Source organism: Arachis ipaensis, chromosome B4, assembly GCF_059453495.1.
Source record: "Arachis ipaensis isolate K30076 ecotype BB chromosome B4, ASM5945349v1, whole genome shotgun sequence".
NCBI classification, from domain to species: Eukaryota; Viridiplantae; Streptophyta; class Magnoliopsida; order Fabales; family Fabaceae; genus Arachis; species Arachis ipaensis.
The window spans coordinates 27,286,758-27,358,846 of record NC_142439.1 but is presented as its reverse complement, the minus strand read 5'-3'; the positions used below and the strand labels follow the sequence as shown (position 1 = coordinate 27,358,846).

Sequence of the window (72,089 nt, the reverse complement as noted above, 5' to 3'; positions counted from 1 at the left end):
ATTAATCAACCAAACACATCAAAGCTATGCTTAAAATCATGAGATATTCATTCTTTCATAATATGTGACAATTATAGTATAAAACCTCATGAAATAGCATGAATTCATACATGGTTGATTAAATCAAAGGAAGCATGAAAATCTACCCAAATTAGCTTACTTGTAGCTCAAGAAAGTGCATAATTCAATTGAAAACTAAAGAAAAAGGCTAGTGAAACTAGGCTAAGATGACTTGTCATCACAACACCAAACTTAAAGCTTGCTTGTCCCCAAGCAAGAAAAGATTTATTGAGAAGAAAGAATGAAATGGAAGAGGCTGTTCATGCTAGGAGAGTATTATTGATAGTTCATGGGATTTTGTGTGGATATGTGAATACTCACTTCTTATTGACTCCTAGGCCTAGAAAGTCTCCTTCAAGCTTCAAGTAACATACTGCTATGACCTCTCATTATTCCTTTATCCTTGGCTATTACTTTGTTTATAAGCTTTATTTGAGTGTCATGTGTAGCAAGTTCATTTCCTTTTCTTTATACTTGACACATTATTCACTATAGACACTTGGCTCACATTCCTTCTTAGAACATTGATGCCCAGCACCTCTTTGGGCTACTAAGTGCCTTGTAGTTAGGTTGCTCTTGATAGTGGACTTTCAGCTGATGATCCCGGGTTAGTTAACCCAAGTCACCGAGTGTTGATGCACTCCAAAGAACTTAGTAATCCAAGCAGATCCTAATACAAAGACACCACAGGCATATATTCTAAGGTTCAAGCTATTGGTGTCCAGCTTTGTTTCTTTTTGTTTTTCTTTTGTTCTGTCACTTCTTTTTTTTTTCTTTCTTTTTGTTTTTCTTTCTAACCAAGGATTTTTATTCGATTGGGATTCATAGACAGTAGGTCACTCTATACTTAGAAGGAGATATCCTGGCTCTTTATTCACTAAAAGTGAGCTATTATACAATCACACACATACCACCACTTACTTTTATTCTACTTCTATCTAACAGAGACTATCTTACTTCACATTCAAACATTTCTTTTATTGAACTTAAAGATGCAGGGGACAAAACATACTTTTTGCTAAGTGAAAGTAAACACACAAGCACACACATAGACTAGCTTACTTATTCTAAGAGAAACAAACAAAATGCAAAGATTACGAATTATGATAACTACTTAAAGATGCAAGGACCACTTAAAACAGACACAATGCATGCTTTCTTAGTGTTGAACAAGGATCAAGTCCACCTTTTATTTGTCATGCTTTTTCTTTCTTCTTTCATACACCTGGTTGCTGGTGTTCCCTGTGTCCATGTCTGTTGTCTGTTGATCCCGCCAGAACCCAGCTCTATTCATTGCTTCCTCTACTCTATCTTCAAGTCTCATAGCATTGCTTACCTCTACCTCACTTCTCTTTTTGAAGAATTCATCAAAAGTTGGGAAAGCTGGATCCATGTTGTGCAAATGTTCTCCAATATAGTTTAGTTTGATTTGGCTATTGATGTTGTAATCGGCTTGTACTTCATACCTTGCATCTTGGAGTGTTGTGAACTCTTTGAGAGCCCTCAAATTTTCAGCTTGCATTTGTTCCAACTTTCCAAATGATTCATGAGATTGAAAAGCATGTTCTTCTTGCATCACAAGGAATCTTGACTCGAATTCACTTTGTTTGTTCATCATTCTTAGCTCCCGTTCTTCTTGTGCTTGTTGGTTTTTCATGTATAGTAAATGATATTCCTCTTGCCTTTCTTGAATTCTCATGCACTGTTGTGATAATCTTCCAATTGCTTCCTGCATTTGAGTCATATCCATATTGCCATGTGGGAAAAAGTGCGGCTGTTCCTCCTCCTCTTGTGGCTCTTCTTCTATGTGTGGCTCATCTTCTTCCATTGGTTCTTCTCTTTCCCTTCTTCCATGTGGTCTTCGGCCTTGATGTGCTTCAGGGGGCATCATCATTCGTTCAATGGTTATGGGCATGCCTTGGCTTAACCACATTGGATTCTCCTCTTCCATTGGAACTTTAGCCTTTGCACACAACCTCCAAATGGTACTCGGATAGTACAACCAAGATCCGGCCGAATTCTTCTCAGCCAGCTTTTGAATGTCTTTTGCAAGGATTTCATGAACTCTTATCTCTCCTCCCACAATGATGCAATGCAACATCACGGCTCTCTCCCTGTTAACTTCTGAGGTGTTCACTGTGCCCAGAATTGATCTTTTCATCAACTCATACCATCCTTTTGCTTCCGGGGTGAGGTTACATCTCTTCAGATACTTATATTTGTTCTTGTCATCTCCTTCCCACTCTGAGTTCTCCATACAAATGTCTCTCGCAATCTCATCATAATCCTGATCCTCATTCAATCTTTGTTGGTATCCCGGTTCACTAAAGCGGACTGACTTTAGTCTCAAGACTTTCTTGATTGCATCCGGGCTAAAGTCTACTTCCACCCCCCGCACATAGCTCTTGTACGTTGGGGGCTCACGCATGTCAAGCCTTGAGACATTTGCATAGAACTCTCTTATGATATTGGCATTGATTCGGGTGGCTGGTGATGCAAGTTCCTCCCACCTCCTCTTTCGAATTTTGTCCTTCATTTCTTGACATCCATCATCCGGCAACAAGAGTGGAATTTCAGGATAGATTCTTTTCTCGTTCATCCATTCAATTTATATTTGATGGAACCAAGACTTGAATCTCCGTTGGTCATATTCATGTGTGTCTTCCTCCACCATGGGATCTTTCCCTTTTCTTCGTTTGGTTTTTTAGGAGGAGGCCATGATCACTTGGTTGGTTGAGTCTTGTGAGGTTAGAAGGAGTGTGAAGAATGTTGGAGAGTTTGATGTGTGTTTGGAGCAAGAAGAAATTTAGGCCGAACTTGCTATGACAAGAAATGATGAAGGCAAGTTTAAATGGTTGGAGTTTAAAGCAAGAGAAATGTTGAACCGAGCTTGTTATGTTGAGGAGTGATGAAGAGAATGAAGTTCCAAGGGTTAGAGTGATTCGGTCATGTGCATGGCTTGAAGGTGGTATGTTTTTAAATGAACAATGAAGGGCTAGGATGCAATTAGACTTATAGGAATCAAAGGTGTGCATGTAAGGATAAATGAGGACAAAACTTGCTTCTTCACTTGCTTTTGCCGTGATCATTCTCAAGGAGTGGCAGATTTCCTTTTTGAAGCATGTGATGAGATTTTGTCCTCATGCTATGCTTTCCTTTGTCTTGTCTCTTTCATTGAAGATTCTTTGACCACCTAGTCATCACCACAAGACAACATATATTAGTTTTGTCCAACCGTGGCAGGAATGTCCCTTTTATTAATATTATATGAATCATCAATTCTCATATCCATTTGAACCGTGACTCTCCTTGGAGGACACCAAACTTAATGGTTGGTCATGTATAAAGAAATTGTCTCTTCCTTCAATTAGTGAAATCCCACTGTCACTCTTAGTTAAATGTTTATAAGAATTGCTTTCTTCCTAATTTTCTTTTTCTCTTTTTTTTTTCATGAAGGATCAATTGTGTCCCTAAATCGGTGCATCAAGGTTTGATGAACACCAAACTTGTTTCTTGTCAAAGGGTACGTCACAATTGATGCTTTCATTACCGGAAAAGAATTTTTCCATTTATAAGATTTTGGAAAACAACAATTGTATGATTATTGATGCATGAATTTCTAATTTTCATGAAGCTATGTGGACACCAAACTTAGTGTTTGGCCATATGCTTTGTCAAGACACTCCAAGCATGCAAAATGGAATTATTTGTAACATTGGTTTAGTATGCTTGAAGGCACAACAAACTTAGCATATGTTTCAAAATAGTGCATGCAGTCAATGGACATGTTCATGAAAAGAGAAAAGAATTCATGCTCAAATGATCATAACTTATTGAATTTAAAATGACATGAATCTTAAAGCATGGGTTGCCTCCCATGGAGCGCTCTTTTATTGTCATTAGCTTGACATTGAGGCTTTCTTTTATGATGGTTGGTGCTTGTAGGGCCTCAATTTGTCTCCTCTGACCGTGATCCTCTTCGTTGTTCTCTGGTGTTCAATTTCAGCATGCTCTAATGAGAGTATGTTGCTGACAGTGTAGTAGTCCTCGGTTTGTTGATTTGCCCCCAGCTGTTGATATATCAGTTGCACTTTGTCACCTTTGGAAAGCCCCTCTGTTGGAATCTTTCTGTTCTTCCAACCCCTTTTTGCTTTGTTTCTGCGTTTCATCTTTCCTTTTGTTGATCTTTCTTTTCTGGCCGTAGGCTTTCCTTGGGGACCTCTCTTTTCAGTGGCTAATACTCTAATATCCTCTTGGGCTTCTTCATCAGTCTGCACAATCCTTAGCATTGGGATGTTGCTGTGACCTTCCTGGTCATTTTTCATATAGTCTTTCTTCTCCTTGCTAAATTGTGCCTCTGGTAATACCTTCAGAGTGACACTCTGGTCATGCATCCTGAGAGTTAATTCCCCTTCCTCTACGTCTATGATAGCTCTAGCAGTGGCCAAAAATGGCCTTCCCAGTATAACAGAGTCACCATCATCATCGTTTGATTCTAGAACCACAAAATCAGCAGGGTATATAAAACTGTCCACCTTGACCAAAAGATTTTCAATTACACCCCTGGGGTATACCATTGACTTATCTACCAGCTCCAGAGACATTTGTACTGGTTTGACCTCCTCTATATGCAGCTTTTTCACCAGGGAGGATGGTATTAAGTTAATACTTGCTCCGAGATCGCACATTGCTTTAGTGATGGTCAATTCCCCAATGGTGCAAGGCAACAGGAAGCTCCCTGGGTCCTCAAGCTTGGGAGGAAGCCCCTTTTGAATCAAGGCCCTGCATTCCTCAGTAATCACTATGGTTTCTTTCTCATCCTAGCTTCTTTTCTTGTTGACAAGCTCCTTCAAGAATTTGGCATACAGAGGCATTTGCTCAAGTGCTTCAGCCAAGGGAATATTGATTTCCAGCTTCTTAAAAATCTCAAGGAACTTGTGAAAATACTGGTCTTTAACCTCTTTGTTGAACCTCTGGGGATAAGGCAGTGGAGGTGTGATGCTTTTTCCTATTTGCTGCTGTCCCTGGGTTACTTCCTTTGAGCTATGTGGCTGGTTGCTTTTCTCCTTGGGTTTCTCAGTGTTTTTGTTTGGCATCACAACTTGCTCCTTAGCTCCATCTGCCTTTGTTTGCTTCTCATCCTCTGTTGGTTCTTTGATGCTCTCTGCTTGCTTCTGTGTAGTGTCTTTGTTGCATATCAATGTTCTCCCACTCCTTAATTGTATTGCCTTGCATTCCTCCTTGGGATTTGGGATTGTGTCACTGGGCAGTGAGTTTGAAGGTCTCTCAATAGATACTTGCTTGGAGAGTTGCCCAATCTGCCTCTCTAGGCTCTTTAATGATGCTTCATGGTTTTTGTTTGTTATTTCCTGGTGTTTCATCATTTTCTCTATCAAGGTCTCTAAGTTGGTGAGTCTTTGAGGTTCAGGTGGTGCTTGTGGTGGGTTGTGAGATGTGGGTTGTGGGTGGTAAACATTTTGGTTGGTGGAATGGTTGTTGGATTGGTACTGGTTGAGATTAGGGTAGTTGTTTTGAGGTTTTCTGTATGTGTTTTGGTTAGTCTGCTGCTGGTTGTAGTTTTGGTTGTTTCTTGGGTTGTTTTGGTTTGAGTTCCTCTGCCATGGTTGTTGGTTTTGGTTGTGAGTGTCTCCCCATCTGAGGTTGGGGTGATTTTTCCATAAGGGGTTGTAGGTATCACCATAGAATTCATTTGGACTTGAATGCATGTACTGGACTTGTTCCTGCTGTTGCTCCTCTTGGATTTCTTCATTTTGCCCCCATGTGGCTGATGGTTGGCTGGTGTTAACTGCTGCAACTTGGAGGCCATCAATCCTCTTGGTCATTTGCTCAAATTGTTGTTGAATTTGCTGCTGCATTAATTTGTTTTGAGCCAGGATTGAATCCACTCCTTCTAGCTCCATTACTCCTCTCCTTTGTGATGGTTGGCGGCCTCTTTGATGAGCAAAGAAATATTGGTTGTTGGCCACCATATCAATGAGTTCTTGAGCCTCCTCTGCAGTTTTCATAAGTTGCAAGGAACCTCCAGCTGAATGATCCAAAGCTTCCTGGCATTTCAGTGTTAAGCCTTCATAGAAGTTCTGCAGCTTCTCCCACTCATTAAACATGGCAGGGGGACATTTCCTGATTAGAGCCTTGTACCTCTCCCATGCCTCATAGATGGGTTCAGCCTCCATTTGTGTAAATGTTTGTACCTCAGCCTTCAACCTTATAATCCTCTGAGGTGGGTAAAACTTGGCAAGAAACTTGGTTACCAAATCATCCCAGTTGTTGATGCTGTTCCTTGGAAAAGATTCTAACCATTGAGTGGCCTTGTCCCTGAGAGAAAATGGGAATAGCATCAGCTTGTAACTGTCAGGAGGCACACCATTAGTTTTGACAGTGTTGCATATCCTCAAGAAAGTGGATAAGTGTTGGTGCGGGTCTTCAAGTGGTCCTCCACCAAAAGAGCAATTGTTCTGAACCAAAGTGATGAGTTGTGGCTTGAGTTCAAAATTGTTAGCATTGACATTTGGAGCTAAGATGCTGCTTCCACAATGTCTAGGATTTGCAAAGGTGTAGGAGGCCAAAACTCTCCTCTGGGGTGGGTTGTCATTATTGTTGTCTGCTCCACCTGGTGGATTGGTTGAATGTTCCTCCATCTCTTGAAATTCCTCGTCTGATTCCTCTTCTCCAACAATATTTTTCCCTCTTTCAGCTCTTCTTAACCTCCTGAGAGTTCTTTCGTCTTGTTCATGAAAATTGGGTGTTGTTCTTCTTGTGCCTGACATACAAGCAGAGCATGAGAAATGCACAAAACCAGTGACACTTCAATCTACTGCTAGATTGAAGTGTTAGTTAGTTTAAGCAAAAAATCAAACAGTTAGTGGGTTAATCAAAATTAAAGAAAAAGTGCTTGATCTAGATTACCACCTCACTTAATCATTGTCAATCTAATCAATCCCCGGCAACGGCGCCAAAAACTTGATGAGTATTTTGGTGGAAAAATGAATTTCTCCCAAAATACACAAATCTAACCGGCAAGTGTACCAGGTCGCATCAAGTAATAAAAACTCATGGGAGTGAGGTCGATCCCACAGGGATTGAAGGATTGAGCAGTTTTAGCTTAGTGGTTAATTTAGTCAAGCGAATCAAGATTTGGTTGAGTGATTTGTGATTTGCAGAAATTAAATTGCATGGAAAGTAAAGGGAATGGGTAAATTGCATGAAGTTAAAGAGAGCAAGAAATTAAAGTGCTGAATCTTAAAGAACAAGAAATTAAATGGCAGAAACTTAGAATGCAAGAAATGTAAATTGCGGAATCTTAAAGTGCAAGAAATGTAAACGGCTGGAATTGTAAAGGGAATTGGGGATTGGATTTGCAGAATTTAAACAAGGAAAAGTAAATTGCATCAAACAGAAAAATAAAAGAGTGTTTGGGTTGAATCGGATCTGAAGCAAAACAAGTAAATGAACATGAAAAGCAAAAACAGAATGTAAATTGGAATTTCAGATCTCAGGGGTCCAGAGACTAGAAAACCAGGTCTAGATCTCACTACCTTCCTTGATCCAACAAGAACAATTGCAAGGGAAAAGTAAATTGCAAAGAAAGTAGATGAAGAGCAATTAACAGAAATTAAATTCAATCAAGCAGTAAATAAAGCAGAGAGATCCAAGGATGAGATTGAAACAGAATTTCTTCAATTCTCCAACCCAAGATCCAAGACAATTGTAATTGAAATTGAAAGCAATAAAACTAAGAGGAAGAGAAGTGAATTCTCCTTCCCCAAGACTAAGAAATTAAAGATCACTCAATATCCAAAGCTCTCCGAAAACTATTATGAAAATTCAAAGGAAAAGCTCCCCGAAGAACTTGAATTCTATCCTATTTATACACTTTCTTCAAATGATCTTCAAGCCTTGAGTTGGGCCTTTGCTCTTGGTGGAATTGGGTTGAAAGAGGCCTTGGTTGATTGCTCTTGGAGTTGGGAGAAGAACTAAAGTGAACCAAATGAACCGGGTTGGAGTTTTGCAAAAGTTGGAGTAAAAGTTGGAGCAAAAGTTAGGGTCTAACTTTTGGTCCAACTTTTCATATCAGCCCCCATATTTTGCTGATACCCACGTTGGTGCAAAAGTTAGGTGTCTAACTTTTGCTCCAACGTTGGCCTTCCTTGGTGCACTTATGGCGCCAACATTAGCCCAAAAGTTAGGGGCTAACGTTGGCGCAAACTTTTGCTCCTTCCCTTGTATTTTTCATGTGCCAACGTTAGCCCAAAAGTTAGGGGCTAACGTTGGCGCAAACTTTTGGTGGCCAGGGAGGTTTTTCTTATGCCAACGTTAGCCACCAAGTTAGGGGCTAACGTTGGCGCAAACTTTTGGTGCCCAGGGTTGATTTTCATGTGCCAACGTTAGCCCAAAAGTTATGGGCTAACGTTGGCGCAAACTTTTGGTGCCCAGGGAGTGATTTTCAAGTTCCAACGTTAGCCCAAAAGTTAGGGGCTAACGTTGGAGCTAACTTTTTACCCAAAAGTTTGTGCAAAAGTTTGAGGCTAACTTTAGGTCCAGCTTTTTGCTTCCTGGTTCAAGTTCACTTATTCCATTGTCCTCTCTTTACTCCTAGCTATTCCTTCTTGCTTCAACCTTTCTCCAAGCTTTCTTCACCTATCATTAATCAACCAAACACATCAAAGCTATGCTTAAAATCATGAGATATTCATTCTTTCATAATATGTGACAATTATAGTATAAAACCTCATGAAATAGCATGAATTCATACATGGTTGATTAAATCAAAGGAAGCATGAAAATCTACCCAAATTAGCTTACTTGTAGCTCAAGAAAGTGCATAATTCAATTGAAAACTAAAGAAAAAGGCTAGTGAAACTAGGCTAAGATGACTTGTCATCACGCTGTCACCGCACGGCTAATCATCTGCAGGTTCTCAGTCGTACCGGAATAGGATTTACTATCCTTTTGCGTCTGTCACTACGCCCAGCACTCGCGAGTTTGAAGTTCATCACAGTCATCCAATCCCAAAATCCTACTCGGAATACCACAGACAAGGTTTAGACTTTCCGGATTCTCATGAATGCCACCATCAATCTAGCTTATACCACGGAGATTCTGATTAAGGAATCTAAGAGATATTCATTCAATCTGATGTAGAACGGAGGTGATTGTTAGACACACATTCATGGATTGAGGAAGGTGATGAGTGTCACTGATCATCACCTTCTCCATAGTTAGGCGTGAATGGATATCTTAGAGAGGAACATGCATGTTTGAATAGAAAACAGAAATACTTGCATTAATTCATCGAGACACAGCAGAGCTCCTCACCCCCAACAATGGAGTTTAGAGACTCATGCCGTCAAAGAGTACAAAGTTCAGATCTAAAATGTCATGATATACAAAATAAATCTCTAAAAGTTGTTTAAATACTAAACTGGTAACCTAGGTTTACAGAAAATGAGTAGACTATGACAGATAGTGCAGAAATCCACTTCTGGGGCCCACTTGGTGTGTGCTGGGGCTGAGACTAAAGCTTCTCACGTGCCTGGGCTGTTTTGGGCGTTCAACACCAGGTTGTAACCTGTTTCTGGCTTTGAACTCCACTTTGTAACTTGTTTCTGGCGCTGGACGCCAGATAGCAGCATGGAACTGGCGTTGAACACCAGTTTACGTCGTCTATCCTTGAGCAAAATATAGACTATTATATATTGCTGGAAAGCCCTGGATGTCTACTTTCCAACGCAATTAGAAGCGCGCCATTTGGACTTCTGTAGCTCCAGAAATTCTATTTTGAGTGCAGAGAGGTCAGAATCCAACAACATCAGCAGCCCTTTTTCAGCCTGAATCAGATTTTTGCTCAGCTCCCTCAATTTCAGCCAGAAAATACCTGAAATTACAGAAAAATACACAAACTCATAGTAAAGTCCAGAAATATGAATTTTGCCTAGAAACTAATGAGAATAAACTAAAAACTAACTAAAATATACTAAAATCTATGTGAAATTAACCCCAAAAAGCGTATAAAATATCCGCTCATCACAACACCAAACTTGAACTGTTGCTTGTCCTCAAGCAACTAGACAAATAAAATGGAAGACTAATAAGTCAAGAAGCAATAATATCTCAGAGTTTTTGAGTGAAGCTCAGATTCTAATTAGATGAGCGGGACTAGTAGCTTTTTGCTTCCGAACAGTTTTGGCATCTCACTTTATCCATTGAAGCTCAGAGTGGTTGGCATCTATAGGAACTTAGAATTCAGATAGTGTTATTGATTCTCCTATTTCAGTATGATGATTATTGAACACAGCTACTTTATGAGTCTTGTTCGTGGCCCTAATCACTTTGTTTTCCAGTATTACCACCGGATACATAAATGCCACAGACACATAATTGGGTGAACCCTTTTAGATTGTGACTCAGCTTTGCTAAAGTCCCCAATTAGAGGTGTCCAGGGTTCTTAAGCACACTCTTCTTTTTGCTTTGGACCTTGACTTTAACCGCTCAGTCTCAAGTTTTCACTTGACACCTTCACGCCACAAGCACATGGCTAGGGACAGCCTGGTTTAGCCGCTTAGGCCAGGATTTTATTCCTTTAGGCCCTCCTATCCACTGATGCTCAAAGCCTTGGGATCCTTTTTATTTACCCTTGCCTTTTGGTTTTAAGAGCTTTTGGCTTTTTCTGCTTGCTTTTCTTTTTCTTTCTATATATATTTTTTTTTCTGCAAGCTTTGTTCTTTGTTACTTTTTCTTGCTTCAAGAAACATTTTTATGATTTTTCAGATTATCAATAACATGTCTCATGTTCATCATTCTTTCAAGAGCCAACATATTTAACAGTCTTAAACAACAAATTCAAAAGATATATGCACTGTTCAAGCATGCATTCAGAAGACAGAAAGCATTGCCACCACGTATTACTAATTAGAATTTTTTTCTTATTAAAACTCGAATTTTATTGCCTCTTATTCAAAAGATCTGCTATTTTATTCATGTTTGCTGATGATGAGAAAAATAGACTATAACTTAATTGGAGATAAAATCAAAATAGACACTAATTACTATTATATGACTCCGAAGGTAAACTCCTATAATGACAACTATCACAGAGTTAAAGCAGAAATTGGAATTTAACAACCTTTGTTCTGGGAAGTGGATGTTCCTCGGATCTGTGGGGTGCTTGGTCCTTCAAGAGATAACTTCTGGCGCTTTAATTCCCTCAATTCACGCCCTTGCTCTTCCTATTCTTTAATCAAGTAGCAAAGAATTTGACTTTGTTCCTTCTGTTCCTTTATTATTTGTTCCATAGCTTCTTGCATCTTGGTAACTAATGTTTCATGATACTCCCAATATTCAGATTGAGGGATTTCTGGGAGAAATTCCTGTGTTTTCTTCTTGATGGGGTCATCCTGTGCTTGTTGTTTTTCCATTGATGCTTTGGTGATTGGTTTCTCAATTGAGATATACTCAGTTATTCCCATCCTTACTCCAGCATCCTTGCAGAGCAGAGAAATCAAGCTTGGGTAAGCCAACCTAGCCTCTTTAGAATTTTTGTTAGCAATTTTGTAGAATTCAGTTGAAATCAGTTGATGAACTTCCACTTCTTTTCCCATCATGATGCAATGGATCATCACTGCTCTTTTAACAGTGACTTCAGAACGGTTGCTAGTGGGCAGCAGAGAATGCCCAATGAAGTCCAGCCAGCCTCTGGCCACTGGTTTGAGATCTTCTCTTTTGAGTTGATTAGGAACACCCTTCGTGCTGGTGGTCCACCTGGCTCCAGGGATGCATATGTCCTCTAGAATCTTATCCAGGCTCTTGTTTGTTCTCATCGTTCTCCTATTGAAGGAGTCTGGATCATCTTTCAGCTGAGGCAGCTTTAAGATCTCTCTGATCTTGTCAGGGTGGGTATGAATAATCTTTCCTCTGACCATGGTTCGATAGTCATAGATATCAGATCCAGATAGTCTTTGCCTGTCTGTATGCCACATATTAGTGTAGAACTCCTGGACCATATTCCTTCCCATTTTCGTTTCAGGATTGGCTAGGATCTCCCAGTTCCTGATTCAGATTTGCTCCTGGATCTCCGGATATTCGTCTTCTTTCAGATCGAATCTAACTTCCGGGATCACTGATCTTAGACCCATTATTTTATAATAATGGTCTGAATGTTCTTTAGATAAGAATTTCCCTTGATTCCAAAGTGGTTTTGGAACGCTCTCTTTCTTGCCTCTTGAAGTGGGTTGTTTTCCCTTAGGGGCCATGCTCTTAGTGATCACAGATAAACACACCAAACTTAGAGGTTTTCTTGTCCTCAAGCAAAAGAAAAGAAAGGAGAGGGATAGAAGGAGAGCTAGGTGCAATTGTTGATGGAGGAGGGTGGAGGCCGAACCCATATATAAAGGGAGGGGGTGGTTTCGAAAATTTTGAAAAGATATGATAAAAAGATTGATTTGGAAAAGATAAGATAGAAGATATGATAAGGGATGATATAGTTTAAAATTGAAAAGATATGAAAAATTTTTGAAAAAGATAAATCTAGATTTTGAAAAAGATAATGTGGAGATTTGAAAAAGATATTAGTTGAAAAAAATAAATTTGTTTTGAAAATATAAAAAAGAGTTGGATTGAATTTTAAAAAGAGGGTTTGTGCTTATGGATTAAGGTACATTTGATATTTTTAAGGTAGGGTTTTTAGAAATTAGGGATTTTAGAAATCAGGGTTCTTAACATGTTTATGCAAGAAATCATGAATTGAAGCATGAAAATTAAGATTAAAATGAAAAATATGAAGAAAAAATGAATTTACCTCCTCCCCACTATCTTGGCGTTTGAACGCCCAAACGCTGCATGTTTTGGGCGTTCAACGCCCAAATGCTGCCTCTCCTGGGCGTTCAACGCCCAGCTGCTGCTTCTTTCTGGCGTTGAACGCCAGGAAGTCCTTTGTTACTGGGCGTTTTTCTGAATGCCCAGAATGCTGTAAATCTGGCGTTAAACGCCCAGAAAGAGCTTCTTTCTGGCGTTTAACGCCCAGATGGCTATACTCACTGGCGTTCAACGCCCAGTGGATGTTTCTGTTGGGCGTTGAACGCCCAAAACAGACTTTTACTGGCGTTTTCTTGCCAGTGAGCTCTTTTTCTCTGTTTTGTGTGCAGAATCCTTCTGTAACCCTGTGAACTTATACAATTGACTTTTTACCTTAGGATCAGTGAACTTTATATAAACAAATAAAAATAAAAATAAAAAAAGGGCAAAAATGCTTAGAGGATTGATGCCCCATGGCTGGGTTGCCTCCCAGCAAGCGCTTCTTTATTGTCTTTAGTTGGACCTTGCTGAGCTTTTAGTCTAGCTTCAGCCTTGAGCACTCTTGCTCAACATTGCCTTCAAGATAGTGCTTGATTCTCTGTCCATTGACAATGAACTTCTTATCAGAATCAATATCTTGAAGCTCCACATAACCATATGGTGATACACTTGTAATCACATATGGTCCCCTCCACCGGGATTTCAGTTTCCCAGGAAATAGCCTGAGCCTAGAGTTGAACAAGAGAACCTTTTGTCCTGGTTCAAAGATTCTAGATGACAGCTTTCTGTCATGCCACTTTTTTTATTTTTCTTTATAAAGCTTGGCATTTTCGAAAGCAGTGAATCTGAATTCCTCTAGCTCATTTAGCTGGAGCAATCTCTTTTCTCCTGCTAATTTAGCATCAAAGTTTAGGAATCTGGTTGCCCAGTAGGCTTTATGTTCCAGTTCCACGGGCAGGTGACATGCCTTACCATACACAAGTTGGTATGGAGAGGTCCCTATAGGGGTCTTGAATGCTGTTCTGTAAGCCCACAGAGCATCATCCAAGCTTCTTGCCCAATCCTTTCTACGGGTACTTACAGTCCGTTCTAGGATTCTTTTTAGCTCTCTGTTAGAGACTTCAGCTTGTCCATTAGTCTGTGAATGATATGGAGTCGCCACCTTGTGGCGAATCCCATACCAGACCATGGCAGAGTAAAGCTGTTTGTTGCAGAAGTGAGTGCCCCCATCACTGATTAGTACTTTAGGGACCCCAAACCTGCTGAAGATATTTTTCTAGAGGAACTTCAGCACTGTTTTAGTATCATTGGTGGGTGTGGCAATGGCCTCAACCCATTTTGATACATAGTCAACTGCCACCAGAATATAAGTGTTTGAGAATGATGGTGGGAAAGGTCCCATGAAGTCAATTCCCCATACGTCAAACAACTCAATCTCCAAGATTCCTTGTTGAGGCATGGCGTAACCATGAGGCAGGTTACCAGCTCTTTGGCAGCTGTCACAGTTACGTACAAACTCTCGGGAATCTTTATAGAGTGTGGTCCAATAGAAGCCACATTGGAGGACCTTGGTGGCTGTTCGCTCACCTCCGAAATGGCCTCCATATTGAGATCCATGGCAATGCCATAGGATCCTCTGTGCTTCTTCTCTAGGAACACACCTACGGATTATTTCGTCTGCACATCTCTTAAAGAGATAGGGTTCATCCCACAAGTAGTACTTTGCATCAGTGATTAATTTTTTCTTTTGTTGCCTATTGTACTCTTTGGGTATAAACCTTGCAGCTTTATAGTTTGCAATATCGGCAAACCATGGTGTTTCCTGAATGGCAAATAAATGCTCATCCGGAAAAGTCTCAGAGATCTCAAGAAAGGGGAGGGACGTCCCTTCTACTGGCTCTATCCGGGATAGATGATCAGCCACTTGGTTCTCTGTCCCTTTTCTGTCTCTTATTTCTATATCAAATTCTTGCAGAAGCAACACCCATCTGATGAGCCTGGGTTTTGAATCCTGCTTTGTGAGTAGATATTTAAGAGCAGCATGGTCAGTATACACAATCACTTTTGATCCTACTAAGTATGATCTGAACTTGTCAATGGCATAAACCACTGCAAGTAATTCTTTTTCTGTGGTTGTGTAATTTTTCTAGGCATCATTTAAAACGCGACTAGCATAATAAATGACGTGCAGAAGCTTGTCATGCCTCTGTCCCAATACTGCACCAATGGTGTGATCACTGGCATCACACATTAGCTCAAATGGTAATGTCCAGTCTGGTGCAGAAATAACTGGTGATGTGACCAGCTTAGCTTTTAGCGTTTCAAATGCCTGCAGACACTCTGTGTCAAACACAAATGGCGTGTCAGCAGCCAGCAGATTGCTTAGAGGTTTTGCGATTTTTGAAAAATCCTTTATAAACCTCCTATAGAATCCTGCATGCCCCAGAAAGCTTCTGATTGCCTTAACATTGGCAGGTGGTGGTAATTTTTCAATTACCTCTGTTTTTGCTTGATCCACCTCTATTCCCTTGTTTGAGATTTTATGCCCAAGGACAATCCCTTCAGTCACCAAGAAGTGACATTTTTCCCAGTTTAAAACCAGGTTGGTTTCTTGGCATCTCTTCAGAACAAGTTTCAGGTGATCAAGACAGGAGCTGAATGAGTCTCCATATACTGAGAAGTCATCCATGAAGACTTCCAGAAATTTTTCCACCATATCAGAGAAAATAGAAAGCATGCATCTCTGGAAGGTTGCAGGCGCATTACACAGCCCAAATGGCATCCTTCTATAAGCAAACACTCCAGATGGACATGTGAATGCTGTTTTCTCTTGATCCTGGGGATCTACTGCAATCTGGTTATAGCCTGAGTAGCCATCCAGAAAGCAGTAATAATCATGACCTGCCAGTCTTTCTAGCATCTGGTCTATGAATGGTAAAGGAAAATGATCCTTTTTGGTGGCTGTATTGAGCCTTCTGTAGTCAATACACATGCGCCACCCTGTAACTGTTCTTGTAGGAACCAGTTCATTTTTTTCATTATGAATCACTGTCATGCCTCCCTTTTTTGGGACGACTTGGACAGGGCTCACCCAGGGGCTATCAGAAATAGGATAAATAATCCAAGCCTCTAGTAATTTGGTGACCTCTTTCTGCACCACTTCCTTCATGGCTGGATTTAGCCGCCTCTATGGTTGAACCACTGGTTTAGCATTATCCTCCAATAAGATTTTGTGCATGCATCTAGCTGGGCTTATGCCCTTAAGGTCACCTATGGACCACCCAAGAGCTGTCTTGTGTGTCCTTAGCACTTGAATAAGTGCTTCCTCTTCCTGTGGGTTTAAAGCAGAGCTTATGATCACTGGAAAAGTGTCACCTTCTCCCAGAAATACATATTTCAGGGATGGTGGTAATGGTTTGAGCTCGGGTTTAGGAGGTTTTTCCTCTTCCAGAGAAAATTTCAGAGGCTCTTTAATCTCCTCTGAATCCTCCAAATCAGGCTAAACATCTTTAAAGATGTCTTCCAACTCTGATTCGAGATTCTCAGCCATGTTGATCTCTTCTACCAAAGAGTCAATAAGATCAACTTTCATGCAGTCTTTTGATGTGTCTGGATGCTGCATGGCTTTGACAGCATTCAACCTAAACTCATCATCATTGACTCTCAGGGTTATTTCCCCTTGTTGGACATCAATGAGGGTTCGTCCAGTTGCTAGGAAGGGTCTTCCTAGAATGAGAGTAGCACTCTTGTGCTCCTCCATTTCCAACACTACAAAGTCAGTGGGAAAGGCGAATGGCCCAACTCTGACGATCATGTCTTCAATCACGCCTGATGGGTATTTAATGGAGTCATCAGCAAGTTGGAGACATATCCGGGTTGGTTTAACTTCTTCAGTTAAACCAAGATTTCTGATAGTGGATGCAGGTATTAGGTTGATGCTTGTCCCAAGATCACATAAAGTTGTCTTGGTGCAATTACCTTCTAATGTGCATGGTATCAGAAAACTCCCAGGGTCTTTAAGCTTTTCAGGAAAGCTTTTTAGAATGACTGCACTGCATTCTTCAGTGAGGAGAACTCTTTCTGTTTCTCTCCAATCCTTTTTATGACTCAAGATCTCTTTCATTAACTTGGCATAAGAAGGTATTTGCTCAAGTACCTCTGCAAATGGAATCTTTATTTCAAGAGTCCTGAGATAATCTGCAAAGCGAGCAAATTGCTTATCCTGCTCCTCTTTCCGGAGTTTTTGAGGATAAGGTATCTTGGCTTTATATTCTTCAACCTTAGTTGCTGTAGGTTTATTGCCTACAGAAGTGGTTGAAGAAGCCTTTTTAGAGGGGTTGTTATCAGCACTTGTGTGTATCTGATCCTTCACTGGCAATTGAGTGCCAGAGTTAGAAGCTGGAGTGACGTGAGACGTCAACTCCTTGTCTGTTCCTGGTGTCTGAACGCCAGAACTGTGCCCATTTTGGGCGTTCAGCGCCAGATCTTGCCCATTTTGGGCGTTCAGTGCCAGATCCTTGCTTGTTTCTGGCGTTGAACGCCAGTCCTTGCTTGTTACTGGCGTTGAACGCCAGTGTTGGGCATGGTCTGGGCGTTCAGCGCCAGCCTCCCACCAGGTTGCTGGCGTTTTAATGCCAGAATTACTTTTCCCTGGGCTCTTACTGTCCTCAGGTGAAATTTGGGTGGTTTGCTCATTCCTTAGCTCTTTGCTGCCTTGAGGTGGGGTATTTAATATTTTTCCACTTCTTAATTGAACTGCTTGGTATTCTTCTGTTATTTGTCTTGACAGCTGCTGCTTTGTTTGCTTCAATTGTTCTTCCATATTTATATTAGCCATCCTTGTCTCTTGTAGTTTATCCTTGAATTCGGCTAACTGCTTTGTTAGAAAGTCCAATTGCTGATTGAATTCAGCAGCTTGTTTTACAGGGATGAGTTCAGCAGTTACTGTTTGAACCTCTTCTTTCATGGAAGGGTCACTGCTTAGGTACAGATGCTGATTCCTGGCAACTGTATCAATGAGCTCTTGAGCCTCTTCAATTGTCTTTCTCATGTGGATAGATCCACCAGCTGAGTAATCTAGAGACATCTGAGCTCCTTCTGCAAGCCCAAAATAGAAGATGTCTAACTGAACCCACTCTGAAAACATTTCAGAGGGGCATTTTCGTAGCATCTCTCTGTATCTCTCCCAGACATCATAAAGAGATTCCTTATCTCCTTGTTTAAAGCCTTGGATGTCCAGCCTTAGCTGTGTCATCTGTTTTGGGGGAAAAGTATTGATTCAGGAATTTTTCTGTCAGCTGTTTCCATGTCCTTATGCTGGCCTTAGGTTGGTTATTTAACCACCTCTTAGCTTGATCTTTTACAGCAAATGGAAACAGTAATAATCTGTAGACATCCTGATCTATTTTCTTATCATGTACTGTGTCAGCAATTTGTAAAAATTGTGCCAGAAACTCTGTAGGTTCTTCCTGTGGAAGACCGAAATACTGGCAACTTTGCTGCACCATGATAATGAGCTGAGGATTCAACTCGAAGCTACTGACTCCAATGGAGGGTATGCAGATACTACTCCCATATGAAGCAGTAAAGGGGTTAGCATATGACCCCAGAGTCCTCCTGGACTGTTCATTTCCACTTAGATCCATGATGGAGAAAGGGAGATGATGTAAAATAATAAAAAAAATTATTTTTATTTATTTATTTATTTATTTATTTATTTATTTATTTATTTATTTATTTCGAAAATAAAATAAATTAAAATAGAATAAATAAAAATAGATGAAGATTTTCGAAAAAATGAGTGGAAAGAAAGTGGTAAGGAAGATTTGAAAAAGATATGATTTGGAAAAGATTTTAAATTTTGAAAAAAAATCTGAATTTTTAAAAATAATTTTCAAAAATTTGTTTTAAAATTAGAGAGAAAAGATATTTTTTTTTTGAATTTAGTGAGGAAAGAGAAAAACAATAAAATAGCACAAGATTTAAAATTTTTAGATCTAATGCTCCTTGTTTTCGAAAATTTTGGAGGGAAAACACCAAGGAACACCAAACTTAAAAATTTTAAGATCAAGACACAAGGAAAACTCAAGAACACTTTGAAGACTCACAAGAACACAAGAACATGAAGGAAGAACACCAAACTTAAAATTTTTAGAAAACCAAACTAAAATTTTTGAAAAACAAAGAAAAATCAACAAGAAAACACCAAACTTAAAGTTTGGCACAGAATTTAATAGAGAAATTATTATTTTTGAAAAAGATTTTTTTAAAAAAAGTATACCAAACTGCCACGGAGTTAGACCAACGCTCTAGCCAATTGGACAGTAAATGTAACACTTGTTTTGAAGAAGGATATTTTTAACCAAGAACAATAATAAGAGACTCTAAACCAAAAAGAAAAATTTTCCTAATTTAAGAAACAAAATAAACCGTCAGTTGTTCAAACACGAACAATTCCCGGCAACGGCGCCAAAAACTTGGTACACGAATTGTGAATCACACTTTTCACAACTCGTACCACTAACCAGCAAGTGCACTGGGTCGTCCAAGTAATACCTTACGTGAGTAAGGGTCGAATCCCATGGAGATTGTTGGTTTGAAGCAATCTATGGTTATCTTGCAATTCTTAGTCAGGAAGTCAATTATATTTATCAGTTGAATTGCGAATAAACAAGAGAGCATGGGTTAAAGGTTACTTGTTATGCAGTAATGGAGAATATGTTGGAGTTTTGGAGATGCTTTGTCTTCTGAATCTCTGCTTTCCTCTGTCCTCTGATTCACGCATGCACGTCCTTCTATGGCAAGCTGTGTGTTGGTGGATCACCGTTGTCCATGGCTACCATCCATCCTTCCAGTGAAAAGGGTCCAAGTGCGCTGTCACCGCACGGCTAATCATCTGCAGGTTCTCAGTCGTACCGGAATAGGATTTACTATCCTTTTGCGTCTGTCACTACGCCCAGCACTCGCAAGTTTGAAGTTCGTCACAGTCATCCAATCCCAGAATCCTACTCGGAATACCACAGACAAGGTTTAGACTTTCCAGATTCTCATGAATGCCACCATCAATCTAGCTTATACCACGGAGATTCTGATTAAGGAATCTAAGAGATATTCATTCAATCTGATGTAGAACGGAGCTAATTGTCAGACACACATTCATGGATTGAGGAAGGTGATGAGTATCACTGATCATCACCTTCTCCATAGTTAGGCGCGAATGGATATCTTAGAGAGGAACACGCATGTTTGAATAGAAAACAGAAATACTTGCATTAATTCATCGAGACACAGCAGAGCTCCTCACCCCCAACAATGGAGTTTAGAGACTCATGCCGTCAAAGAGTACAAAGTTCAGATCTAAAATGTCATGAGATACAAAATAAATCTCTAAAAGTTGTTTAAATACTAAACTGGTAACCTAGGTTTACAGAAAATGAGTAGACTATGACAGATAGTGCAGAAATCTACTTCTGGGGCCCGCTTGGTGTGTGCTGGGGCTGAGACTAAAGCTTCTCACGTGCCTGGGCTGTTTTGGGCGTTCAACACCAGGTTGTAACCTGTTTCTGGCGTTGAACTCCATTTTGTAACTTGTTTCTGGCGCTGGACGCCAGACAACAACATGAAACTGGCGTTGAACGCCAGTTTATGTCATCTATCCTTAAGCAAAGTATGGACTATTATATATTGCTGAAAAGCCCTGGATGTCTACTTTCTAACGCAATTGAAAGCGCGCCATTTGGACTTCTGTAGCTCCAGAAATTCCATTTTGAGTGCAGAGAGGTCAGAATCCAACAGCATCAGCAGTCCTTTTTCAGCCTGAATCAGATTTTTGCTCAGCTCCCTCAATTTCAGCCAGAAAATACCTGAAATTACAGAAAAACACACAAACTCATAGTAAAGTCCAGAAATATGAATTTTGCCTAGAAACTAATGAGAATAAACTAAAAACTAACTAAAATATACTAAAATCTATGTGAAATTAACCCCAAAAAGCGTATAAAATATCCGCTCATCAGTTTCTCACAAAGGAAACAACAGTGTTAGCATCATCAGTGCGGGTAGGAATTGCTTCCACCCATTTGGAAACATAATCCACAGCTAACAATATATAAAAATATCCATTAGAATTTGGAAATGGACCCATGAAGTCAATGCCCCAAACATAAAAAATTTCACAGAAAAGCATAATTTGTTGAGGTATCTCATCCCTCCTGGATATATTACCAAATTTCTGGCATGGGAGACAAGATTTACAGAACTCAGCAGCGTCTCTAAAAAGGGTAGGCCACCAGAATCCACAGTCTAAGATCTTTCTAGCTGTCCTTTGAGGACCAAAATGTCCTCCACTCTCAGATGAGTGACAGGCCTCTAAAATGGACTGGAATTCTAATTGATCTGGCATTTCCCTTATAATAGAAAAGGAGCATAAATACCTGAGCATTGGCTTTAAGAGTGAGATTTTCAGAGACGTCACACTTGACTCTTGCATTGAGCCTTCCATCAGTCAATATTCTCCCCAAAAGCATCAACTAAACCAAGCACAATAAAGGTTGCACCAAACTCATAGTTAGCGGTAGGAATCTTAATAGGCTCTGTTGACTGAGAAGGGATCTCAATAGGCCCCATCGAAACGATGGTCGCAATCAGATTCCAACCAAGAACCAAATAAAAAAATTAGATAAATATTTTTGCATAATTTAATTTGAAGTCAGCTAAAAGATATGAAGAGGTACCTGTGATTGAGGGAGAACTTCTGGTTGAGCATCTTGGTGAAATTAAGTCAGCTTCTCATTGATTTTCTTCACAATTTCGGGCAGAGTTTTGGATATGATCATGCCTTGAACTTGAACTAGCCTCTGTGCCAGAACAGGAACACCAACAATGGATTTGTCAATCTTTGAAAGCATTGGATGAGACTCAAACTAGTTAACATCATCAGCAGTTACCTTCTCCAACAAGCCTTCAGGAGACTTATCAGCCTTTGTTACAACAGCCAAGGTTCTCAAACCAGTTTTATCCACAGATGGAGACATTCTTATGGATTCACAAGTAGTAAAATCAACGGTAGCAGAAAGAACATTCAGAATAATGCTCTCTTCAGGCCTAATATACTCCATGATAATATCCTTGATCTGATCATAGATATTTTCAGGCTGGCCATGAACAGGAACCCTAGTTATACCAGGAAGATCCACCATTGTCAAGTTCCCTCCCAAACTAATACTGACAAAATATTGTAAACAATTATAATTCAGATTCAAACCAATCATGGTCCTCAATCAAAAGTTTGAATTAGTAACTAAAAAAGAAACTGAAAAAGCACATAGATCACAATAAGCAATGAGAAAGCACAGCGATTACGATAAGCAAAAAAAATCATATGAATTTTGAGTTGAAGTCTGGGAAAAATATAATGCTGCCAATACGAAGATCACCTTGAATTTAGAATGCTTGAGAATAGGAGCATCGCCAGTGGCTCTCCGATGAACAACCACTGCCACAAAACCAAAACCCTAGTTCACGCACCATATCGGTTCGAACAGGGGGCAAGAGAGAGGTGGAACCGCGGCTGACGGTGGAACCGATTTTGGTCGCCACGGAGCTAGGGCTTGCGCGAAGGTATGCGAGCCAGAACTGAAGGGGATAAAAGGAGAGAGAGGCGCAGCGGTGGTGGAGCTTGAGCTTGCTTTGTTCTGCGAACGAGAGACACAGGGGCTGTATTCTACTGGTTCAGTGTTTAAAGAAGAGGAGAAGAAGGAGAAAGTAGCTGTGGCGGTTAGAGTGGCTGGCGGTGGCGCTGTGGGTGAGGAAAGGAGAAGAAGAAGATCGTCGGCGGTGGCGCTGTGGGGAATGCTAGGTTTGATTTGTGTGCTGTGAATGAATGGAGCTCGTGGATAAACATAACCTCAACCATCATAAACCTAAAATATCAAATATTTTCGACGGAAAATTTTAAATTACAGGCGGATTTTCCGTCTGTAATAATTTAATAGAATACAGCGTTTTGTCCATTTAATTACAGACAAATTTTCCGTCTGTAACTATTTTTCACGGAAAAAAAATTAATTTTTCCGACAGAATTATCAACGGATTTTTTTTTCCGTCTGTAATTTATGCTAATTCATTTTTTTTTGTTTTCCGACAAAAAATCCCTCTGTAATTCCGTCTGTATTTCCGTGGGATAAAATCCGTCGGAAATATCCCTCTGTAATAACTACTTTTCTAGTAGTGTAGATTTATAAAAAAAAGATAAAAAAATTATAATTATTATTATTATTATTATTATTATTATTATTATTATTATTATTATTATTATTATTATTATTTTCCTTGGCGATAATAAGCAAAAGTTTTTGCATGTAAGAGTATATATATATATAGTTTTTCGACCAACTCTTTCGTATAACGAATGAAATAACATAAATCCCATAACTTAACTGGTACATATTCCGATTTGTTAGGATTTGATGAAATTCAATGCAGAGAGAAATCTCGTAGATAAAAGATTTTCCTAATCGTATTAAAAAGGTCATAAAATTTTGATGCATTTATCTTTTATTTTACATATAATGGATTTACCTGAACCACTACATGATTTTCTTTTAGTCTTTTTGGGATTATGTCTTGTATTAGGAAGTTTAGGAGTAGTATTTTTTACCAACCTCATTTTTTCTGCTTTTTCATTGGGACTAGTTCTTATTTGTATATCTTTATTTTATATTTTATCAAACTCCCATTTTGTAGCTGCCGCACAACTACTTATTTACGTGGGAGCTATAAACGTTTTAATCCTCTTTGCTGTGATGTTCATGAATGGTTCGGAATATCACCAAGATTTTCATCATTTTACCGTTGGGGGTGGAATTATTTTGATGGTTTGTACAAGTATTTTTGTTTCACTAATAACTACTATTCCAGATATATCATGGTACAGGCTTATTTGGACTACAAGACCAAATCAAATTATAGAACAAGATTTAATAAGTACTAGTCAACAAATTGGAGTTCATTTATCAAAATATATATATAAAAACTAACGTCACCTAAGCTTCCTAATTTCATTAATCATCGTCATCAGCATCTCATTTCTCCCTTTAGCGTTAAGAAAGAAAAAAAAAATAGAGAGAGAGAGGGACGTAAGTTCCATGGAACCCGAGAACTTTTGGTTTCAATGTCTTGCGGTTCGTAACTCCAATAAAAAATCTAATCTGGTAAAAGTATTCATATCCTCCTCCTCTACACGTTGGCGCCACTTTTGATCGATGGAAGTTGACGGTGACGTAGCTCTCCTACCCCTTGAGTTCGACCAATTGGAGTTCTAGGAGATACGAGCGATTTTTGACATTTTCTTCTTCAGCAGCTCGATCAAAAAGCTTCTCCAGAATTTTCATTGGCTTTGATTTCGTACGGAGGTAGAAGATTTATTTCAAAATTAACTGTTTTAATTTACGAACGCCATTGAAATTTAGTGAGTAACTGCAAATAATTCATAAATATCTCGTTTGATTAACTGATAAAAATTGATAAAATTGAGATTGCTGGTGATTGTGAATATAATTGAATGTGATGAAATTGGTTGAATTGTGGCTGTAAATGGTGATTAATCTAGGATTATTTATTAATTTGAATATGCTGAGTTGATTATTGAAAACTTGTTGTATGAGTAATTGATGAATTGAGTTTGGGTTATGGCTGTGATTATGACTGGTTTTATTGTTGTGAGTGATTAACTGGTGAGATTGATTTTGGTTTGATGTGTTGGTATTGAATTGAGATTTGAAAATAATTTTTGATATTGGAATTAGTTTGTGTTATTGGAAACGATTGAAAAAAAAAGTTGAGAATAGTTCGGTTGGGACCCAAAAAGGGTAGTGAATTCCAATTTTAAAGGGAGATGCTGTCCAATTTTTGTAAAAATATACGAAAAGTGATTTCATTTTTAAAATCTGATTTATAAGCTTATTTTGAGAAATTATTGATTTGATTTATTAATAATTATTGGTTTGACTTAATAACATAAGAATGATAAGATTTGAAAGGTCTGAATTTTATTAAAATAGAAAGTGGCTTAACTTAAAAAAAAAACGTTTTAATTATTGAAAACTATTTGATTTCGATTTATTACAGAAAGTCTTATTTTCAGCTTGATTTATTAAGGAAGTAAAAGGTTTTACACTCAGTTTTTTTGAGAATAGATTTTGTTTCAAGTTATTATTTAAGTTCGGTTTGTTAAGAGAAAGAAGGAAAGAGAAAAGAGAATACGACACATGTGATTATGAAATGAATAAAAAGTCACGAGAGGGTGACAGAAAGTAACTAGTTAGGGTGTCGATGTGAGAATGTTAAGTCATGGGCTTTATGTGTGAATAATTGTGCAGGATACCCGTGTGTATAGAATGGCTTCCAGGAGAAAGTGGCACATGCTTCAGCTGGAGAATCAGTGCCTGCAAGTACTTGCAGAGGTCATGTTCGACATACTTCAGCTGTAGAATCAGCGCTTGCAAGAAGTAGAAACTTGCAGAGGTTATGCCATTGGAATGCCTTATTTGACTTGCGAGTTGGATTGCGTCGGGTGCGGGTCGAAACCGACAAATGAGCTCATTACCTGCGATAGGACTAGACATGCATCATCATTGTTTGCACATTTGTATTTGATTGTGTTTGCTTATCTTGTCTCTCTGTGATTGTGCTGTTTGTCTTATTGCTATTTGTTTGTGTGTTGATCTGTTTCCTGTGCTATTAATTTGTGTATTGAGGTGATTGAGAACTGAGATTGTGATTGAGATTTGTCTTAAGTTCGGAAATTTAAAGAAGGTAATTAATTATATAAAGTAATAGTAAAAAGTATTTTCAAAAGGTTTGATAAAAATATGGTTTTATTGAGTAAAGTTAATTATTTGCATTTTATTTCATTACTCTTTCGGCATTCCCATTCCCTACTGAGAATGTGTGGTTTGTTCTCACCCCAAAATCTTCCACCCTTTCAGTGACACCGTTTCAAAAATTCAGTTTGAAGCTGCGAGCGAATATTAGTCTTATTTGAGTTAAGTTTATGTGTTGAGTTGCTTTCATAGAATTCCCTCGCCCTTGTTATTTAAGATTTTATTTTATACAAAGGGATAGGAGTTGTAACTGAGTTTTATTTGAATTCTGTTGTATGATATTTATTATTATTAATAACTATGTGATTAGTATTACTTGAGGATCTTTGATATATGATTTAAATTAATAAAAGCAAACTTTTCAGGCATTTTCTTAAAAATTGAAACGCGATATCGACGTAAAGGCTCAATATTAAACAGATAATAAAAGAAAGCAGGTTAGTAACTCCTTACTTTTGGTACGATCATAACGTGCTAAAAGTTAAGGTGTTACAATACTCAACTCCATACCTTCCATTCATTTTACAACACACTACACCCAATATTCTCAATCATTCAATAACTAACTCCCTACATATACACATACATCTTCACAATCCCTCAACCTAAATCAATGGCAAGCATACTCATGTATACACATAATTCCCTTGTCACGTATTCCAACATATACACTTAACCCTTTTATTCAACAATTACCAACAATAAATACTCCACACCACGCTCATGAATGGCTCAACATTTATATCAAGAATTGCTAATTTATATCAAGTACACTAAATCAACTTCCATCAAACTTAATTGAATTCATCATCAAACACCAACACCACACTTTCAGCAAAATCATCAATCACTATTCATTCTCAATATCATTCAATAAATGCATCAAAGTTACTAAACATTAACATATTTACACATTTCAACTTATCCTAGGGTCGTTTAGCCTAAGTTTTCACAGAACATTACATATTAAATATGCAAAACCTAAACCATACCTTGGCCGATTTCCGCGTATTAATCCGAGGTAACCCACAAGGCAAAGTTGTAAGCCTCAACCGCCAAAAATCCAGCAACTAGAACTCTCACCAAGCTTCCAACATATCCAATTACCTCATATCACATATTTACATGCACCTAACATAATTATCACAAGCATATTTCCAAAATTCAATACCCAAAACACCAAATTAATGAATTAACTAGAGTTCTAAGATTCTAACCTTACCAACGGAAAATTGGGGCAAGATCCGGCAAGTCCACCAAGTTAATTTGATTCTAAACACTGAAATTGAACAATTTTCAACATAAATTTTCGAAATTGGGAAAAAGTGGCTGAGAAGAGAATAGTGAGTTACCTACCAAATTGTTCCATGGGTTTTATAGAGCTCGTCGCGGTGAACGCGTGGTCGTAAACAGTTCGTCAATGGGAGTTTCGGATCAAAAGTTATTGAGAAATGAAATTTGAGTGAGGGTTTAGAAGTGCTACATGCTCTCTCCCTTCATGCTGAGCTTTCCAGCATGTTTGCATGCCAAATGGGGGAGGAGAATGAGCTGTGCTCATTTGATTAAGGGGAGTTAAGTTGGGCTTGGGTCTAATACGAATCTGGTTCGATCGGTTCGGCTCGTTCAGTTCAATCTTGAGCCAAATTTTTTGAAATTAATATCAAAATTTTTATTTTAATTAACTCTATGTTATTTTAATATAAATTTTATATTTCTAATTTATTTTATTAAAATTTAATTTATTAATTAATTATTCGTTAATTTTACGGAATTTACACAAATATATTCATACCATTAATTAATTTAAAGTATTATTATTTACACGAATTCTAATTTTAATTAATATATAAATATTTTTCTCATAATCATATGTTAATATACACGTTCCTTTTACAAGGATAATACTTTTAAGATTAGGAAAGAAATTATTAATTAATTATATAATAAAGAATATCAAAATAAATTCATACTCAATATATAAAGAAAAAATCTCAAAATAAACTATCTTAAAGAAACTAATTACAGAATTTTTTACAACAAAAAATTTAAAATATTATATTATTCTCAAAATTCAATTTAAAAATTAGGTTTAATAGACTAATATATTTACTCTTTAATTAGAGTCTATGCATTTATTAATAATACTAATAAAATTAGAAAATAAATTATTAGTTAATAATATAATAATTTGATTTTCTAATTTAAAAACAAATAGTTTTGTACAATTATAGTATAATTTGTATAATTTACGTTTAGTTTAATTAGTAATAAATTAAAATATTATCTTTCTTTAAATAATATAATCATATAAAATACTACCATTAATTGATTTAAAATATTAATACACAAATTTTAACTTTAATAATATATAAATAATATCCATCTTTCTTATAATCATTTATTAATATACACGTTCTTTCGGTAAGTATAGTGCTTTTAAGATTAGGAAAAAAATTATTAATTAGCGATATAATAAAGAACATAAAAAAAAAATCATACCAAATACATTAGGAAATAAAATAATCTCAAAATAACTACTTAAAATAAATTAATCACAGAAATTTTAACAATAAATAAATTTAAATATTATTTTATTTTTAAAATTCAATTTGAAAATTATGTTTAATAGACTAATGTAATTACCCATTAATTAGAGGATATACATTTAAATATAATGTTTTTAAAGTTAGTAAATAAATTATTAATTAATGATATGATAATTTGTTTCTCTAGTTTAGGAATAAATATAAATAATATATATACAATTGTAGTAGTATAATTTGTATAATTTATATTTAATATAATTAATATTTTAAATTATAATATTACCTTTCTCCTAATAATATAATCATATATGTTCTTACCATTAATTAATTTAAAATATTAATACACATTTTAATTTTAATAATATATGAATATTATCTTTTTCATAATAATATATTAATGTCTACGTTCACTGAATACTATTGGTTATTAATAATGTATAATATATTACTATAAGTAAAGTATGATGTAAAACATGTATTTGAAAGCATTCTTTTTCTTATACACATTTATTATTATTGAGAAATAAATATTGTTATTATTTTAAATAATTTAATTTTTAATTATTGATAGATTAAAAGTATACCAAAATGATTTGACATATTATTATATGAGTAGCATTTTTTATTAAATTACTTGGATATATTACTGATAATGTAAACTTATAAATCGTAAAAGAATAACATTAATAAATTAAATATCATATATCTAAATTAAATAGACTTAACTAATAAAGTTATCTCAACTTTTTTGAAACAAAACTAATCAAATTCTAATATTAGAATTAAGTTATTTAAATAATATCTATGGTATTTAATTCTAGACCTTAGATGCATATACATTAGAATTATTTTTGTAACGACAACTAATGAAAATAGTTTAATCAGATTAAATATGTAGAATTCGTGCAAATTTAGATCATCCTCTTATTAATTAAGTTTCATAATCTATTATCCATATAATGCGTCAAAGCAAGAATAACCACATTTAATTCAATAATAAATTCAACTTCCCTACAAAAAATAACTTCACCTACATTTTACTAGATTAGTTATAATATATAAGAAATCCAAGTATCGTTCAAAAAAATGAAGTTCACAACCTCTGCTTTAGTGAACTCTTACATTCATAAAACTAGCAGTCGAATCAACGAAACAGCTTGAGTTAGAACATGATTATTGTGATGCATTGTAAATGTATTGTGATAATAAAAGACAATTCTACTGCAAGGACAAAAGAAAATAAGTTGAGTAAGAACACTAATTATATAATTAAAAGAATAAAAATAACATTGATAAAAGATGAAAAAATTTTAATATATACCTAAAAAAAGATCTTAAAACAAAGAATGTATTATTATTGTATGAAATAGTTAACAAAAGAAAATTTAAAAATAAAATAAAAAATTTTGGCTCTAGAATTTACACTCACGAATGGTAAATGAAATCATATAAATACTAATTATGTATGTTTGACAACTATATTATAATGATTGATAATTAGAATAATATTAAAATAATTTAAAATTATGATCTATTAATGCACATGTGAGATAATTTAAAAAATATATACATATCTTAAAAAATATAGATGTTGAATATGAAATTATGTATATTATTTGTGTGAAAGTATGAATGTTATGTGTGAAATTATAGATATTAAATTAAAAATATTTCAATTAATTTCACTACAGGAAACAAGAAAAGGAAAAAAATTAAAAAAATAAATTAAAAAAATTGTGCTTAATAGGCTGGAAATTAGCATTAGGTATGGTAATAGAGAAAATCTATAAGATTTAATAAAATTACTAATAATAGATAATATCTTCACTGTAATAATTGCTAAAGTAATTTGAATATTATTAATGTACTTTCTATTATATTATTACTATTAATACAATTAATGCATATCTTATTCAATTATTATGAAAAAAAAATGAAAAGCATGAGAAGAAGAACAATAAATATTTGTATTGTAATTCAGAAAAGCTAATAAAAAAATTTTTGAACTGTTTTTGATTAATTTTTTTATTACCTAATATTTCTGAATATTAAATAACTAATGTGATTATAATTAAATATATATTATTTACAAATAGATTATGAAATTATAATTTTATTATCGTTAATTTTTGTGTATTATCATCTATATATTTATAAAGGATACCTGTATTACCTATTATATTATATAAGTTAAATTATACAGTTGGTTTTTATATTTTTAGTGAAATTGTAAATTGGTTCCTACACTTTAAAAATTTGTAATTGGGTTCCTAAAAAGAATTAAAATTTGTAATTTAGTCTCTATCGGTCAAAAAGTGTTATTTTAACAGAATATTCTCAGAATATACTAAAAATATTCTGTTAAAATAGAGAATATGCTGAGAATAGTCTGTTAAATCAAACATTTTTTGAACGACGGAGACTAAATTACAAATTTTAATTCTCTTTAGGGATCCAATTATAAACTTTTAAAATATAGAGACAAATTTACAATTTTACTGAAAGTGTAGGGACCAACTATGTAATTTAACCTATTATATATTATCAAAATTGAAGTTCATCCACTAATAGCATAGTTGACGTGGCATATTTTTAAAGGTATTTTTTATTTATTTATTCATTTAAATGTATTTTAATCATTTACTTGATTTGATTGAGATTAATATCAAATTAGTTAATATTTTATTTGATCACATTAACTATAACTAATTAATTATATTATTTAGTTGATATGATTTGAATAAATGAATTGATTTTGTTTTAATTTGCATTAATTTTTTGTCTTATATATTTTAATTAATAATTTTTAAAAGTGTTATAATTAATTATTTTAAAAGTGTTAATAATTTTAATTAGTTAATATTTTTTATTTAGAATAAAATATATTTTTTGTCTCTAAGATTTTCGTAAAATTTTAAAAGTACCTAAAATTTTTAATTTGATTCAATTTTATCCCTAATATTTGCAATAAATTTTAACTAGTATATATACCCATGCGATGCACGAAAAATCTCTATTCAATTTATGTGTTTATTAGTATTTTTTATGTTTATTCTTTACTAATTTATTTAATTTATATAAAAATGATTAAGAAAACTCATCCTCCTAATTATTCTCTTAATTTATAAATAAATAAAGTATTTTATATTTTATTTTTAATATTTTAAAAAATAACATATATTTTTAGATTCTTACTCATTTAAATATTAAAGGGATAAATTAAGTCTCTTAATCATTATTCATTTTTTAGTATTGTATATTATATTTTTGTATAAATATTTTTTAATAATTACTAAAAAAATACAAATTTATGTTACATATTCATATATGATAAATAATAATTAACATGTTACAATGCAATGTAGAATTATAAATAAAATAGCTAAAATAGGGGTATTATAAATTAAATAAGATAAACACTTATATTGTTCTCTTAAATGGATAAATATAAAGAAACTAATTCAAAATTATCATCAAATTTTTCTTCTAAGCCTCCCTATTATTCAAAATCTCAATTTTCATGATTCAATTTCCATTCTATCTCGATTATATTCTCATATATATATATATATATATATATATATATATATATCACAACTAATTTTTTTTTAAATGCAATGTAAATAGTAAGAATCTAATTCAAATATTATTATCCAATAATATTAATTTTTATGACCAATATTATCTAATAATATGCTTTAAATAATCTCTTCAAAAATTTTATGTTGTATAAATTGATGTGTGGAAAACGATCCAACACAAAACTCACCGGAAAGTGTACCGGGTCGCATCAAGTAATAATAACTCACGTGAGTGAGGTCGATCCCACAGGGATTGAAGGATTGAGCAACTTTAGTTTAGTGGTTGATTTAGTCAAGCGAACAAGAGTTGATTTGAGTGATTTGTATCCAACAGAAGCTAAATTGCATGGAATTTAAAGGGAGAGGGATAATTGACAAGAATTTAAAGTGCAGAAGAATTAAAAGAGCTGAATCTTAAAGTGCAAGTAATGTAAATTGCAGAAATTTGAATTGCAAGAAATGTAAATAACTAAAACTTAAATTGCAAGAAATATAAATTGCTTGAATAATAAAAGGATTTGGGAACTGGGAGTGCAGAAATTAAACAATCACAAGTAAATTGCAACAAGCAGAAGAGTAGAAGATGAATTGAATTGAAGTAGATCTCAAACAGAAAAGTAAATTAGCTTGAAGAAGCATTCAGCAGATGAATTAAAATGAAAATGCAAATCTCACAGGTTGGATGAGACTAGAAATCCAAGTCTAGATCTCACTGCCTTCCTTGATCCAAATCAAAGAACAATTGCAAACAAATTAAAGATCAAAACAGTAAAGAAACTTGAATTCAAATCACCAAATCTTGAATTATGCAGAGAAAGGAACAAAGAGATCTCAAGGTGAGATTGAGACAGAATTTTCTCAATTCTCAACACCTAAGACTCAAGTAAAGCTTTGCAGAAAAGAAAACAAGAAAATCCAGAGGAAGAGAACTCAATTCTCCTCCCAATTCTCCAAGATTCAAAATCAAAGTAAAAACTCTCAAAATTACAAGTAAAAATTCTAAAAGAAGAAAAAGGGTCCTCTCTAAATCAAACTAGCTTCTATTTATACACTTCCTTCTAATGATCATTAAGCCTTGAATTTGGGCCCTTGGCCTTGATGGAATTGGGTTGAAGATAGCCTCTGTTGATTGCTCTTCGTCTTGAGAAGAAATCCGTTTGTACTATGGACTTTGGGATCATTTACGTTTGAGTCAACGTTTGAGGCAAACGTGGACTCAAACGTATTCGTATAATGGCATCATGCAGAATGGGGATTTGCTGTCACTCACGTTTGAGTTCACGTTTGAGGTCAAACGTGAGCTCAAACGTGATCCCTCCAAAGCAATTTTCAGCCAACCTTTAACCTCACGTTTGAGGCAAACGTTGGCACAAACGTTGAGCTCCTCCAGGGTTCTTATTAAGCCAACGTTTGACCTCACGTTTGAGGCAAACGTTGGCACAAACGTTAGCTTCCTCCAGGGTGGCTTTGTTGTTATCCACGTTTGAGTTCACGTTTGAGGCAAACGTGAATTCAAACGTGATCTTCTCAATGCTGCCTTCATTTCCATTCCTGCCATCCCCTTTCTTCAACCTTCCTCCAAGTCTTTTGGTCACCTATCATCAATCAACAAATGCATCAAAGCTATGCTAAAATCATGAGGCTTCTTCTCATCCTTGACATATAAGCAATAATAGCACAAAACCTCATGAAAATGCATCAATTTACTCATGGTTGATTGAATCCAAGTACACATGAATTTCTACCCAAATGGCTTACTTGTAACTCAAGAAAGTGTATAAAACCTATTAAAAACAAAGGAAAAAGACTAGTAAAACTAGGCTAAGATGCCCTGGCATCACAACACCAAACTTAAATCTTGCTTGTCCCCAAGCAAGCATCAAACAAAAGAGAGAATGACATGAAACAGAGAAGTGTGCATATCCTTATTGAGCATATAGTTGAATTTGGTCCATGGGGTTTTTATCTAGACAATGGTGGTTCATTTATTGTTTGCTATTTCATAAGAGATGTTTCCTTAAAGGTTTACTAAGTTTTCTGCTATAAGGCTTTACTTTGGCTTGTTCCCTTGCTAACTTTTCCTTCTTTGTTTTGCTCAGAGAGCTTATTATTCTTTGAAGGCTTTGTGGCAAATGTTGCAGCAGCCTTTGGCTTAATTTTGCTCAACATTCCTTCACCACAGACACATGGCTCACCCTTTTCTTCCTAGGATCATTGATGCCTAGCATCTCTTTGGATAACTAAGTGTTTTGTAGCTAGGTTGCTCTTTATTGTGGACTTTCAGTTGGCAATCCCAAATCAGTTGATCTAAGTGGCCAAGTTTTGAAATACTCCTTAGAACTTACTTGTCCAAGTATATCCTAGCACAAAAACACCACAGGCATGTGTCCTAGGGTCCAAGCTATTGGTGCCTAGCCTTATTATTTGTTTTCTTTGCCACTCTTGGCTTTTTCTCTTTCTTTTTCTTTCTATTTTATTTCATTCTCAAGGGATTTTTAATGATACAAGCCTTTATAATAGCAAACTAGTTCATTCTTCAAAGAACATATCATTATGCAGCATCTATTTTATGAGCCGCATTAAATCAATAAATACCATCACTAACTTTCATTCTAACTTATGCAACATTGGATATTTACTTCCTAATTCAAACATTTCTCTTTTATTCAAGTATATGGGACACAAAACAAAATTCAAGCTAAGTAATGGACAACAAGCATTATGCAGATCAGCATTCTTGACAAACAATTGTACTTGCAACCAAATAAACACTTTAGTAAGACATACAAGAATTCCCAATTTAAATTACTTCTTCACCAACAAGGATTAAGTGTAGACACAACCTTTCGGGTTGCCACTTTTCATTCTTCCTTCTGTTGTATCCCTTTTGAGTCATAATGAAAATTATCTTCAAATGTTGGCTAGTTTCCTGCATAATTCTCAAAAGTTGCTTGCTTCTCAAGCCCTTAAGTGAGTGGTTAGTATGCATGAATTGAGTGTATCTTTTAGATTTATTTTGGTGTGGGAACACCAAACTTAATTCCTTGCCACTGCCTCTGATGCGACAAGTTAACCAATTATGAATTCTCTTGGCCTTGCTAAAGGTTATGGAACTAAAAATTAGAAAGCAACAAAATGGTTATATGATTTGTCTGATTGCTTGGAGCTAGCATTATGCAGGAAGTGAGAGTGTGCTTTTTAGATAAAATATTGGTGGAACACCAAACTTATAATCCTTCATTCTCCCTTAAATTGTTTTGGTGTGCAACACCAAACTTAGATCCTTGCAATACAGACAAAACTACTCAACCTTTTTATTAAAATAGCTATGAAAAGAAAACTACCTCAGGTTGGGTTGCCTCCTAACAAGCGCTTCTTTATTGTCATTAGCTTGACATCCTTCATTCTTGCATAGCTTAGGTTCTGAATCTCTTTTTCCTTGTCCCATTGTTCTTCTAAGTAAGGCTTTGCTCTGTGCCCATTTGCTGTGAAATGACTCTGTGTTGCTTCATTTAGCAATTCAAGATTTCCATAAGGAAAAACCTTTGTCACTAAATAGGGGCCAGTCCATTTGGACTTGAGCTTGCCAGGGAAAATCTTGAGCCGTGAGTTGTACAGGAGTACTTGCTGTCCTGGTTTGAACTCCTTCTTTAAGATCTTCCTGTCATGCCACCTCTTGACTTTTTCCTTGTATATCTTAGCATTTTCATAGGCTTCTAGCCTAAATTCATCCAACTCATTTAGTTGTAATAACCTTTTCTCTCCTGCTGCCTGAGAATCAAGGTTGAGGAGTTTAGTAGCCCAAAAAGCTTTGTGTTCAAGTTCTACAGGGAGGTGGCAAGACTTGCCATACAATAGCTGAAAGGGGGACTTTCCAATGGGGGTTTTGAAAGCTATCCTGTATGCCCAGAGTGCATTTTCTAGCTTCCTAGCCCAGTCTTTTCTTGTGCTTCCCACTGTTTTCTCTAAGATCTTCTTCAACTTCCTATTTGCTAATTCAGCCTGGCCATTAGTCTGAGGGTGGTATGGTGTGGCTACTTTATGAATTACTCCATATTTGTGGAGGAGTTTCTCCATCTGTTTGTTGCAGAAATGGCTACCGCCATCACTAACAAGACTCTTGGGCACTCCATATCTAGTGAAAATGTGCTTCTTAAGGAATTGAAGGACAATCTGTGCATCACAGGTGGTTGTGGCTATGGCTTCCACCCACTTTGAGACATACTCCACTGCCACCAAAATGTATCTGAAAGAGTAGGAAGGGGGAAAGGGTCCCATGAAATCAACCCCCATAGATCAAATAGCTGCACTTCCAGAATGAAATTTTGAGGCATCTCATTCCTTCTTGTCAACCCTCCAGCTCTTTGGCATTCATTGCACTGGTGAACAAACTCTCTGGCATCCTTGAAGATAGTTGGCCAATAGAAGCCACTCTGCAGTATCTTTGCAGCTATTCTTTCTGGTCCAAAGTGTCCACCATAGGCTGAACCATGGCAATGCCACAATATATCTCTCATTTCATTTTCAGGGACACACCTCCTAATTACTCCATCAGAGCATCTCTTGAATAAGAAAGGTTCATCCCACAAGAATCTTCTTGCTTCATTAATTAGTTTCTTCACTTGTTGCTTGGAAAATTCTTGAGGTATCTTCCTTCCCACTTTGTAGTTTGCTATGTCGGCAAACCAAGGTGCTTGCTGAACTTGAAAAAGGTGCTCATCAGGGAAATTCTCATTCACTTGCTGTGGTCTATCCTGATTGGCTTCTTGTGGCACTCTTGATAAATGATTTGCTACTTGATTCTCACTTCCCTTTCTATCTCTTACTTCAATATCGAACTCTTGCAGTAACAGCACCCACCTAATAAGCCTTGGTTTTGAATCTTGTTTAGACATTAAATACTTGAGAGCAGCATGGTCAGTATATACTATAACCTTTGAACCAATCAAGTATTGTCTAAACTTATCAAATGCATATACAATTGCCAAAAGCTCTTTCTCAGTGGTGGTATAATTTTTTTGTGTTTCATTTAACACTTTGCTGGCATAATATATGACATGGTGCAGCTTGTCTTTCTTTTGTCCCAACACAGCACCAATAGCAAGGTCACTTGCATCACACATAAGTTCAAAAGGTAGTTTCCAACCAGGGAATGTGATAATTGGTGTTGTAATGAGTTTTCTCTTTAAAGTTTTAAAGGCATGTTTGCAAGTGTCATCAAAGATGAAAGGGCTATCAAGCATTAGCAAGTTGCTCCCAAGAATCTTTGATGAACCTCCTGTAAAAGCCAGCATGCCCAAGAAAGCTCCTTACTGCTTTCACATTAACAGGTATAGGAAGTTTTTCAATAATTTCTATTTTAGCTTTATCAACTTCTATACCTTTGCATGATACTTTATGCCCAAGAACTATCCCTTCAGGAACCATAAAATGGCATTTCTCCCAATTTAACACCAGGTTAGTTTCTTAGTATCTTTTCAAAACAAGAGTTAAATGATGCAGACAAGTGTTAAATGAATTGTCAAAGACAGAAAAATCATCCATGAAGACTTCTAAAAATTTTTCCACCATATCAAAGAAAATGGAAAGCATACACCTTTGAAAGGTGACTGGGGTTGGAACTATGGGCAATACCAGACTTGACCCAAGAGCATCTCCGCCCAAGCACTCACCTTGGAGGCTCGCGTGTGGGCACAAATAATGTCCCACCACATCTTTCCGAGAGCACTCATGAGTCCACTTTCACTGCTGACATGGCCATTCTCGTGTGGTGTATTCTCACAGACCAACCTCTCAACTTGCCACGGCTCATCCGACAGGCTATGGGCCGAGTACAGATTGCGGACAACCTGCCTTTTCCCGCATTGGTTACAGACTTGGTATCTGCAGTGAGAGTCTCCTATCGGGCTGGGGATATGTGGACCATGATTCCTAGGGATGATGAATTTATCCCGAATGGGAAATATATCAGACCTCCAGTACCATCTGTGAGCCGGAATGAAGCCCCGTCCTTCGCCGCCCCTTCATCTTCTACTCCACCATTATCCACATGGTGCACAAAATTTTAATGTCAATGTTCACATTACTCTCTTACAACTTCGCACAACTAACCAGCAAGTGCACTGGGTGGTCCAAGTAATACTTTACGTGAGTAAGGGTCGAATCCCACGGAGATTGTTGGTTTGAGGCATGCTATGGTTATCTTATTATTCTTAGTCAGGATGCCAACAACAGTGTTTTTCAAGTTCAATTGTAAAAAATGAGAGGGCATAAATATAAATACTTATTGTGCAATGATGGAGAATATGTTGGAGTTTTGGAGATGCTTTGTCTTCTGAAATTCTGCTTTCCTCTGTTTTCTGATTCACGCACGCAAGTCCTCCTATGGCAAGCTGTGTGTTGGTGGATCACCATTGTCAATGGCTACCATCCATCCTTCCAGTGAAAAGGGTCCAGGTGCGCTGTCACCGCACGGCTAATCATCTGCAGGTTCTCAATCGTACCGGAATAAGATTTACTATCCTTTTGCGTCTGTCACTACGCCTAGCACTCGCGAGTTTGAAGTTCGTCACAGTCATTTAATCCCTGAATCCTACTCGGAATACCACAGACAAGGTTTAGACTTTCCGGATTCTCTTGAATGCTGCCATCAATCTAGCTTATACCATGAAGATTCTGATTAAGAGATCCAAGAGATATTCATTCATTCTACGGTGAACGGGAGTGGTTGTCAGGCACGTGTTCGTGGGGGAATAATGATGATTGTCACGTTCATCACATTCATGTTGAAGTGCGAATGGATATCTTAGATAGGAACACGCATGTTTGAATAGAAAATAGAAACACTTGCATTAATTCATCGAGACACAGCAGAGCTCCTCACCCCCAACAATGGAGTTTAGAAACTCATGCTGTCAAAGAGTACAAAATTCAGATCTAAAAATGTCATGAGATACAAAATAAATCTCTAAAAGTTGTTTAAATACTAAACTAGTAACCTAGGTTTACAGAAAATGAGTAAACTATGATAGATAGTGCAGAAATCTACTTCTGGGGCCCACTTGGTGTGTGCTGGGGCTGAGACTAAAGCTTCTCACGTGCCTGGGCTGTTTTGGGCGTTCAACACCAGGCTGTAACCTGTTTCTGGCATTGAACTCCAACTTGTAACGTGTTTCTGGCGCTGGACGCCAGACTGTAACATGGAACTGGCGTTGAACGCCAATTTACGTCGTCTATTCTTGAGCAAAGTATGAACTATTATATATTGCTGGAAAGCCCTGGATGTCTACTTTTCAACGCAATTAGAAGCGCGTCAATTGTACTCCTGTAGCTCCAGAAATTCCATTCCGAGTGCAGAGAGGTCAGGATCCAACAGCATCAGCAGTCCTTTTTCAGCCTGAATCAGATTTTTGCTCCGCTCCCTCAATTTCAGCCAGAAATTACCTGAAATTACAGAAAAAAACACAAACTCATCGTAAAGTCTAGAAATATGAATTTTTCCTAGAAACTAATGAAAATAAACTAAAAACTAACTAAAACATACTAAAAACTATATGAAATTAACCCCAAAAAGCGTATAAAATATCCGCTCATCACAACACCAAACTTAAACTGTTGCTTGTCCTCAAGCAACTAGATAAATAATATAGAACACAAATGAGTCAAGAAACAATAATATCTCAGAGTTTTTGAGTGAAGCTCATATTCTAATTAAATGAGCGGGGCTAGTAGCTTTTTGCTTCCGAACAGTTTTGGCATCTCACTTTATCCATTGAAGCTCAGAATGATTGGCATCTATAGGAACTTAAAATTCAGATAGTGTTATTGATTCTCCTAGTTCAGTATGTTGATTCTTGAACACAGCTACTTTTATGAGTCTTGGCCGTGGCCCTAAGCACTTTGTTTTCCAGTATTACCACCAGATACATAAATGCCACAGACACATAATTGGGTGAACCTTTTCAGATTGTGACTCAGCTTTGCTAAAGCCCCCAATTAGAGGTGTCCAGGGTTCTTAAGCACACTCTTCTCTTTGCTTTGGACCTTGACTTTAACTGCTCAGTCTCAAGTTTTCACTTGACACCTTCACGCCACAAGCACATGGTTAGGGACAGCTTGGTTTAGCCGCTTAGACCAGGATTTGATTTCCTTAGGCCCTCCTATCCACTGATGCTCAAAGCGTTGGATCCTTTTTATTACCCTTGCCTTTTGGTTTTAAGGGTTATTGGCTTTTTCTGCTTGCTTTTTTTTTTTTTGCAAGCTTTGTATTCACTGCTTTTTCTTGCTTCAAGAATCATTTTTATGATTTTTCAGATTACCAATAACATGTCTCATGTTTATCATTCTTTCAAGAGCCAACATATTTAACATTCAAGAACATCAAATTCCAAAGACATATGCACTGGCATTCATTCAGAAGGCAGAAATCATTGCCACCACATGTAAACAATTAGAATTTGTTTTATTAAAAACTTGAAAATTATTGCCTCCTTGTTCTAAAGAAAATCTTCTATTTTATTCATGTTTAATGATGATGAGAAAAATAAATTATAGCTTAACTGGGGATAAAATCAAAATATAAATACTAATTACCATTATATGACTCCTAAGGTGAAACTCAAATAATAGAAAAAAAGTTATCACAGGGTTAAGGTTAAGATCAGAACTCAACAACCTTGACTTTGGAAAGCGGATGCCTCTTTAGTCTGTGGGGTGCTTGGCCCTTCAAGAGATAGTTTCTGACGCTTTAGTTCTCTTAATTCACGCCCTTGCACCTCTTGTTCTCTGAGCAATTTGCAAAGCATGCTATTTTGATTTTGCTGTTCTTCCTTCAATTGGTCCATGGTTTCTTGCAACTTAGTGACAGATGCCTCAAGATGCTCCCAGTATTCAAATTGAGGGAGTTCTGGTAGGAATTCTTGCGCCCTCCTCTTGATGGGGTCATCCTGCATTTGTTGTTTTTCCATTGTGATTTTAGTGATTGGTTGCTCCACTGAGATATACTCTGTTATTCCCATCTTTACTCCAGCATCTTTGCAGAGCATAGAGATTAGGCTTGGATAAGCCAACCTGGCATCCTTGGAGTTCTTGTTGGCAAGTATGTAGAATTCAGATGGGATCAGTTGATGAACTTCTACTTCTTTTCCCAACATAATGCAATGGATCATCACTGCTCTTCTAATATTGACTTCAGAACGGTTGCTAGTGGGAAATATAGAATGCCCAATGAAGTCCAGCCATCCTCTGGCGACTGGTTTGAGATCTTCTCTCTTGAGTTGATTTGGGGCACCCTTCGTGCTGGTGGTCCACCTGGCTCCAGGGATGCATATATCCTCTAGAATCTTATCCAGGCCCTTGTTAATTCTCATCATTCTCCTATTGAAGGAGTCTGGGTCATCTTTCAGCTGAGGTAGCTTAAAGATCTCCCTGATTTTGTCAGGGTGGATGTGAACAATCTTTCCTCTGACCACAGTCCTATAGTCATAGAGGGCAGCTCCAGATATTCTCTGCCTGTCTGTTTGCCACAGATTAGCATAGAATTCTTGAACCATATTCCTTCCCACTTTCGTTTCAGGATTAGCTAGGACTTCCCAGTTCTTGTTTCGAATCTGCTCTTGGATCTCCGGATATTCATCTTCTTTCAGATCGAACTTGACTTCCGAGATCACAGATCTTAGACCCATTATTTTGTAGTAATGGTCTGAATGTTCTTTGGTTAAGAACCTCCCTTGATTCCAAAGTGGTTTTGGAACACTCTCTTTCTTGCCTCTTGGAGTGGGTTGTTTTCCTTTAGGAGCCATGATCTTAGTGGGTATGGTTTAGTGATCACGGATAAACACACCAAACTTAGAGGATTGCTTGTCCTCAAGCAAAAGAAAAGAAAGGAGATGGATAGAAGGAGAGCTAGTGTTGAATGGTGGATGAGAGGAAGGAGGCCGAATGTGTTTTTAAAAGGGAGGGGGGGTGGGTTTTCAAAAATAGGGAGAAAGATAAGATAGAAGATATGATTTAAAAAGAGATAAGTATGATAAGAAAAGATATAATTTAAAATTGAAAAGATATGAAAGATATTTGAAAAAGATAAATTTGGATTTTTGAAAAAGATAATATGGAGATTTGAAAAAGATATTGAAAAGATTTTTGAATGAAAAGAGATAGATTTGTTTTGAAAATTTGAAAAAGAGTTGAATTGGATTGAAAAAAAGGATTTGTGCTTATGGATTAAGATACATTTGATATTTTTTTTAAAGTAGGGTTTTTAGAAATTAGGGATTTTAGAAATCAGGGTTTGTAACATGTTTATGCAAGAAATCATGAATTGAAACATGAAACTTAAGATTAAAATAAAAAATATGAAGAAAAAAAACGAATTTACCTCCTCCCCACCATCCTGGCGTTAGAACGCCCAAACGCTGCATGTTTTGGGCGTTCAACGCCCAACTGCTGCTTCTCCTGGGCGTTCAATGCCCATCTGTTGCTTCTTTCTGGCGTTGAACGCCAGGAACTCCTTTGTCACTGGGCGTTTTTCTGAATGCCCAGGACGCTGTAAATCTGGCGTTAAACGCCCAGAAGGAGCTTCTTTCTGGCGTTCAATGCCCAGAAGATGCTTCTTTCTGGCGTTTAACGCCCAGATGGCTATCCTTACTGGCGTTCAACGCCCAGTGGATGCTTCTTTTGGGCGTTGAACGCCCAAAACAGACTTTACTGGCGTTTTCTTGCCAGTGAGCTCTTTTTCTCTGTTTTGTGTGCAGAATCCTTCTGTAACCCTGTAAACTTATACAATTGACTCTTTACCTTAGTATCATTGAACTTTATATAAACAAATAAAATCAAGAATAGGGCAAAATTCTTAGAGGAAGTGATGCCCCATGGCTGGGTTGCCTCCCAGCAAGCGCTTCTTTATTGTCTTTAGCTGGACCTTGCTGAGTTTTTACTCTAGCCTCAGCCTTGAGCACTCTTGCTCAATATTGCCTTCAAGATAGTGCTTGATTCTCTGTCCATTAACAATGAACTTCTTATCAGAATCAATATCTTGAAGCTCCACATAACCATATGGTGATACACTTGTAATCACATATGGTCCCCTCTACCAGGACTTCAGTTTCCCGGGGAATAGCCTGAGCCTAGAGTTAGACAACAGAACCTTTTGTCCTGGTTCAAAGATTCTAGATGACAGCTTTCTGTCATGCCACCTTTTTTATTTTTCTTTATAAAGCTTGGCATTTTCGAAAGCAGTGAATCTGAATTCCTCTAGCTCATTCAGCTGGAGCAATCTTTTTTCTCCAGCTAATTTGGCATCAAAGTTTAGGAATCTGGTTGCCCAGTAGGCTTTATGTTCCAGTTCCACGGGCAGGTGGCATGCCTTACCATACACAAGTTGGTATGGAGAGGTCCTTATAGGAGTCTTGAATGCTATTCTGTAAGCCCACAGAGCATCATCCAAGCTTCGTGCCCAATCCTTTCTACGGGTACTCACAGTCCGTTCTAGGATTCTTTTTAGTTCTCTGTTAGAAACTTCAGCTTGTCCATTTGTCTGCGGATGATATGGAGTTGCCACCTTATGGCGAATCCCATATCGGACCATGGCAGAGTAAAGCTGTTTGTTGCAGAAGTGAGTGTCCTCATCACTGATTAGTACCCTAGGGACACCAAATCTGCTGAATATATGTTTCTGGAGGAACTTTAGTACTGTTTTAGTATCATTGGTGGGTGTGGCAATGGCCTCTACCCATTTTGATACATAGTCAACTGCCACCAGAATATAAGTGTTTGAGTATGATGGTGGAAAAGGCCCCATGAAATCAATTCCCCATACATCAAACAACTCAATCTCCAAGATTCCTTGTTGAGGCATGGTGTAACTGAGAGGTAAATTACCAGCTCTCTGGCAACTGTCACAGTTACGTACAAACCCTCGGGAATCTCTATAGAGTGTAGGCCAGTAGAAACCACATTGGAGGACCTTGGTGGCTATTCGCTCACCTCCGAAATGACCTCCATATTGTGATCCATGGCAATGCCATAGGATCCTTTGTGCTTCTTCCTTAGGCACACACCTATGGATTATTCCGTCTGCACATCTCTTAAAGAGATAGGGTTCATCCCACAAGTAGTACTTTGCATCAGTAATTAATTTTTTCTTTTGTTGCCTGCTGTACTCCTTGGGAATGAACCTTGCAGCTTTGTAGTTTGCAATGTCTGCAAACCATGGTAATTCCTGAATGGCGAACAAATGCTCATCCGGAAAGGTTTCAGAGATCTTAATAGAGGGGGAGGACGCCCCTTCCACTGGTTCTATCCGGGACAGATGGTCAGCCACTTGGTTTTCTATCCCTTTTCTGTCTCTTATTTCTATATCAAACTCTTGCAGAAGTAACACCCATCTTATGAGTCTGGGTTTTGAATCCTGCTTTGTGAGTAGATATTTAAGAGCAGCATGATCTGTGTACACAATCACCTTTGATCCTACTAAGTATAATCTAAACTTGTCAATAGCATAAACCACTGCAAGCAATTCTTTTTCTGTGGTTGTGTAATTTTTCTGGGCATCATTCAGAACACGGCTAGCATAATAAATGACATGCAAAAGCTTGTCATGCCTCTGCCCCAGCACTGCACCAATGGCGTGATCACTGGCATCACACATTAATTCGAATGGTAATGTCCAGTCCGGTGCAGAGATAACTGGTGCTGTGACCAGTTTAGCTTTCAAAGTTTCAAATGCCTGCAGGCACTCTGTGTCAAACACAAATGGCGTGTCGGCAGCTAGCAGGTTGCTTAGAGGTTTTGCAATTTTTGAAAAATCCTTTATAAACCTCCTATAGAATCCTGCATGCCCCAGAAAGCTTCTGATTACCTTAACATTGGCAGGTGGTGGTAATTTTTCAATTACCTCTATTTTAGCTTGATCCACCTCTATTCCCTTGTTTGAAATTTTATGCCCAAGGACAATCCCTTCAGTCACCATAAAGTGACATTTTTCCCAGTTTAAAACCAGGTTGGTCTCTTGGCATCTTTTCAAAACCAGTGTCAGGTGATCAAGACATGAGCTGAATGAGTCTCCATATACTAAGAAGTTATCAATGAAGACTTCCAGAAATTTTTCCACCATATCAGAGAAAATAGAGAGCATGCATCTCTGAAAGGATGCAGGCGCATTACACAGCCCAAAAGGCATCCTTCTGTAAGCAAATACTCCAGATGGACATGTGAATGCTATTTTCTCTTGATCCTGGGGATCTACTGCAATTTGGTTGTAGCCTGAATAGCCATCCAAAAAGTAGTAGTAATTATGACCTGCTAGTCTTTCTAGTATCTAGTTTATAAATGGTAAAGGAAAATGATCATTTCTGGTGGCTGTATTGAGCCTTCTGTAATCAATACACATGCGCCACCCTGTAACTGTTCTTGTAGGAACCAGTTTATTTTTTTTTTATTATGAATCACTGTCATGCCTCCCTTTTTAGGGACAACTTGAACAGGACTCACCCAGGGGCTATCAGAAATAGGATAAATAATCCCAGCCTCCAGTAATTTAGTGACCTCTTTCTGCACCACTTCCTTCATGGCTGGATTTAGCCGCCTCTGTGGTTGAATCACTGGCTTAGCATCATCCTCCAATAGGATTTTGTGCATGCATCTAGCTGGGCTTATGCCCCTAAGGTCACTTATGGACCACCCAAGAGTTGCCTTGTGTGTCCTTAGCACTTGGATTAGTACTTCCTCTTCCTGTGGATTTAAAGCAGAGCTTATGATCACTGGAAAAGTATCACTTTCTCCCAGAAATGCATATTTCAAGGAGGGTGCTAATGGTTTGAGCTCGGGTTTAGGAGGTTTTTCCTCTCCCTGAGGAAATTTCAAAGGCTCTTTCAATTCCTCTGAATCCTCTAGATCAGGCGAAACATCTTTAAAGATGTCTTCCAGCTCTGATTCGAGACTCTCAGCCATGTTGATCTCCTCCACCAGAGAGTCAATAAGATCAACTTTCATGCAGTCTTTTGGTGTGTCTGGATGCTGCATGGCATTGACAGCATTCAATTTAAACTCATCCTCATTGACTCTCAGGGTGACCTCCCCCTTTTGGACATCAATGAGAGTTCGTCCAGTTGCTAGGAAAGGTCTTCCTAGAATGAGATTAGCACTCTTGTGCTCTTCCATTTCCAGCACAACAAAGTCGGTGGAAAAGGCAAATGGCCCAACCCTGACAATCATGTCCTCAATCATGCCTGATGGGTATTTAATGGAGCCATCAGCAAGTTGGAGACATATCCGGGTTGGTTTAACTTCTTCAGTTAAACCAAGCGTTCTGATGGTGGATGGAGGTATCAGGTTGATGCTTGCCCCAAGATCGCATAAAGCTGTCCTGGTGCAATTTCCCTCTAATGTGCATGGTATCAGAAAGCTTCCGGGATCTTTAAGCTTTTCAGGAAGGCTTTTCAGAATGACTGCACTGCATTCTTCAGTGAGGAGAACTCATTCAATTTCTCTCCAATCCTTCTTATGACTCAAGATCTCTTTCATGATCTTAGCGTAAGAAGGTATTTGCTCAAGTGCTTCTGCAAACGGAATCTTTATTTCAAGAGTCTTGAGATAATCTGCAAAGCGAGCAAATTGCTTATCCTGCTCCTCTTGGCGGAGTTTTTGAGGATAAGGTATCTTGGCTTTATATTCCTCAACCTTGGTTGTTGTAGATTTATTTCCTACAGAAGTGGTTGAAGAAGCCTTTTTAGATGGGTTGTCATCAGCACTTGTGTGTGTCTGATCCCTCTCTGGCAATTGAGTGCCAGAGTTAGAAGCTGGAGTGACGTTAGACGCCAACTCCTCATCTGCTCCTGGCGTCTGAACGCCAGAATTGTGCTTCTTTTGGGCGTTCAACGCCAGTTCTTTGCTTGTTTCTGGCGTTGAACGCCAGTCCTGAGCATGGTCTGGCGTTCAGCGCCAGCCTTCCACCCAATCTCTGGCGTTTTAACGCCAGAATTATTTTTTTCTGGGCTCTTACTGTCCTCAGATGGATTTTGGGTGGTTTGCTCATTTCTTGGCTTCCTGCTGCCTTGAGATGGGGTATTTAATATTTTTCCACTTCTTAATTGAACTGCTTGGCATTCTTCTGTTATTTGTTTTGACAGCTGCTATTTTGTTTGCTTCAATTGTTCTTCCATATTTATATTAGCCATCCTTGTCTCTTGTAGTCTATCTTTGAATTTGGCTAACTGCTGTGTTAGAAAGTCCAATTGCTGATTGAATTCAGTAGCTTGTTCAGCAGGACTGGGTTCAGTAGTTACTGTTTTAGCCTCTTCTTTCATGGAAGGGTCACTGCTTAGGTACAGATGCCGATTTCTGGCAACTGTATCAATGAGCTCTTGAGCTTCTTCAATTGTCTTTCTCATGTGGATAGATCCACCAGCTGAGTAATCTAGAGAGATCTGAGCTCTTTCTGTAAGCCCATAATAGAAGATGTCTAACTGAACCCACTCTGAAAATATTTCAGAGGGGCATTTTCTTAGCATCTCTCTGTATCTCTTCTAGGCATCATAAAGAGATTCATTATCTCCTTGTTTAAAGCCTTGGATGTCCAGCCTTAGCTGTGTCATCCGTTTTGGAGGAAAGTATTGATTTAGGAATTTTTCTGTCAGCTGTTTCCATGTCTTTATGCTAGCCTTAGGTTGGTTATTTAACCACCTCTTAGCTTGGTCTTTTACAGCAAATGGGAACAGTAATAATCTGTAGACATCCTGATCTACTTCCTTATCATGTACTGTGTCAGCAATTTGTAAAAACTGTGCCAGAAACTCTGTAGGTTCTTCCTGTGGAAGACCGGAGTACTGGCAGCTTTGCTGCACCATGATAATGAGCTGAGGGTTCAACTCAAAGCTACTGACTCCAATGGAGGGTATGTAGATACTACTCCCATATGAAGCAGTAGAGGGGTTAGCATATGACCCCAGAGTCCTTCTGGACTGTTCATTTCCGCTTAGATCCATGATGGAGAAAGGGAGATGATGTAAAATAGAGAAGAAATATTTTTATTTAATTAATTATTTATTTATTTCGAAAACAAAATAAATTAAAATAAAATAAATAAAAATGGGTGAAGATTTTCGAAAAAATGAGGAGAGAGAAAGTAGTTAGGAAGTTTTGAAAAAGATATGAAATTTTTTTTTTGAAAAAGGTTTTAAATTTTGAAAAAAAAATCTGAATTTTAAAGGTAAATTTCGAAAATTTGCTTTAAAATAGAGAGAAAAAATATTTTTGAATTTAAAGAGGAGAGAGAAAAATAATAAGATAGCACAAGATTTAAAAATTTTTAGATCGAATGCTCCTTGTTTTCGAAAATTTTGGAGGGAAATCACCAAGGAACACCAAACTTAAAAATTTTAAGATCAAGACACAAGGAAAACTTAAGAACACTTTGAAGACTCAAAAGAACACAAGAACATGAAGAAAGAACACCAAACTTAAAATTTTTAAAAAACCAAAATAAGATTTTCGAAAACCAAAGAAAAATTAACAAGAAAACACCAAACTTAAAGTTTGGCACAAGATTTAATGTAAAAATTATTTTTTTGAAAAAGAATTTTAAAAAGAAGGTACCCAATTACCAAGAACACAGACCAACACTCTAGCCAATTGGGCAGTAAATGTAACACTTGTTTTGAAAAAGTATTTTTAATAACTAAGAAAAAATATTATACATTTTTTTTGAAAAGAATATAAAAGACTCTGACTCAAAAGACAAAATTTTCCTAATCTAAGCAACAAGATTCACCGTCAGTTGTTTAAACTCAAACAATCCACGGCAACGGCACCAAAAACTTGGTGCACGAAATTTTAATGTTAATGTTCACATTACTCTCTTACAACTTCGCACAACTAACTAGCAAGTGCACTGGGTCGTCCAAGTAATACCTTACGTGAGTAAGGGGTTTGAAGCAAGCTATGGTTATTGATGAGCGGATAATTTATACGCTTTTTGGCATTGTTTTTAGTAGGATCTAGTTACTTTTAGGGATGTTTTCATTAGTTTTTATGTTAAATTCACATTTCTGGACTTTAATATGAGTTTGTGTGTTTTTCTGTGATTTCAGGTATTTTCTGGCTGAAATTGAGGGACTTGAGCAAAAATCAGATTCAGAGGTTGAAGAAGGACTGCTGATGCTGTTGGATTCTGACCTCCCTACACTCAAAATGGATTTTCTGGAGCTAAACTCAAAATGGCGCGCTTCCAATTGCGTTGGAAAGTAGACATCCAGGGCTTTCCAGCAATGTATAATAGTCCATACTTTGCCCAAGTTTAGATGACGCAAACTGGCGTTCAACGCCAGCTCTCTGCCCAATTCTGGCGTCCAGCGCCAGAAACAAGTTGCAAAGTGGAGTTCAACGCCCAAACTGGCACCAAAACTGGCGTTCAACTCCAGGAATGACCTCTACACATGTAACACTCAAGCTCAGCCCAAGCACACACCAAGTGGGCCCCAGGAGTGGATTTATGCATCAATTACTTACTTCTGTAAACCCTAGTAGCTAGTTTATTATAAAGAGGACTTTTTACTATTGTACTAGACATCTTTGAATCTTTGGAATCCTCTTTGGACGCCTGGTTCTTAGATCAGAGGGGCTGGCCATTCGGCCATGCTTGGACCTTTCACTTATGTATTTCCAACGGTAGAGTTTCTGCACTCCATAGATTAAGGTGTGGAGCTCTGCTGTTCCTCAAAGATTAATGCAAAGTACTACTGTTTTTCTATTCAATTCAACTTATTCCGCTTCTGAGATATTCATTCGCACTTCAACCTGAATGTGATGAACGTGACAATCATCATCATTCCCCATGAACGCGTGCCTGACAACCACTTCCGTTCTACTTTCGATTGAATGAGTGTCTCTTAGATCTCTTAATCATAATCTTCGTGGTATAAGCTAGATTGATGGCGGCATTCAAGAGAATCTGGAAAGTCTAAACCTTGTCTGTGGTATTCCGAGTAGGATTCAATGATTGAATGACTGTGACGAGCTTCAAACTCGCGATTGCTGGGCGTAGTGACAGACGCAAAAGGATAGTAAATCCTATTCCAGCATGATCGAGAACCGACAGATGAATAGCCGTGCCGTGACAGGGTGCGTTGACCATTTTCACTGAGAGGATAGGATGTAACCATTGACAAGGGTGATGTCTCCAGACGATTAGCCGTGCCGTGACAGGGCATTTGGATCATTTTCCCGAGAGAAGACCGAAAGTAGCCATTGACAATGGTGATGCATTACATAAAGCTTGCCATGGAAAGGAGTAAGATTGATTGGATGAAGACAGCAGGAAAGCAGAGGTTCAGAGGAACGAAAGCATCTCTATGCGCTTATCTGAAATTCTCACCAATGATTTACATAAGTATTTCTATCCCTATTTTATTAATTATTTTCGAAAACCCCATTACTATTTTATATCCGCCTGACTGAGATTTACTAGGTGACCATAGCTTGCTTCATACCAATAATCTTCGTGGGATTCGACCCTTACTCACGTAAGGTATTACTTGGACGACCCAGTGCACTTGCTAGTTAGTTGTGCGAAGTTGTGAACCATGGTATTGGCATCATGTTTTTGGCGCCATTGCCAGGGAAAGAAAGAGCAATGAATTTTACATAATCCAAGTGTAATCACAATTTCTGCGCACCAAGTTTTTGGCGCCGTTGCCGGGGATTGTTCGAGTTTGGACAACTGACGGTTCATCTTGTTGCTCAGATTGGGTAACCTTCTTTTCGTTTTCTTTTCAAAAAGTTTTCATAAATTTTTCAAAAAAATCTTTCAAAAATTTCTCCTTTGTTTTCGAAAAAAATTTTAAAATAAATAAAAATGTTTTCAAAAATATATTTTTCTTCAGAATTTTTAAGAATGAATTCTAGTGTTTCATAAGGCATGTTGAAGCCTGGTTGGCTGTAAAGCCATGCCTGTAGGGCATGTTAGACGTGTCATGTCTGAGTTACATATTAAAGCTTGGCTGGCTATTAAGCCATGCCTGACCCTTTGATTGGAGCTTTAGTCTAAAGAGCATAAGATTCCTGGAATTCATATTAAAAATTTTGGAATCCTTATTTTTTTTTTTCAAAATGATTTTCGAAAAAATTAAAAGAAAATACAAAAAAAAAATTTATAAAATCATAAAAATCAAAAATATTTTTTTTGTTTCTTGTTTGAGTCTTGAGTTATGTTATAAGTTTGGTGTCAATTGCATACTCATCTTGCATTTTTCGAAAATTCATGCATTCATAGTGTTCTTCATGATCTTCAAGTTGTTCTTGGTAAGTCTTCTTGTTTGATCTTGATGTTTTCTTGTTTTGTGTTGTATGGTGTTTTTCATATGCATTCTTGAATTTTTAGTGCCTAAGCATTAAAGATTTCTAAGTTTGGTGTCTTGCATGTTTTCTTACATTAAAAATTTTTTCAAAAATATGTTCTTGATGTTCATCATGATCTTCATAGTGTTCTTGGTGTTCATCTTGACATTCATAGCATTCTTGCATGCATCACATGTTTTGATCTAAAATTCTCATGCATTGCATCATTTTTCTTGTTTTTCTCTCCTATCATAAAAATTCAAAATATATATATATATATATATATATATATATATCTCCCTTTTTCTCTCTCATAAATTCGAAAATTAGATTTGACTTTTTCAAAAATTTTAAAATCTAGTTGTTTCTTATGAGTCAAATCAAATTTTCAATTTAAAATCTCATCTTTTTCAAAATCTTTTTCAAAAATCAAATCTTTTTCATTTTTCTTAGTTATTTTCGAAAATTACAAAAATATTTTTCAAAAAAATCTTTTCTTAATTTTATCTCATAATTTTCGAAAATAACATCATCAATTAATGTTTTGATTCAAAAATTTCAAGTTTGTTACTTGCTTGTTAAGAAAGATTCAAACTTTAAGTTCTAGAATCATATCTTGTGATTTCTTGTGAATCAAGTCATTAATTGTGATTTTAAAAATTCAAATCTTTTTCAAAAACTAATTTCTATCATATCTTTTCAAAAATATCTTCTTATCATATCTTTTTCAAAAACTTGATTTCAAAATATCTTCTCTAACTTCCTAACTCCTTATCTTTTTAAAATTTGTTTCAACTAACTAACTAACTTTTTGTTTGTTTCTTATCTTTTTCAAAACCACCTAACTAACTCTCTCTCTCTCTCTCTAATTTTCGAAAATATCTTCCTCTTTTTCAAAATTTCTTTCTAATTAAACTAATTATTTTATTTTTTATTTGAATTTTCGAAAAACTATTAACCCTTTTCAAAATTAATTTTCGAAAATTACTAACCTTTTTCAAAAACCATTTTCAAAAATCACTAACTCTTTTTTAAAAATTATTTTCGAAAATCCTCTCCCTCTCTCATCTTATTCTATTTATTTATTCATCTACTAACATTTCTTCCTCACATCACTCACCAAATTCGAACCCCCTCTTCTATCTGTGTTCGAATTTTTTTTTCTTCTTTTCTTCTTCTACTAACAATAAGGAACCTCTTTACTGTGACATAGAGGATTCCTCTTCTTTTCTTGTTCTCTTATCTTTCTTATGAGCAGGAACAAAGAAAAAGGCATTCTTGTTGAAGCTGATCCAGAACCTGAAAGGACTCTGAAGAGGAAACTAAGAGAAGCTAAATTACAACAATCCAGAGACAACCTTATTGAAAATTTCGAACAAGTAAAGGAGATGGCAGCCGAACCCAACAACAATAATGCAAGGAGGATGCTTGGTGACTTTACTGCACCTAATTCCAATTTACATGGAAGAAGCATCTCCATTCCTACCATTGGAGCAAACAACTTTGAGCTAAAACCTCAGCTAGTTTCTCTGATGTAGCAGAACTGCAAGTTTCATGGACTTCCATCTGAAGATCCTTTTCAGTTCTTAACTAAATTCTTGTAAATCTGTGATACTGTTAAGACTAATGGAGTAGATCCTGAAGTCTACAGGCTCATGCTTTTCCCTTTTGCTGTAAGAGACAGAGCTAGAGTGTGGTTAGACTCTCAACCCAAAGATAGCCTGAACTCTTGGGATAAGCTGGTCACGACTTTCTTAGCCAAGTTCTTTCCTCCTCAAAAGCTGAGCAAGCTTAGAGCTGATGTTCAAACCTTCAGACAGAAAGAAGGTGAATCCCTCTATGAAGCTTGGAAAAGATACAAGCAGCTGACCAAAAAGTGTCCTTCTGACATGCTTTCAGAATGGACCATCCTGGATATATTCTATGATGGTTTATCTGAGCTATCAAAGATGTCATTGGATACTTCTGCAGGTGGATCCATTCACCTAAAGAAAACGCCTGCAGAAGCTCAAGAATTCATTGACATGGTTGCTAATAACCAGTTCATGTACACTTCTGAGAGGAATCCTGTGAGTAATGAGATGCCTATGAAGAAGGGAGTTCTTGAAGTTGATACTCTGAATGCCATATTGGCTCAGAACGAAATATTGACTCAGCAAGTCAATATGATTTCTCAGAGTCTGAATGGAATGCAAGCTGCATCCAACAGTACTCAAAAGGCTTCTTATGCAGAAGAAGCTTATGATCCTGAAAACCCTGCAATAGCAGAGGTGAATTACTTAGGTGAACCTTATGGAAACACCTATAACCCATCATGGAGAAATCATCCAAATCTTTCATGGAAGGATCAAAGGCCTCAACAAGGCTTTAATAATGGTGGAAGAAACAGGTTTAACAATAATAAACCTTTTCCATCATCCACTCAGCAACAGACAGAAAACTCTGAACAAAATACTTCTAATTTAGCAAACTTAGTTTCTGATCTATCCAAGGCGACTGTAAGTTTCATGAATGAAACAAGGTCTTCCATTAGAAATTTGGAAGCACAAGTGGGCCAGCTGAGTAAAAGGATCACTGAAATCCCTCCTAGTACTCTCCCAAGCAATACAGAAGAGAATCCCAAAGGAGAGTGCAAGGCCATTGACATAAGCACCATGGCCGAACCTGTAAGGGAAGGAGAGGACGTGAATCCCAAGGGGGAAGACCTCCTGGGTCGTCCAGTGATCAATAAGGAGTTTCCTTCTGAGGAACCAAAGGAATCTGAGACTCATCTAGAGACCATAGAAATTCCATTGAACCTCCTTATACCATTCATGAGCTCTGATGAGTATTCCTCTTCTGAAGAGAATGAGGATGTCAATGAAGAGCAAACTGCCAAGTTTCTTGGTGCAATCATGAAGCTGAATGCCAAATTATTTGGTATTGAAACTTGGGAAGATGAACGTCCCTTGTTCACCAATGAACTAAGTGATCTGGATCAACTGACGTTGCCTCAGAAGAGACAGGATCCTGGAAAGTTCATAATACCTTGTACCATAGGCACCATGATCTTTAAGGCTCTGTGTGACCTTGGTTCAGGAATAAACCTCATGCCCCTCTCTGTAATAGAGAAACTGGGAATCTATGGGGTGCAAGCTGCTAGAATCTCATTAGAGATGGCAGCTAATTCAAGAAAACAGGCTTATGGACAAGTAGAGGACGTGTTAGTAAAGGTTGAAGGCCTTTACATCCCTGCTGATTTCATAGTCCTGGATACTGGAAAGGAAGAGGATGAATCCATCATCCTAGGAAGACCTTTCCTAGCCACAGCAAGAGCTTTGATTGATGTGGACAGAGGAGAATTGATCCTTCAATTAAATAAGGACAACCTTGTGTTTACAACTCAAGGATCTCTCTCTGCATCCATGGAGAGGAAGCAGAAAAAGCTTCTCTCAAAGCAGAGTCAACCAAAGCCCCCACAGTCAGACTCTAAGTTTGGTGTTGGAAGGCCACAACCAAACTCTAAGTTTGGTGTTGGGGGAGTCTCAACAATGCTCTGAACATCTGTGAGGCTCCATGAGAGCCCACTGTCAAGCTATTGACATTTAAGAAGCGCTTGTTGGGAGGCAACCCAATTTCTATTTATCTAACTATATTTTTCTTAGTTATATGTCTTTATAGGTTCATGATCATGAGGAGTCACAAAATAAATATAAAAATTGAAAACGGAATCAAAAATAGCAGAAGAAAAATCACACCCTGGAGGAAGCATTTGCCTAGCATTCAACGCCAGAACAGAGCATGGTTCTGGCGCTGAACGCCCAAAATGGGCAGTATCTGGGCGCTGAACGCCCAAAATGGGCATCATCTGGGCGCTGAACGCCAGAATTGCACCCTGGAGAGGAGCTGGCGCTGAACGCCCAGAACAAGCATGGTTCTGGCGTTCAACGCCAGAAATAGGCAACAAATGGGCGTTGAACGCCCAAAATGGGAACCAACCTGGCGCTGAACGCCCAGAGTTGTATGCAAGGGCATTTTACATGTCTAATTTGGTGCAGGGTTGTAAATCCTTGAACACCTCAGGATCTGTGGACCCCACAGGATCATCTCAAGATTTGTGGACCCCACAGGATCACCTCAGGATCTGTGGACCCCACAGAATCCCTACCTACCTCCACTCACTTCTTCTCACCCCTCACCACTCTCTTTCACAAAATCCCATAAACACTCTTCCCAAAACCCTTCACCAATCACCTCAATCTCTCTTCCCCATCACCTCCTCACCACTCACATCCATCCACTCATCCCCATAAACCTACCTCATAAACTCCACCTACCTTCAAAATTCAAAATCAATTTCCCACCCAAACCCACCCTAAATGGCCGAAACTCCACCCCCTTCCATCCCTATATATAACCCTCCATTCTTCCTCATTTTCACACAACACAACCCTCTCTTCTCTTCTTGGCCGAAACACAACCCCCTCTCCCTCTCCTCCATTTCTTCTTCTTCTTCATTTATTCTTTCTTCTCTTGCTCGAGGGCGAGCAAACTTCTAAGTTTGGTGTGGTAAAAGCATAAGCTTTTTATTTTTCCATTACCATTGATGGCACCTAAGACCGGAGAATCCTCTAGAAAAGGAAAAGGGAAGACAAAAGCTTCCACCTCCGAGTCATGGGAGATGGAAAGGTTCATCTCCAAAGCCCATCAAGACCACTTCTATGATGTTGTGGCCAAGAAGAAGGTGATCCCTGAGGTCCCTTTCAAACTCAAAAGAAATGAGTATCCGGAGATCCGACATGAAATTCAAGGAAGAGGTTGGGAAGTTCTAACAAATCCCATCCAACAAGTCGGCATCCTAATGGTTCAAGAGTTCTATGCCAATGCATGGATCACTAAGAACCATGATCAAAGTAAGAACCCGGATCCAAAGAACTATGTTACAATGGTTCGGGGGAAATACTTAGATTTTAGTCCGGAAAATGTGAGGTTGGCGTTCAACTTGCCAAACATGGAAGAGAACGCACACCCCTATACAAGGAGAGTCAACTTTGATCAAAGGTTGGACCAAGTCCTTATGGACATATGTGTAGAAGGAGCTCAATGGAAAATTGACTCAAAAGGCAAATCGGTTCAACTAAGAAGACTGGACCTTAAGCCTGTAGCTAGAGGATGGTTGGAGTTCATTCAATGCTCAATCATTCCCACAAGCAACCGGTCTGAAGTTACTATAAACCGGGCCATCATGATCCATAGCATCATGATTGGAGAAGAGGTGGAAGTTCATGAGATTATACCTCAAGAACTCTACAAGGTGGCTGACAAGTCCTCCACTATGGCAAGGTTAGCCTTTCCTCACCTCATTTGCCACCTATGCAATTCGGCTGGGGTTGACATAGAGGGAGATATCCTCATTAAAGAGGACAAACCCATCACTAAAAAAAAGATGGAGCAAGCAAGAGAGCCCATTCATGGAGCTCAAGAGGCGTATGAAGCTCATCACCATGAGATCCCGGAGATGCCTCGAATGCATTTTCCTCCACAAAACTATTGGGAGCAAATCAACACCTCCATAGGAGAATTGAGTTCCAATATGGGACAACTAAGGGTGGAACATCAAGAGAACTCCATCATCCTTCATGAAATAAGAGAAGATCAAAAAGCAATGAGGGAGGAGCAACAAAGACAAGGAAGAGACATAGAAGAGCTCAAGGACATCATTGGTTCCTCAAGAAGGAAACGCCACCATCACTAAGGTGGATTCATTCCTTGTCCTTATTTCTTCTGTTTTTCGTTTTCTATGCTATGTGCTTATCTATGTTTGTGTCTTCATTACATGATCATTAGTAGTTAGTAACTATGTCTTAAAGTTATGAATGTCCTATGAATCCATCACCTCTCTTAAATGAAAAATATTTTAATTCAAAAGAACAAGAAGTACATGAGTTTCGAATTTATCCTTGAACTTAGCTTAATTATATTGATGTGGTGACAATGCTTCTTGTTTTCTGAATGTATGCTTGAACAGTGCATATGCCTTTTGAAGTTGTTGTTTAAGAATGTTAAATATGTTGGCTCTTGAAAGAATGATGACTAGGAGACATGTTATTTGATAATCTGAAAAATTATAAAAAATGATTCTTGAAGCAAGAAAAAGCAGCAAAGAACAAAGCTTGCAGAAAAAAAAAATGATAAAATAGGCGAAAAAAATAGAAAGAAAAAGAAAAAGCAAGCAGAAAAAGCCAAAAGCTCTTAAAACCAAGAGGCAAGAGCAAAAAGCCAATAACCCTTAAAACCAAAAGGCAAGGGCAAATAAAAAGGATCCCAAGGCTTTGAGCATCAGTGGATAGGAGGGCCTAAAGGAGTAAAATCCTGGTCTAAGCGGCTAAACCAAGCTGTCCTTAACCATGTGCTTGTGGCGTGTAGGTGTCAAGTGAAAACTTGAGACTGAGCGGTTAAAGTCAAGGTCCAAAGCAAAAGAAAAAAGGAGTGTGCTTAAGAACCATGGACACCTCTAATTGGGGACTTTAGCAAAGCTGAGTCACAATCTGAAAAGGTTCACCCAATTATGTGTCTGTGGCATTTATGTATCCGGTGGTAATACTGGAAAACAAAGTGCTTAGGGCCACGGCCAAGACTCATAAAACAGCTGTGTTCAAGCATCATCATACTGAACTAGGAGAATCAATAACACTATCTGAACTCTGAGTTCCTATAGATGCCAATCATTCTGAACTTCAATGGATAAAGTGAGATGCCAAAACTATTCAAGAGGCAAAAAGCTATAAGTCCCGCTCATTTAATTGGAGCTATGTTTCATTGATAGTTTGGAATTTATAGTATATTCTCTTCTTTTTATCCTATTTGATTTTCAGTTGCTTGGGGACAAGCAACAATTTAAGTTTGGTGTTGTGATGAGCGGATAATTTATACGCTTTTGGCATTATTTTTAGTATGTTTTTAGTAGGATCTAGTTACTTTTAGGGATGTTTTCATTAGTCTTTATGTTAAATTCACATTTCTGGACTTTACTATGAGTTTGTGTATTTTTCTGTGATTTCATATATTTTCTGGCTGAAATTGAGGGACTTGAGTAAAAATCAGATTCAGAGGTTGAAGAAGGACTGCTGATGCTGTTGGATTCTGACCTCCCTGCACTCAAAATGGATTTTCTAGAGCTACAGAACTCAAAATAGCGTGATTCTAATTGCGTTGGAAAGTAGACATCCAGGGCTTTCCAGAAATATATAATAGTCCATACTTTGCCCAAGTTTAGACGACGCAAACTGGTGTTCAACGCCAGATCTCTGCCCAATTCTGGCGTCCAGCGCCAGAAACAAGTTGCAAAGTGGAGTTCAACGCCCAAACTGGCACCAAAACTAGCGTTCAACTCCAGGAATGACCTCTACACGTGTAACACTCAAGCTCAGCCCAAGCACACACCAAGTAGGCCCGGGAGTGGATTTATGCATCAATTACTTATTTCTGTAAACCCTAGTAGCTAGTTTATTATAAATAGGACTTTTTACTATTGTACTAGACATCTTTGAATCTTTGGAATCCTCTTTGGACGCCTGGACCTTTCACTTATGTATTTTCAACGGTAGAGTTTCTGCACTCCATAGATTAAGGTGTGGAGCTCTGCCGTTCCTCAAAGATTAATGCAAAGTACTATTATTTTTCTATTCAATTCAAATTATTCGGCTTCTAAGATATTCATTCGCACTTCAACCTGAATGTGATGAATGTGACAATCATCATCATTCCCCATGAACGCGTGCCTGACAACCACTTTCGTTCTACTTTCGATTGAATGAGTGTCTCTTAGATCTCTTAATCAGAATCTTCGTGGTATAAGCTAGATTGATGGCGGCATTCAAGAGAATCCGGAAAGTCTAAACCTTGTCTGTGGTATTCCGAGTAGGATTCAATGATTGAATAACTGTGACGAGCTTCAAACTCACAATTGCTGGGCGTAGTGACAGACGCAAAAGGATAGTAAATCCTATTCCAGCATGATCGAGAACCGACAGATGAATAGCCGTGCCGTGACAGGGTGCATTGACCATTTTCACTGAGAGGATAGGATGTAACCATTGACAAGGGTGATGCCTCCAGACGATTAGCCATGCCGTGACAGGGCATTTGGATCATTTTCCTGAGAGAAGACTGAAAGTAGCCATTGACAATGGTGATGCATTACATAAAGCTTGCCATGGAATGGAGTAAGACTGATTGGATGAAGACAGCAGGAAAGCAGAGGTTCAGAGGAACGAAAGCATCTCTATGCGCTTATCTGAAATTCTCACCAATGATTTACATAAGTATTTCTATTTTATTAATTATTTTCGAAAACCCCATTACTATTTTATATCTGCCTGATTGAGATTTACAAGGTGACCATAGCTTGCTTCATACCAACAATCTCCGTGGGATTCGACCCTTATTCACGTAAGGTATTACTTGGACGACCCAGTGCACTTGCTAGTTAGTTGTGCGAAGTTGTGAACCATGGTATTGGCATCATGTTTTTGGCGCCATTGCCAGGGAAAGAAAGAGCAATGAATTTTACATAATCCAAGTGTAATCACAATTTCTGCGCACCAGTTATCTTATTATTCTTAGTCAGGATGCCAACAACAGTGTTTTTCAAGTTCAATTGTAAAAAATGAGAGGGCATAAATATAAATACTTATTGTGCAATGATGGAGAATATGTTGGAGTTTTGGAGATGCTTTGTCTTCTGAAATTCTGCTTTCCTTTGTTTTCTGATTCACGCACGCAAGTCCTCCTATGGCAAGCTGTGTGTTGGTGGATCACCGTTGTCAATGGCTACCATCCATCCTTCCAGTGAAAAGGGTCCAGGTGCGCTGTCACCGCACGGCTAATCATCTGCAGGTTCTCAATCGTACCGGAATAAGATTTACTATCCTTTTGCGTCTCTCACTACGCCCAGCACTCGCGAGTTTGAAGCTCGTCACAGTCATTCAATCCCTGAATCCTACTCGGAATACCACAGACAAAGTTTAGACTTTCCGGATTCTCTTGAATGCTGCCATCAATCTAGCTTATACCACGAAGATTCTGATTAAAAGATCCAAGAGATATTCATTCATTCTACGGTGAACGGGAGTGGTTGTCAGGCACGCGTTCATGGGGGAATAATGATGATTGTCACGTTCATCACATTCATGTTGAAGTGCGAATTGATATCTTAGATAGGAACACGCATGTTTGAATAGAAAACAGAAACACTTGCATTAATTCATCGAGACACAACAGAGCTCCTCACCCCCAACAATGGAGTTTAGAAACTCATGCTGTCAAAGAGTACAAAATTCAGATCTAAAAATGTCATGAGATACAAAATAAATCTCTAAAAGTTGTTTAAATACTAAACTAGTAACCTAGGTTTACAGAAAATGAGTAAACTATGATAGATAGTGCAAAAATCTACTTCTGGGGCCCACTTGGTGTGTGCTGGGCCTGAGACTAAAGCTTCTCACGTGTCTGGGCTGTTTTGGGCGTTCAACAGCAGGCTGTAACCTGTTTCTGGCGTTGAACTCCAACTTGTAACGTGTTTCTGGCGCTGGACGCCAGACTGTAACATGGAACTGGCGTTGAACGCCAGTTTACGTCGTCTATCCTTGAGAAAAATATGGACTATTATATATTGCTGGAAATTCCTGGATGTCTACTTTCCAACGCAATTGGAAGCGCGTCAATTGGACTTCTGTAACTCCAGAAATTCCATTCCGAGTGCAGAGAGGCCAGGATCTAACAGCATCAGCAGTCCTTTTTCAGCCTGAATCAGATTTTTGCTCAGCTCCCTCAATTTCAACCAGAAATTACCTGAAATTACAGAAAAACACACAAACTCATAGTAAAGTCCAGAAATATGAATTTTTCCTAGAAACTAATAAAAATAAACTAAAAACTAACTAAAACATACTAAAAACTATATGAAATTAACCCCAAAAAGCGTATAAAATATCCGCTCATCACCACACCACAAGCACCACCAACACCCCCCAATCAGTTTCTACTTGAGATTTTTGAGAAGTTAGATCGTCAAGGCCGGGCGGATTGAGCAAATTGAGCGCCGCAACAAGCGCTGATACAACTACTTGAAGGAGCTCGTTGTTAGTACTCACCCACCTCCGGAAGAGCCCGATACCCTAGGATACACTTCACATGACAGCATGGAGAGCCATTACAAGCCAGACAGTAGAAGTGATGATTCCAACCCCACTTTGCTCATCACTGATGGCACGGAGGACTGTGCCAACCATTAAGTGTGGAGAGGTCGGTAACTGACTTCCGATGGTAACAACTCTCTCTCTCTCTCTCTCTTTCTCTCTCTCTCTCTCTCTCTCTCTCAACACCAATATTTTACTTCTTCTTTTGTTAGATAAGATAACTTGCATGAATAGTTAGTTGCTTGTATTTAGGTACTACTTGGTTGGAGTGATAAATTCTTTTTCATGACACTGCTTCAAAGCATTTCACTAATTTGAATTAAAACTTTTTGAACTTGCTTGAAGAATTTTATTTTGGAGCATGGCTTTAGAGTTCGAACACACAAAACCAGTGAGATTTTGAACCTACTTGATTGGTTGCATTTTATCAACCAATGTTTTAATTTGTGTGTGTTATTCTCTCTAAAATTGTGATATTTGTCTTGCTTGATTCTATATTTCCATTGTTTGATGTATTCATACACTTATGTGATTGAGGCCTTGTTTCACTTAGCTTACATACCCATATGGCTGGTGCACGGAATTGCAATCACACCTTTGCAACTCCACACAACTAACCAGCAAGTGCACTGGGTCGTCCATGTAATACCTTATGTGAGTAAGGGTCGATCCCACGGAGATTGCCGGCTTGAAGCAAACTATAGTTATCTTGTAAATCTTAGTCAGGAGATTAGTGATAAAAATGATTTTGTTTATAAAAAGAAAATAACATGAAATGAATGATACTTGTGATTCAGTAATGAGGAACAGGTTGAGGTTCCAGAGATGCTCTGTCATCTGAATCTCTGCTTTCCTACTGTCTTTTTCTCCAAACACGCAAGGCTTCCTTCCTTCCATGGAAAGCTGTATGTTGGTGGATCACCATTGTCAATGGCTACCATCCGTCCTCTGTACAGCTAATCAACTGTCGGATCTCTCGTCTCAGATGAAAAATACCGGGCATAGCTACCGCACAGCTAATCATCTGTCGGTTCTCACTTGTGTTGGAATAGAATCTCTCTATCCTTTTGTACACTGTCACTGTGCCCAACATTCGTGAGTTTGAAACTCGTCATAGTTATCCCATCCCAGATCCTACTCGGAATACCACAGACAAGGTTTAGACTTTTTAGATCTCAGGAATGCTGCCAATTGGTTCTAGCCTCTACCACGAAGGTTCTAATCTCACGGATTCGAATGCTCTGTTGTCAGGAGAGGCAAGTGAAATCCGTGGATCAGAGACCCAAGAGATACGCACTCAAGCTGTCGCCCAATGACTACGTTGAGTTCAGATAGAACGGGAGTGGTTGTCAAGCACGCGTTCATAAATTTGAGAATGATGATGAGTGTCACGGATCATCATATTCTTTATATTGAAGTACGAGTGAGTATCTTAGAACAGAATCAAGCGTGATCGTAAAGAAAATAATAGTAATTGTATTAATCCATTGAAACACAACAGAGCTCCTCACCCCCACCTATGGGTTTAGAGACTCATGCCGTAGAAGATATAATATGAGATGTAAAATGTCATAAGTTACCAAAATGAATCTCTAAAAGTAGTTTTTATACTAAACAAGTAACTTAGGTTTATAGAAATTGAGTAACTAAGTGTAGAGAATGCAGAAATCTACTTTCGGGGCCCATTTGGTGTGTGCTTGGGCTGAGCATTGAGCTTTACACGTGCATAGGCCTTTTCTGGAGTTAAACGCCAGCTTGGATGCTAGTTTGAGCATTTAACTGCAATTCTGGTGCCAGTTCTGGCGTTTTACGCCAGAAAAAAGGTCTCTGACTGGCGTTTAAACGCTAGTTTGTGCCATCAAATCTCGAGTAGCTCCAGAAAAACACTTCGAGTACAGGAGGGTCAGAATCCAACAGCATCTGCAATCCTTTCTCAGCTTCTGAATCAGATTTTTGCTCAAGTCCCTCAATTTTAGCTAGAAAATACCTGAAATTACAGAAAAACACACAAACTCATAGTAAAGTTCAGAAATATGATTTTTTCATAAAAACTAATAAAAATATAATAAAAAGTAACTAAAACATATTAAAAACTACCTAAAAACAAAGCTAAAAAGCGTATAAATTATCCGCTCATCACAATACCAAACTTAAATTGTTTCTTGTCCCCAAGCAACTAAAAATAAAGTAGGATAAAAAGAATAGAAAATACAATAAATTTCAAAATATCAATGAAGCTTAGTTCCAATTAGATGTGCGGGACTAGTAGCTTTTTGCTTCTGAACAGTTTTGGCATCTCACTTTTTCCTTTGAAGCTCAGAATGATTGGCATCCATAGGAACTCAGAATTCAGATAGTGTTATTGATTCTCCTAGTTTAGTATGTTGATTCTTGAACACAGCTACTTTATGAGTCTTGGCCGTGACCCTAAGCATTTTGTTTTCCAGTATTACCACCGAATACATAAATGCCACAGATACATAACTGGGTGAACCTTTTCAGATTGTGACTCAGCTTTGCTAGAGTCCCCAGTTAGAGGTACCCAGAGTTCTTAAGCACACTCTTTGCTTTGGATCACGACTTTAACCACTCAGTCTCAAGCTTTTCACTTGGACCTTCATGACACAAGCACATGGTTAGGGACACTTGATTTAGCTGCTTAGGCTAGGATTTTATTCCTTTGGGCCCTCCTATCCACTGATGCTCAAAGCCTTGGATCCTTTTTTACCCTTGCCTTTTGGTTTAAAGAGCTATTGGCTTTTTCTGCTTGCTTTTTCTTTTTCTTTCTTTTTGTTTATTTTTTGCCATTATTATTATTTATTTTCGCAAGCTTTGTGTTTTTCACTGCTTTTTCTTGCTTCAAGAATCAATTTTATGATTTTTCAGATTATCAATAACATTTCTCTTTTTTCATTATTCTTTCAAGAGCCAACAATTTTAACATTCATAAACTTCACTATAAAAAATATGCACTGTTCAAGCATTCATTCAGAAAACAAAAAGTATTGCCACCACATTAAAATAATTAAACTATTTTCAAGATAGAATTCGAAATTCATGTACTTCTTTTTCTTTTTCAGAAAACATTTTTTATTTAAGAAAGGTGAAAGATTCATGGAACATTCATAGCTTTAAGACATAGACACTAAACACTAATGATCATGTAATGAAGACACAAACATAGTCAAAACATAAAGCATAAAAACTGAAAATAGAAAAGAAAATAAACAAGGAGATTAAAGAACGGGTCCACCTTAGTGATGGTGGCTTCTTCTTCCTCTTGAAGAACCAATGGAGTTCTTGAGCTCTGATGAGCGGATAATTTATACGCTTTTTGGCATTATTTTTAGTATGTTTTTAGTATATTTTAATTAGTTTTTATTATATTTTTATTAGTTTGTAAATAAAAATCACTCTTCTGGACTTTACTATGACTTTGTGTATTTTTCTGTGATTTCAGGTATTTTCTGGCTGAAATTGAGGGACCTGAGCAAAAATCTGATTCAGAGGCTAAAAAAGGACTGCAGATGCTGTTGGATTCTGACCTCCCTGAACTCAAAGTGGATTTTCTGGAGCTACAGAAGCCCAATTGGCGCGCTTGCAATTGCGTTGGAAAGTAGACATCCTGGGCTTTCCAGCAATATATAATACTTTATACTTTGCCCGAGATTTGATGGCCCAAATTGGCGTTCTAAGTCAGCTCAAGAATTCTGGCGTTTAACTCCAAAATTGGCACAAAAGCTGGCGTTTAACTCCAAGAAAAGTCTTTACACATGGAAGCTTCAATGCTCAGCCCAAGCACACACCAAGTGGGCCCGGAAGAAGATTTCTGCATTAATTACTTATTTCTGTAAACCCTAGGCTACTAGATTTCTATAAATAGGACCTTTTGCTATTGTATTTTGATACTTTTGATACACTTGATATACTTTGATAGACCTTTTCACGTTTGGGGGCTGGCCTTACAGCCATGCCTAGACCTTGTTCTTATGTATTCTCAACGATGGAGTTTCTACACACCATAGATTAAGGTGTGGAGCTCTGCTGTTCTTCATGAATTAATACAAAGTACTATTGTTTTTCTATTCAACTCAAGTCTATCTTCTCCAAGATATTCATTCGTTCTTCAACTTGATGAATGTGATGATCCGTGACACTCATCATCATTCTCACCTATGAACATGTGCCTGACAACCACCTCTGTTCTACTAGCAATGGCTTGAATGCGTATCTCTTGGGTTTCTAATCTAAGATTGGAACCTTCGTGGTATAGGCTAGAATTATTGGCGGCCATTCCTGAGACCTGGAACGTCTAAACCTTGTCTGTGGTATTCTGAGTAGGATCTGGGAAGGGATGACTGTGACGAGCTTCAAACTCGCGATTGTGGGGCGTGTGACAGACGCAAAAGGATCAATGGATCCTATTCCGACATGATCGAGAACCGACAGATGATTAGCCGTGCGGTGACAGCGCATTTGGAACATTTTTACTGAGAGGATGGGAAGTAGCCATTGACAATGGTGATGCCCAACATAAAGCTTGCCATGGAAAGGAGTATGAATGATTGGAAGAAGGCAATAGGAAAGCAGAGGTTCAGGAGGAACAAAGCATCTTCATACGCTTATCTGAAATTCCAACCAAAGAATTACATAAGTATCTCTATCTTTATTTTATCTTTTATTCATCTTTTAATTATCAATTCTTCATCACCATCTGAATTCGCCTGACTGAGATTTACAAGGTGACCATAGCTTGCTTCAAGCCGACAGTCTCCGTGGGATCGACCCTTACTCACGTAAGGTTTATTACTTGGACAACCCAGTGCATTTGCTGGTTAGTTGTGCGGAATTGTGACAAAGTGTGATTCATGTTTAAGAGCTCCAAGTCCTTTGGCGTCATTTTTGATGATCACAATTTCGCGCACCAAGCTCCTCTATGTCTCTTCCTTGCCTTTGTTGCTCCTCTCTCATGGCCTTTTGGTCCTCTCTGATTTCATGGAGGATGATGGAGTGCTCTTGGTTCTCCACTCTTAGTTGCTCCATGTTGGAACTCAATTCTCCTAAAGAGGTGTTGAGTTGCTCCCAGTAGTTGTGTGGAGGAAAGTGTATCCCTTAAGGCATCTCAGGGATTTCTTGATGAGAAATTTTCTCATGCTCTTGTTGAGGTCCATGAGCAGGCTCTCTTGTTTGCTCCATCCTCTTTTTAGTGATGGGCTTTTGGGATGAATCTCTCCATCTCCCATGACTCGGAGTTGGAAGCAACTGCCTTCCCTTTCCTCTTCCTAGAGGTTTCTCCGGCCTTAGGTGCCATTAGTGGTTATGGAAAGCAAAAAGCTGAGCTTTTCCACACCAAACTTAAAAGCTTTGCTCGTCCTCGAGCAAAATAAGATAGAAGAGAGTAGAAGAAGAATGATGCAATTAATTTTGAAAACTTATTAATGTATACAAGAAAAATTAAAAATAGTTGAAAAAAATTTGAAAAGATATGTAAGTTTTGAAAACATTTTGGAAGGAATTGAAAAGAATTGAAAAAGAATTAAAAAGAATTGGAAAGATTATTAATTTTTGAAAATAGAAATTGAAAGATGAACGTTTAAAATATGTTTGATGCAAAAAATTATGAATTAAAACATGAAAAATTGAAAAAAAATCGAATTGGAAACAAAATTACCTCCTTTGTGTCATCCTGGCGTTTAACGCCCACTTGACTGCCTCTTTGGGCGTTTAACGCCCAGCCAGATACCCTGGCTGGCGTTAAATGCCAGTAATCCTTCTTTACTGGGTATTTTTCTGAACACCCGAGATGCTGCCATTTCTGGCGTTTAACGCCCAGAATGCTGCCTGCATGGGCGTTAAATGCCCATTCTGCTATCCTTACTGGCGTTTAAACGCCAGTAAGCCTATCCTCCAGGGTGTGCTGTTTTTTATGCTATTTTTGATTTCACTTTAATTCTGCAGCTATTTTTGTGACTCCACATGATCATCAACCTAAAGAAAATATAAAATAACAATGGAAAATGAAATGAAAAAGTAATTAACATAGATAAATAAGACTGGGTTGCCTCCCAATAAGCGTTTCTTTAATGTCAATAGCTGGACTTTACTGAGCTTTAATCTAGTCTCAGTCTTGAGCATTCTTGCTCAACATTGCCTTCAAGATAATGCTTGACTCTCTGTCCATTAACAATGAACTTTTTGTCAGAGTCAATATCCTGAAGCTCTACATATCCATATGGTAACACACTTGTAATCACATATGGTCCCTTCCACCGGGATTTCAATTTCCCAGGGAACAATCTAAGCCTAGAGTTAAACAGCAGAACCTTCTGTCCTGGCTCAAAGACTCTAGATGACAGCTTTCTGTCATGCCACCTTTTTGCTTTCTCCTTGTAAATTTTAGCATTTTCGAAAGCATTGAGTCTGAACTCCTCCAGCTCATTCAACTGGAGTAATCTTTTCTCTCCAGCTACCTTAGCATCAAGGTTTAGGAACCTGGGGGCCCAGTAGGCCTTGTGTTCTAGTTCCACTGGCAGATGACAGGCTTTTCCATACACAAGCTGGTATGGAGAGGTCCCTATAGGAGTCTTGAATGCGGTTCTATATGCCCATAGAGCATAATCCAGACTTCTTGCCCAATCCCTTCTACGGGTACTTACAGTCCGTTCCAAGATTCGTTTTAGTTCTCTATTTGAGACTTCAGCCTGCCCATTTGTCTGTGGATGATATGGAGTTGCCACTTTGTGGTTAATTCCATATCAAATCAGAGTAGAGTCAGGCTGTTTATTACAGAAATGAGTGCCTCTATCACTGATCAGTACCCTAGGGACACCGAACCTGCTGAAGATATGCTTCTGGAGGAACTTCATCACTGTCTTAGTATCATTAGTGGGTGTTGCAATTGCCTCTACCCATTTAGATACATAGTCTACTGCCACCAGAATATAAGTGTTTGAATATGATAGTGGGAAAGGCCCCATGAAATCAATACCCCATACATCAAACAACTCAATCTGTAAGATCCCTCATTGAGGCATGGCATAACCGTGAGGCAGATTACCAGCTCTCTGGCAACTGTCACAGTTACGTACAAACTCTCGGGAGTCTCTATAGAGAGTAGGCCAGTAGAAGCCACATTGGAGAACCTTTGTGGCTGTTCACTCACCTCCGAAATGTCCTCCATATTGTGATCCATGGCAATGCCATAGGATCTTCTGTGCCTCTTCTCTAGGCACACATCTATGGATTATTCCGTCTGCACATCTCTTAAAGAGATATGGTTCATCCCATAAGTAGTACTTTGCATCAGAAACTAATTTTTTTGTTTGCTGCTTACTGTACTCTTTGGGTATGAATCTCACAGCTTTATAGTTTGCAATGTATGCAAACCACAGTACTTTCTGAATGGCAAAGAGTTGCTCATCTGGAAAGATTTCAGAGATCTCAGTAGGAGGGAGGGATGCTCCTTCTACTGGTTCTATCTGGGATAGGTGATCCGCTACTTGGTTCGCTATCCCTTTTCTGTCTCTTATTTCTATATCAAACTCTTGCAGAAGCAACACCCATCTTATGAGTCTGGGTTTTGAATCCTGCTTTCAGTGCTTTGTGAGGAGATATTTTAGAGTAGCATGGTCAGTGTACACAATCACTTTTGATCCTACTAAATAAGATCTGAACTTGTCAATGGCATAAACCACTGCAAGCAACTCCTTTTCTGTGGTTGTGTAATTTTTCTGCGCATCATTTAAAACACGGCTAGCATAATAAATGACATGCAGAAGCTTTTCATGCCTCTGTCCTAATACTGCACCAATGGCATGGTCACTGGCATCACACATTAGTTCGAATGGTAATGTCCAGTCTGGTGTAGAAATGACTGGTGCTGTGATCAGCTTATCTTTCAGAGTCTCAAAGGATTGCAAACACTCTGTGTCAAAGACAAATGGTTATCAGCGGCTAGCAGATTGCTCAGAGGTTTTACAATTTTTGAAAAATCCTTTATAAACATCCTATAGAATCCTGCATGCCCCAGAAAGCTTCTGATTGCCTTAACATTGGCAGGTGGTGGTATTTTTTCAATTACCACCTTTAGCTTGATCCACCTCTATTCCCTTGTTTGAAATTCTGTGCCCAAGGACAATTTCTTCAGTCACCATAAAGTGACATTTCTCCCAGTTTAAAATCAGGTTAGTCTCTTGGCACCTTTTCAAAACAAGTGCTAGATGGTCAAGACAGGAGCTGAATGAGTCTCCAAATACTGAGAATGTCATTCATGAAAACTTCCAGAAATTTCTCTACCATATCAGAGAAGATAGAGAGCATGCACCTCTGAAAGGTTGCAGGTGCATTGCACAAACCAAATGGCATCCTTCTGTAGGCAAATACTCCAAATGGACATGTGAATGCTGTTTTTCTTGGTCTTGAGAATCTACTGCAATTTGGTTGTAACCTGAATATCCATCCAAAAAATAGTAGTATTCATGACCTGCTAGTCTCTCTAGCATCTGGTCTATGAATGGTAAAGGAAAATGATCCTTTCTGGTGGCTGTATTGAGCCTTCTATAGTCAATACACATATGCCACCCTGTAACTGTTCTTGTGGGAACCAGTTCATTCCTTTCATTATGAACCACTGTCATACCTCCCTTCTTGGGGACAACTTGGACAGGACTCACCCATGGGCTATCAGAAATAGGATAAATAATCCCAGCCTCTAGTAACTTAGTGACCTCTTTCTGCACCACCTCCTTCATGGCTGGATTCAGCCGCCTCTGTGGTTGAACCACTGGCTTAGTATCATCCTCCAATAGGATCTTGTGCATGCATCTGGCTGGGCTAATGCCCTTGAGATCACTTATGGACCACCCAAGAGCTGTCTTGTGTGTCCTCAGCAGCTGAATTAGTGCTTTCTCTTCCTGTGGCTCTAAAGCAGAGCTTATGATTACCGGAAAAGTGTCATCTTCTCCCAGAAATGCATATTTCAGGGATGGTGGTAGTGGTTTGAGCTCGGGTTTAGGAGGCTTCTCCTCTTCCTGAGGAGTTTTTAGAGGTTCTTCTATTTTCTATGGTTCCTCCAGATCAGGCTGAACATCTTTAAAAATGTCCTCTAGCTCTGATTCGAGACTCTCAGTCATATTGACCTCTTCCACCAGGGAGTCAATAATATCAGCGCTCATGCAGTCTTTTGATGTGTCTGGATGCTGCATAGCTTTGACAGTATTCAACTTAAACTCATCCTCATTGACTCTCAGGGTTACCTCCCCTTTTTGGACGTCAATGAGGGTTCGTCCAGTTGCTAGGAAAGGTCTTCATAGAATGAGAGTTGCACTCTTGTGCTCCTCCATTTCTAGCACTACAAAGTCAGTGGGAAAGGCAAATGGCCCAACCTTGACAATCATGTCCTCAATTACACCTGATGGAATTTTAATGGAGCCATCAACAAATTGGAGACATATTCGGGTTGGTTTGACTTCTTCAGTCAAACCAAGCTTTCTGATAGTGGATGCAGGTATCAGGTTGATACTTTCCCCAAGATCACATAAAGCTATCTTGGTACAAGCACCCTCTAATGTGCATGGTATCATAAAGCTTCCGGGATATTTAAGCTTCTTTGGTAAGCTTTTTAAAATGATTGCACTATATTTTTCAGTGAGAAAAACTTTTTCAGTCTCCCTCCAATCCTTCTTATGACTTAAGATCTCTTTCATGAATTTAGCATAAGAGGGTATTTGCTCAAGTGCCTCTGCAAACGGAATCTTTATTTCAAGAGTCCTGAGATAGTTTGCAAAGCGGGCAAATTGTTTATCCTGTTTCGCTTGGCGGAGTTTTTGAGGATAAGGCATCTTGGCTTTATATTCTTCAACCTTAGTTGCTGCAGGTTTATTTCCTACAGAAGTGGTTGGAGATGCTTGCTTAAGGGGGTTGTTATCAGCACTTGCAAGTGTCTGATATCTCATTGGTGTTTGAACGCCAGAATTGGGTGCTGTATAGGCATTCAACGCCAGATTGCCACAGTTTTCTGGCATTTGGACGCCACAATTGGCCATCCACTGGGTGTTCAACGCCAACTTCTCACCCTTTTCTGGCGTTTGAACGCCAGAATCATTCCTCTCTGGGCTCTTACTGTCCACAGAGGGATTTTGGGCAGTGGTTTGGTCACCCTCTGTCAGATGTTCCTTTCTTGGCTTTTTGCTACTTTGAGTTGAGACATTTAATGTCTTCCCACTCCTTAAATGAACAGCTTGGCATTCTTCTGTTATCTATTTAGATAACTATTGTCCTGTCTGATTCAATTGTTTTTCCATAATCTGGTTAGCATCTTTGGTTTCTTGTAGCATCTCTTTAAATTTTGCTAACTGTTTTGTTATAGAAAATAGTTGCTGATTGAGTTCAGCAATTTGTTTTGGAGGACTAAGTTCAGTAGATACTACCTCAGCCTCTTCTTTCATGGAGGTCTCACCACTTGAGTACAGGTGCTGATTTCTGGCAACTGTATCAATGAGCTCTTGAGCCTCTTCAATTGTCTTTCTCATATGTATAGATCCACCAGCTGAGTGGTCTAGAGACATCTCGGCCTTTTCTGTAAGTCCATAGTAAAAGATGTCTAACTGCACCCATTCTGAAAACATTTCAGAGGGGCATTTCCTCAGCATCTCTCTGTACCTCTCCCAGACATTATAAAGAGATTCATTATCCTCTTGTTTAAAG

At 37.9% G+C, this 72,089-nt stretch overlaps 1 protein-coding gene and 1 pseudogene across 1 annotated transcript; both read right to left on the bottom strand.

Moving 5' to 3' along the window:
- Nucleotides 1-21,644: 21,644 nt before the first annotated feature.
- LOC107636305 (putative dynamin-related protein 4A) lies at nucleotides 21,645-22,336 on the bottom strand. Its single transcript, XM_016339824.3, has 3 exons — nucleotides 22,305-22,336; nucleotides 21,816-22,092; nucleotides 21,645-21,725 (listed from the first exon to the last, which is right to left on the bottom strand). The coding sequence occupies exons 1-3, from the start codon at nucleotides 22,334-22,336 to the stop codon at nucleotides 21,645-21,647; spliced, it is 390 nt and encodes a 129-aa protein (XP_016195310.1).
- A 4,426-nt stretch (nucleotides 22,337-26,762) lies between these two features.
- On the bottom strand, nucleotides 26,763-71,224 carry LOC148567006 (uncharacterized; annotated as a pseudogene).
- Nucleotides 71,225-72,089: the final 865 nt, after the last annotated feature.

Excerpts from the sequence above, each read along its gene's own strand:
- LOC107636305 (XM_016339824.3), bottom strand. The coding sequence starts at position 22,336 with ATGCTCCTATTCTCAAGCATTCTAAATTCAAG. Across the intron at positions 22,093-22,304 it reads TCAAGCATTCTAAATTCAAG|TATTAGTTTGGGAGGGAACT; the intron begins GTGATCTTCGTA and ends ATATTTTGTCAG. Across the intron at positions 21,726-21,815 it reads CTGAAGGCTTGTTGGAGAAG|AGGCTAGTTCAAGTTCAAGG; the intron begins GTAACTGCTGAT and ends GTTCTGGCACAG.